Genomic DNA, 60948 nt, shown 5'->3' on the forward strand with positions numbered 1-60948 from the left:
TCCAGCCCCTTCCAGCTTCGCGTGGTCCATCTTGGCTCGAGGCTAGGACAGTCACAAGCCCAGCCCTTCACCCAGAAAGAGCCCCGCGCAGCCTCCTTTCCTGAATCACCCAAGGCCGAGCTCTAGCCCACCTTAAGTTCTCGACCATGCGTTGCGTGCAACTCTCTTGATCTAGCCCTCGTTCCAGCCTTCGTGCAACCAGTCTAAGACCCTGGAACGACCCTCCTAAGACCCCTGGATGTGCCATTAACAGCAGCAAGTAGCTGCATGCCCTAGGAAGCCCTAGCCGAATAGTCCTTGTTCAAAAGGATTTTATTTTCGAGCAACCTCTTCCCCCTCCCTGTCCAACCCTTATTTCAGCTTATCTAGGCCTCAAACCCTCTTAAACTCATCCCTTTTTGGTGTCCCTAAGGTGGCAGATCTTCAAGCAATAATACATTAAGGTTTGGATCACAAAAACTTGAGTTATTGACATGCTATGGCATAAAAACGAAAATAAATAAAAGACTAACATATTTTCCATGCAAACATACTTCAATCATGTAATATGGTGTGAAAGATGTTTGAAAGAAATTTAAGGCGTGCTTTTGAGTTTAAAACGCTCGGAAAATAAGTTGAGATGCGAAAAACATCGACGTAGAAAGCCCTAGGTTGAATTTCCTTCAAAAATTGTGGTTTCCTTCTCAATATTCACGTGTGGTGTGTGAGAGAGTCATTGTAGTGTTTAGGGTGAGGGGGCGTGGGTTATGGGAGGTGAGGGTAGGATTTTAGGGTTTTAAAGTTTGATATAAAACAAGTGTGCAAGCTTAGGCCCATTAATACGGTATACTAGGCCCATTAGGCCCATTAGATTATATTTAAAATATTTTGTTAAGGAAAGTTCGTGAAAATATTAGCCGAGTTCTTAAAAAGTTCATATTTTCGTCGAAAATTGAATATCGTTTAAAATACGAGTCAGCGTATAAAAACACCTCATTTTCAAAAATATCATAAAACATATACCATATTTTAAAAAATTAAAAATAATTGTTTAATAAAAATATTTTCCCTTATATGGTCCACGGTCTCTGTTCCTCGATCACGTCTCAAATCACCTTTTAAAACACAGTTTTATGCATTCTAATATAAAATCATGTTTAAAATATGTAAACGTGCCTACAAAAAGTAATTCATGCAATTAAAATAATTTAATTAAAATACATAAGAAATTTGATAACTTACATGCATGTGTTCACGTGGATCTTCAAATTTTCGGGACGTTACAAAAAGAATTACAGTTGGACCTGAAACAACTCGATATTGTTTTTGTCATTAACAAAACTTAAAATATTTGTCAAACTAACAATGATCTTACATGCTTGTCTTTTGGCGCAAATTAACACATTAAAGGACCAATTTTTTTAAAGTAGATAGTCTTAAAAAACCAATCTTAGAATTTTCTTTTGAACTAGCTTACATTATTTTTACCTTTCATGAATTTTGCCATTCCAATTTCATGGTTGCCCAAGAAAATTTTAATTATTACTTCTACAATATTCTAATGCTAAAATCTTCTTTTAGTACTTCAATATTAATTTATTCATTTTTACCCCTATCTAATTATGATCCTATAAATTTTATATAGATTTAACGACAGTTCTCCCAATAATAATTAATTTAAAAATTCGTACTCTCGAATACTTTCGGCTAATCCTAAATCAACAAGTAACTAATAAAGTTACTTTTACCATCTCATATACTTTCGGCTAATCCCAGTAATTAGTAATTAAACTGAAAATTAGTTGTCTCCTTCATTAATTAAGTCAACAATAGAGTCGTGACTTTTATATTATCTAGGTCAAGGTTATGTATTGCGCATGCGATGGTGGAATTAGACCATGTCAATACTCATTAGTGAATATTTAGTAAGAGTAGATCCTATAAAAATTTGACAAGTACAAATTATCAAAATGTACAGTAGTTACAATGTCTATACCTACCCCACAAAAAAAATTAAAAAACAAAAAAACAAAAAAGAGTAAGATTTCATTTTTAAAAAACCCTACAAATTAACGCATTATCTATCAAATGAATCCAAATTTTATCATCTAAACTATTTTTTTCAATTTTTTTGTAATAGATAGATGATAAATTGTATTTAAAAAATTCACACACATAGTATACTTCCCGATAAAAAAAAAAACACACAAGCAGGAGGACTAAAAACCTTTTGTTTGTATGAAGATGGAATCCGCAGTTTTTATTTTTTGTTCACTATTATAAACTCTCAGACTAACTATGTAGCTTAGAAATCATGTTAACCAAGTAAACCACAGTGAACAAGTTTTATGTAACAGGGTTCACCCGAAAGAAATGTCGATGGAGAGAATTGAGCTCATGATAACATTCATTGGCGAAATGGTTATCTAATCTACAAACTTAGACACTCTAAAAGCACCCCAAAAAAAAAAAAATTACATGTGGGAGTAGATAACAAATCTTTGTCATTTTTAATGCGCTAATAAAGATTCATAAAAAAAATTATTTATTCCGCTATTTTTTTTTTAGAAGTAGAGGCAGATCTCCAGGCCCCACATACTAATACACACACTCATTCATCTATATCATGCTTATATGGTTCTATCATGATTATTGACGATTAGTGCTTAAAAAGAAACAACACACACATACACACACATATATAACTTTAAACTATTAAATTAAACACAAATTTTGTAATCGTTAAAGCTCGCTTAATCGTTAAAGCGCGCATAATCCATTTTCTCTACCGTCTATGCTATCGCAATTTAATATTTAATGAAATTGAGGTTATTAATATATAGTAATTGAACAATTTAATTGGATATATGTTTCATTAATCACTTAAAAAGATCTGATTCTATAGATTAATATTTAATGAAATCAAGGTAAATATATAGACAAATTGAATTGTATCTTTATATCGACCCAATACATACATTATCGTTTTAATTCGAGTTTGGGTGGATAAATGGGGCCATCCATTATTGTCGAGGCAGTCAACTCTTCTGTGTGTTTAAAGTTAGGTATTAATTTCTTCGGCCAAAAATATTTAAAAATTTATGTAATTTTTTCACAATTTTGTACATAGTCTATATATATATATATATGGCAAAAACTTGTGTGAGAAGGTCTCACAGGTCGTATTTTGTGAGACGGATCTCTTATTTGGGTCATCAATGAAAAGTATTACTTTTTATGCTAAAAATATTACATTTTATTGTGAATATCGGTATGATTGACATGTCTCACAGATAAAGATTCGTGAGACCGTCTCACAAGAGACATGCTCATATATATATATATATATATACGCACATGAATGGAAAATTACAGTTATACCCCAAGGCTCCGTTTGATACGTGTGATAGGATAAGTAAATGATTAATAATTAGAGTGATTAACAAATGAGATATATGGATTAATAGTATGGTGTGATAAATAATATGGTGTTTGGTATGCTTTTAAAATGATGGATTAATTTTGTAAATTTTATTCTAATGACCAAAATGCTCAAAATGCTAATTAAATATGTATTCTTAAAATAATTGGATAGATAATTAAATATTTATAATTATAATTTACATTTATTAAAATTAATTTAAATATATTTATTAGAAATAAATTTGTAAATATGCATTTATTTTAATAATTAAAATAGCAATAATATTTTGAATGTTAATATTAAATAAATTTTTAGTAATAATTATAATATTATTGTTTTTTCTTAAAATAATTATAAATATTTTTAAAATAATTTGATAGATAATTAAATATTTATAATTATAATTTACATTTATTAAAATTAATTTAAATCATTAAAAAAATAAATTAGAATTGAAAAAATATTTATTTTCATAAAAAAATTAATTAACAAGATTACAAATTTATTAATTTAAGATAGATTTGCATTACAATTTATTTTCTTTAAAATGATTGAAAATAATAAAAATATATGAAATTAATTTATAAAAAAATATAATAAAATTTAAATATTATATTAATTATTAAATTTTCACTAATTTTAATTTTCATATTATATTGAAGAAAACAATTCAAGGGTATTATGGTCAATATACAATCTTATCATGATCACTATTCAAAAAATATTAATTATCACACCCTTTGAGGAGGGATATTTAATATCACAAATAACATGAATAGTGTGGGCTTTCAATCATAATCAAGGGCATGTAGATTAATAAAAAAAGAACCAAACGCGATATAAGGGAATGATTATTAAATAATCATTCCCTTATCATGGCTACCAAACATAGCCCTATATGATAGCCCTCTAGGCACTATGTTGGTTAGATTCTCCAGAACATAGTTCCCAAGTAAGAGGAACAAGGAACACAATTTATCCATTAATATTTAGCAATATTACTTCATCCCAATATCATATAATATATACTTTGATGCGCCATATACATGGGAATTTCTCACCACTAAATATATAATTTTATTGTTTCTTTTCAAAGAATTCATTGACACCAAAGACAAGAATTGGAACCTTTTATGTTATCAAATTCACTTATATTTGGTAACTTATAAGAATATTTTCTATTTGCACCAAATTCTTTTCATTTCAACATGATCAACTTTGGTTATTTTTATCTGAAAGATATAAGAATGAGGAATTTTTAGACTTTGTATAAAACCAAATGACTAAATTAATTTGGAAAGCTGGTTAATTAATTGTTATTTGAACTCAATTTCATTACTAATAAGCACACATGGATCACACACTATAAATATGACTCACCACTTCTTGCACACACGCAAACTTTGGTAGACTTGTACTTATTTCAATTTCAAAAAAAAACAAAAAAAACAAAAACAATGGGACAAGTTCAATCCAATTCTCTCTACCAAAATTCTTCCCCTTGAATGAATCAAATGCGAGAATTCAAGAATCGAGATTCGACTCGGATTATAAGATTGAATAATTTGAATCTTATTCGGGTTTCCCTTGTATATTTACACCATTCTTGATTATCATGGATGGTTATATAAGAGAAATGGAGGTCAAGACTGTTCATGATCGGTACTACAATGGCAAGAAGATTAATACTTCTTTCTCGAGGTCGAAACGTTGCGTTTGGTTCCCAGGCCCTGTGATAGTTGGCGCGGGGCCTTCTGGCCTGGCGGCTGCGGCCTGTTTGAAAGAGAAAGGAGTGCCGAGTCTTATACTAGAGAGATCAACTTGTCTAGCTTCTTTATGGAAACACAGTACTTATGATCGTTTAAGTCTTCATTTGCCTAAACAATACTGTGAGTTGCCGTTGATGTCTTTTCCTAAAGATTTCCCAACTTACCCTACTAAACAACACTTCATTCATTACTTGGAATCCTACGCGAAAAGATTCGAGATCAAGCCTGTTTTTAACCAAAGAGTGGTGAGTGCCGAGCATGATAAAAACCTTGGGTTCTGGAGGGTTTGCACGGCTGCTGCGACGGAGGAGGCGGGCGAGGTGGAGTATGTTTGCCGTTGGCTGGTGGTGGCGACGGGGGAGAATGCGGAGGCTTTGGTGCCGGAGATAGAAGGGATGGAGGAGTTTGGTGGAGATGTGGTGCATACGAGCGAGTATAAAAGTGGAGGAGTCTACAAGGGGAAGAAAGTAGCTGTTGTAGGGTGTGGGAATTCGGGAATGGAGGTGTGTTTGGATCTTTGCAATCATGATGCACACCCCTCGATCGTGGTTAGAGATAAGGTAACACAATTTTTACAAGCATATCTTTGCAATCATGTTGCTCACCCCTCACTTTAAAATTATAAACTGAACAAACTTTCTTTTGAGACAGAAAAATGAGCTTCAGAAACGAATTTTTCCGTCCATGTTTTCTTGTAGTACATATAAAGAATCCGATTTAATATCGCAGTTCGAGTCTTCTACATGGTGGGGCAATTCCCTCGTAATGGATTTGATCCGATTCGACTCCACATTAGTTTGTGCCTAACATGACCTCAGCAACCAAGAGCTTACAAGAAAACATGTGTAATAAATCATCCATATATTTAAATTATTATTAACTTCAAAATTATGCATAACTCGAGAATCGGGATGTTTACTTCATTCATGTATTTGGAAAGAGATGCAAGAACATGCCTAGTTTATCTTTTTGAGGCTTTTCTCTCGATTAGATATGCTTTTTTGCATGAGAATATATAGAGAATATTGAAACATGTCGAAACTTTAAAAAATTTCTGAACATTTCGCATCTCTCTCTTTCTCTAATATCGATTGTCTTGAAAAAGAAAGTCAAGCAGTAAATCGTATATATTCTTGCAAGTTTCTTTTCTTTTATAAAGATGCTATCTTTTTTTAGCACTTGTATATAAATACATACATATGTCGGGGACACAGTTATAAATATAGAACTGAGAGAGCCCATGTTGCGAGTTATTTGATTTTCTCAACTTTCAAAAATAACTTTTCCCTATATATATATATATCATAGTTAGTCTGCATTTATCCTTCCACTTACACGTGTGTGTACTTTTGCTTTGATCAGTTTGATCCCCAATTCATCCTTTTCAATGGGTAAAAATTCGATGACAATTTTAGGTACACATTATACCACGAGAAATGTTAGGAAGATCAACTTTCGGGTTGTCCATGTGTTTGTTGAAATGGTTTCCCATTCGCCTTGTCGACCGGTTCCTACTAGCCATGTCATGGCTCATGCTCGGCGACACTGCTCGATTTGGTTTGGACCGTCCAAGATTAGGCCCTCTCGAGCTCAAGAATTCGTCAGGAAAGACGCCGGTGCTCGATGTCGGAACACTTGACAAGATCAAAAGTGGAGACATCAAGGTACTACGCAATCACTACCCACTCTTTCTCACTTTTCAATAATTGTTTAGCTTTAACTAATGGCACTTGCACTTCTACCTAGTGTGCCAAAACCCAATAGTTTTGTCCAAACAATGATATAAAAAAGGATGCTCTTTTCTTGGTCTACTTTGCATTATATATATATATATATATAACGTATCACATAGGAAAACAAAACTAATGTTAAGATATACATTGTTTAACTATATTATTACCTTTAATTCACATAATAAATTAGACACTTCCAAAATATTATTATTAAAAATTATTATATCAAAATATTTATGTCATTTGAGATAACACTCAAATGATGATAATAGTATTTTATCTTTAAATTGACTTATTTATCTTGGTTAAGTGAAAATGTTATTAATAAAAAATAGAAAAAATATTTAAAAAATCATATATTATTTTGTTTATCAAAATTTTAAACAATAAATAAATATTTTTCAAAAATTCAATTTTTTTTTCATTTATTAGATGAATAAATTTTGATTAAAAATATAATTATTTTTGGGACATGTTAAAAATATTTATGTTAAATTTCTATTAAGATAAGTTCTATTAAGATATATAATATAATAATAATAACAGTTTACGGACAGTCTTTTAAAAAGTTGAAAAAAACGAACTAATCAACTTAATTATAGGTGTGCCCCGGAATCCGAAGACTAAGGCATCAGTCAGTTGAATTCGTAGATGGAAGTATGGAACATTTTGATGCATTAATCTTAGGGACAGGATACAAAAGCAATGTCCCATCTTGGCTAAAGGTACGACCATTTTCATTCAAGAATTTAATCAATCTTAAATTAAGGGACATGTTAATTAATTTGGCTGAATAAGCAATCTATTTCCCCAGGAGAATGATATGTTTTCAAAGAAAGATGGGCTACCAAAAATGGCATTTCCGAATGGCTGGAAAGGCGAACGCGGGCTATACGCCGTGGGATTCACCAAGCGTGGCCTTCTCGGGACGTCCATGGATGCTAAGAACATAGCGAATGACATTGAAAGTTGTTGGAGGGGTGAAGCTAAGCATTTATCAGTCATTTCTTGGCCACAATACAGTTCATACTACCATTGTCTATAATAAAGATCGCCGGAAATTGTATGAGCCGGAACTCTCGTGTAGAGGGCGAAACAAAAACTTCACAATTAAATTTTTTTTTTTTTTGGGGGTTTGAAATATAGAAGAAAATTTATTTAATTTAGAATCAAGCCGAGTCGTTTTATTTAATTCTATTAAACTAAATTAATGATATTAAATAATGTATATAGTTTAATTCTATTAAGTTAAATTAATGATTTAAAAATTAAATATTATTATATTAGTCATAATATTTTTACCTGTTAACAATTTTTCCGTATCATTCTTATGAGAGTGATTTTTTTTTTTTTTGGCTTAAAATTTTTACACACCAAAAAAATTCTAAATATCAATTCAAGCAAAAAATTTGTGATATTAGAGGACATTCTACTAATATTTTCAATAAGAAGCTGCGTTTGGAAAAATACAATTTTATGAACCTCGTGAAATTATTTTAATAAATATGAGCAAAACATTTTTTCTCAGTGGCATATAAGATTATTAACCATAAATCACGACTTCGTTTATTTAAAAAATGCATAAAACCTACGAAAATTACGAGGATCATCTACTATTTTCTTAAATGAAATCCACTTAAGCTATATTTCAGATAGCTACACAATAATGGAAATAACTACAAAACCCGTTGAAGCAAAGCAACTACGTTGACAAATGAAAAGGTATTCTGAATTTCTGATAAAACAACTTGGCTAGGTTTTTGAAAAGCGTTACTGTACACTCCTCCGGCCTGGATTTTAGCATTTGCCATGTAAAAAATAATGCATCATTTCTCTTTAAAACAACAGAAGTATAGGATATGTTTAGGCTGTAAATTCGGCATACCCAAAATATAGTTTATAGACAAAAAATTTAATTCATATATTTCGATCATTCAATTCAAATAATGGTGTTACACCTTAAAAAAATAATGACAAATACTCAAGAATATGTGTTAGATATATCTCCATTAAAATCCATGACTCACTTCTGTCAGATGTTGTAACGCCCGAAAATCCGGTTACGTAAACTGCATGCATGAAAATTATTAAATTGCTAAAATATTTTAATTAAATGATTTTGGATGCATGACTGATATATTTTGAGTGATTAAATGATTAATTGTGTAATTTTGTTTGATTTCATAATTTAAAGATTTTCAGACGAATATCGGTGGTTGGCTTGGGATAGAGGAACGGAGACGATTAAGGTGTTAAAGATTTAAAATCTAAATTTTTATTTTTAGTCAAGAAAATATTTATTTTAAATAATTTAAGGATTTTAGAATTTTTAAAGTCAAATTTAAATTAATTAGTGGGAATAATTAATTTTATGTAATTTATAAGGAATTTTGGGAAATAAGTATTTTTAAACCTTTTTTTAATTTGAGGTCTAATGATTTTATTAATCTTAATGGACTTATTTAATTATTTAAATAACCAGGGTTAATTAAATGTTTAGGAAACCTTTTTAAATTCTTTTTAAAAAGTCCTACACACGCCTAAACCCTAGACATACACACACCCACACATACCGAAACACACCACACAATTTACGTGAAATTGGAAGTGAAGGTAGAACATCGGCCAAAACTTGGAGATCTTGGGCAAGTGAAGTTTTCGATTTTTTTCTCGTTCGTTCTTCGATTTTTCTCCTCGTTATTCTTTCTTACAACGATCACCCGACTCTCTTGCATGCATCCCAAAGTGGGTTTTCAGTGGGGTTTTGACGAAAAAAAGAGTAGAAATCATCCTATGTTCGTCACCGACGTTACACCGCTTCGATATTCATATTTCGAGCGTTTTAAACGCAAAAACACGTTTCTAAACTTTCTTTTTTTGCACCATTCCAATTCTAATATGTGTGTTTTATGTTTTGAAGTATGAAAATTATATTGATCAAATTATTTAACGTTTTGACGATTATTAAAGTTTTGACCTTTATATGCATACATGAGACATGTTATGAATTCTAAGGGAATCGCTATCAATACGAGACATTTATGGATTGAAAAAAAATTTCGTTTAACAGGTAAACGAAGTGGTCTGGTCCAAGGTGGCTCAAGGGCTTTGTTTGGGAGAAATAGGTTTGGAAATGGCTAAGGAAAGAGATGGGGCTCGAACGATGGTTCACGGGGGCAGTTTAGGGCTGAAAAGTTTATGTTTGAAATTTGGGAAGAAAATATTAAGGTTTGAATTAATTCGAATTCGAAACGCTTCACGGTTTAGCTATTAAGTCATTAAATCGAAAGGCTCGGGTTTAAATCTAAGAAAAATACTAGAAGTAAAAAATAAGCTTATATGATGGATCAGGATAAGCTCGAGTCAAGAAAAATAAAAAAAAAGTCAAAATTGGGAAGTCCGAGGCCTAGGGGTAAAATGGTCATTTTACGTCTCGGTAGTTCGAGAGGTCTAGCAGTGTCCCGAGGAATCATAATACATGCTGAATGATATTTTAAAATATTTATGATGGAAATATGATATTTATATGATATATGCAAAGGTTGTACGATTTTCCTGAAAAATACTATTTAACGACTTTTGGGATAAAACCATATTTTATAAATAAAAGGAAAGGAAAAATATTTTGAATGATGTGAATTGACTGTAGCATAAAAGATATGATTAGGGATATCGTGGAGGAAAAGCCTCTAAAGGGAGCCCGTTTATGGGAGAAGACCCCAAAGGGAGCCCGACGATCGTATTTCCACGAGAGTTGCTTGACGCGACGCCCCCAGATAATTGGTGTATATAGATTGATCAGTCGGCCACATGATGACATGATAAAAGATAGTCACTTTTAAGGATCAAACTTCACCTAAAATTATATATGATGATGAAAGGCTATAAAATTTATGACTTATTTACGCTTACAAGTTTATGATAGCTTATTTTAAATAAAAGTATCATTTTTAAATGAATGTGCCTGTATATATATTATTTTTTATGTATGATTAGAACGTGTTAAGTCATTAGATTTACTTGGTTTGGATGATCGCAGGTGAGAATGATTTTGATGGAGGCGTTGACGCTTGAGTGGATCGGGTTCGACAGTACACTCCCGAGGGACTTTTATTTTTTGCATTAGTTTAAGATTTAAAGTTTTAAAATAAAGATTTGGAGGATTATTTTATTAAAGATTTTTTGCTTTGTTCTGAAGTTTATTCCATTGGATTATTTTAAATGGACATACGATTTTACAGTTGACGATTTATGGATTTTTATGCATTTAAGATTTATAAATATTAGTTTTTGTGTTGGATGGTTTTGAAGTTAGAGGAAAAAAAATGTTTTTTTAAAAAAAATAGTAGTGTTTTAAAGTTAAAAAGGAAGGACGTTTCACACGCATTCCATGACCTGCTTGGTTAGATCACACACCGAATTATGCACCAACGAGAAAGTTGATGGGTGGACGGATGCCTTGGTTACCAGCCTTACGAGCATCATACAAAGTTTTATATTTCGTTATGTACTTTCTAGTTTAGGATCTTCTTTGACTTCTTTGCTCATATAATCGTGTACCACTCCACTCCTAACTATTCTCATCCACCTATTCAAGATATAATGCTCTGGAAGTCTTTTGTCCATCACATCATATACTTTCACAGTATGAAAACAAAATAATCCATTCATATCAAATTTTTGGCAGCTACATGAAATTATCTTGGTGCTAGGATTAAATGTTACTCTCAATTCTTTGTCCTTATCGATTAGCACAACAACATATTCAAATAATGATTGGGTTTTATTTTTATATTTTATGTAAGCAGCTGCGAACAAACAAACTCCATTTAAAATAAATTAAAGACAGTGGGGGTATAAATCTCTTAAAGTTCACGCAACATAGGAGAACTCTCTATCTTTAATCTCGGTAATTTTTTACTTGTCTAAAATTCACACCATAGCTCATTGTATCATTTGTTCTCAAAGACATGTTGGAAGTGCTTAAAAAATTGAATTATTTCTAAGTCGGGCTTCATACAAATATTGATATCAGAATTGACTCTATCACTAAGTTGTGTGCTCCTCATACCAAGCGTAAAAGCCTTCTTAATGTAACAAGCTACCCATTTCTCCTTTATACTATAAGTGGATTGTAGTCATGTGTTTTCACGAATATTATATTGTGCTAGTAGAACAATCCATGCCTCCTCAAACTAGGTCTCATCATCAATACCATACATGCTCTCTTAAAATCAGTTAAGAAATTAGAATCATCCTTCAGCAAGTTTCCCAAGTGCTTGATGCCATTTTGCATTAAGTGTCATGTGAACGATCCATGGAATATCTCAGGTATCACCTTCTGCAAGGCCTTTTCCATAGCTTGATCTTAGTCAGTGAAGATAGTGACATGTTTTTTTTGCTTGTGTGCTTCTAAAAGGTTTCGAACAACCATTTAAATGATGAGGCACTCTCATCATACAAAAGTGCAGCACCAAAAATCACCGCTCCTCTATGATGATTGAAACTTGAGAAGATATCAAGTGGTCGGCGAGCAGGGTTCGTATAATACGTGATATCAAGTGACACAAAATCACCAAAGTACTCATAGTCGATTGGCATTCTTGCATCAGCCCAAAAACATTAGTTATTTGTTCTTCCTCATCCATCTGATTAGCATGGTAAAATGATGGATTTTTAGATAATTTTTGTTGAAAATATCGCATCAGACAACCAACTTTCCTATATAACATATTTCTTTATCTTTTGGATCGAATATAATATTTAGCATCCAACATGGTATGACCGATACCATCTCTTCCTTGAATTTGAGTGCCTCAATGAAAATAGGGAATCAATACATTTCTGACCTTCAATGGTTTAAAAAATAGCTACTTGTGGGTTCACAATTCTTTATGATCCAAAACAACATTTATTCCTTATGCGGGCTCACCCTAATTAGACATATTCTATGCATCAATTCATTCATCATAATTTCAGAACTCATTTTTATTAGACTCATCAAATCATGGTAAGAGATTTCTAGTACCATCATCTCATGATTCTTAGGTATCATGATATTACCGCAAGAACCAATTGATTATGGTTGCATGCAATATGGTCCATTTATCACATATATCCTGATTGGATCTACAATCACTGGTATATCGAGAGTTGTTGTAGAGGCCCGTATTTTCGTACTTGAAAATTTGCGGAATAATTTAAAATTTTTCTTTAAAAGTAAATAACTTGCCTCATTCATAAAATAAACTGATAAAAAGTTTCAATGTTTAAAAGTAGTAGCGGAAGTAAATAATGTTTCCAAAATAACAACTTAAAATAATTCAACAAAGTAAAAACCGAGTTTGGAATAACAATAATAAGTGCTGAAAATGAGGTCCTCGGGTTCCTACTACTGCCGACCCAAGATGGCTCACTGGTCCCCGCCCTCGGTCCCGACCCCATCAGTACCTACAACAATCAAGTCTAGTGAGTCTAAAGACTCAGCATGCATATATCATGGATAACAAGTAAAAATATCGTAAAATCTGGCGTAACGTAAAATATCATATCATAGAGCGTATCGTGAAAAGTCGTGCCATGAATAATTATAAATACGTGCATAACTGAAAAATCGTAAGTGAAATGTTTGCTCGATAGAGCCCTGTCATAAAATAGCATATCATAATTTTCTGTTGAGAATATGTTCTACGCAAGTGGCCCATAACATGAACTGAATCGTCTGATCAGACTAAACCACAGTATACTGGGCGGTAGAAATCATCACAGCCCTTGGACTGGATATCCGTACCCATACATGAACATGAACCGGTCAGTAGCCACCGGATGAAGTAATAATCCCATAAGCTGCAATCCCATGAGTGTGAAGTGGCCACAAGACATATCGCATATATCTCAAAAATAAACTTTTATATTTTATGCACATAATATAATTAAATTCATGAGTTATTTTACCAATTGGGTTGGATCGTTCCCAGGCTCGCTGCGACCTAATTCTAACATGAAAAATATGCAAATGATTTTTCCTTGATAATAACTTAGTCATTGATCCCCAAAAACGGCCAACTAGACCAACAACTAGATTTCTAACCATGACTCAGTACCAACCCGAACCAACACCAAACCATCATTTAGTCATGGTCAAAATACGTCTAACATAATGAAATAATGCTCCTAAAAATTGTAAAACTCGAAATTTGGTGAATGGAGGCCAAAATCGTGAAACGCTCTTTCGAGAGTCACTTTGGCACGTTGCACCGTAATTTCTCGTACGACCTCTAAACTTTACCAAATCACAAACGGCCAAAAACATGACCTTCCTAACTCAATAAGGCAATGTCCAGTCCAAGGCCATAGGCTAAAAGCCAACCAAGAACTCAAACAAGCCTCTGAACCGAAACACAAAGTTGCTGTCAAGAAAATTACAGCAGCAGCTGTTGCGCTTCCTTGCGTCGTTTGTAAGGCTAATGGCCATTGGGGCATGAACCACAGACCAGAGCCTCTTGCCAACATCCTAAGGTATGGTTTGAACCATGGCTAAGGGCCCTAGGCCAGCCACAATCCAAGCCAACACCTACGACAAACCCGAAGCTCCATCCGAGAACACATGCTGGACCGTGGGGGGTGTAGCTTGTTTTGCTGTCAAATGAAGGATCCAATGGTTATGAGGTTAACCATGGTCCATGCTAGACATGATAAGGCGTTGTATGAGTCATGGCTAAGGGCTAAAAGCCAACCACAACCCACTTAACACCAAGAATTCGAAACCCAACTCAACAACCAAAAACCAGAAAATGAAACCGGTGGGGCGCTGTTCTTGTTTTATTTTTAAAACCGATGGAACCATGAACCAAGCCATGAAAGGGCATCTTGGTCACGTCCTAGACATGTCGAGGAGGGGTTCTAACCATGGCTACAGCCCTTAGGGAAGCCAAGGTTCGAACTCTCCCCTTAGACAAGCAACAAGGAAAAATCGAGTCTCATGAATTGCGACATGGGGTGTTGCTGTCAAAAATGGTTTCGTTGGGGTGCATGGACCGCAACTAATGGACCGACACCTCTCTAACACATCCTAGTACAAGCCTAGAAGCAGCCTTGGTTGCATGGAATCGAGCCAAACCCTGAACAACAAAAACAAGCCAAAACCGTGAAGGCACAAGGAAAGAGAGCCGAAAATCTGCACTTTGTTTTCGAAAATGTTGCTGTGGTGATTTCGGTTTTTATCAAGGTTCAAGCACATGTAATGGTTTAAAAATAGATATATAACTTGATTGAAGAGCAAAGAAATAATATAGACATGCCTTGGAAATTGTTTTGAAGAAAACAAAAATGATACGACGACACGGCGCGGCGGAGACGGAGTGTTCTTCTTTTGTTTTCTCTCTTGTTATTCCTATGAAGACTCACGATTTTTTTTTCTCTCTGAAATGCTCTGAAATTTCGAAGAAATGGAGAGGAAAATGTCTAGGGAAGAGAATGGGAAGTTTGCAAGATAAAAGGGAGAAATAATGAACCTTGCTATCTTTTGAGTTTGTGAGATAAGGAAATAATAATGATATGATTTGATTTGAGGGATAATTAGAGGTGTGCATGGCCGATTTCTAGTCTAGGTTCAAGGTGAAATATTGCTTAATTGTTTAATTATTAAAGATTAAATGGTGAGGGAATTATCTACCAAGAACGGATTAAGGAAATGCATCAAGTGGTGAGTTGTCAACTATTTTAAATCTTTTAAGGGTGATGGCCGAAATCTCTGGATAAAATGGGTAGGAAAATTGCTTAATTAATAATTATTGAGGATTTAAAATTGAATGAATTATCTATGCCCTGAAAGGATTAAGGAAAGATATCAAAAATGGAGAGTTGCCAAAAGTTTTTAATTAAAAGGGGTAGTGGCCGAAATCTTCATTCAAAATAAGGTAGAAAATTGCTTAATAATGTATTTTAACTCTTTAGAGTTTTATCTACCCATTAAATATTTTAGTGAATTAATAAATTAATTATTGAACCTAAAAAAATTTATTTACTACTTATCTCAAATTACTTAAATAATTCCTTAAACATTCTTTTACATTAAATTAACTTATTATTTATCTCAAATAAATTCTAGGAATGTTTTCTTAATATCAAATTTTATCTTCATACTCCAACTCCAGTCCGGCCTCACTTAAACTGAAAAGATAAAACTAAACTACTGCGTAAAATACTAAACAATTTTAAAGAAAAGAATTTAAATCCTCATGCATAAAATCATTTTAATTTAAATAATAGTAATTATGCATGACTTATACGTAGTCTGATTTACGGGTTCTACAGTTATATATGAGTTTGATAACCATGAGAAACATCTCATAGTATACATAATGGCATCGTGCAACTAGAGAATTTTTTTCCGAAAACATGCATTTTGCTCTTGCTAGAGACTCCATGAACATTTATCTCTTCAAATTACATAGGATATCCACGCATATAGACAAGCCGGTGAATCTCCTACTACAATTCACTGGCTCCTAAACGTTTTGTAATTACACTCAATCTCACCACTTAATGACGCTCGCAGAGTTACTAAATGAGTCAAGGAATAACACTAGAATATAGAACATCGGTGTTGTCTCAGGTCATAAGGACTAATGGTCTACAACCATAACCATGAACTTCTCCACTCGAAAAATGATAATCAATTGGAAAGTTCGAGTAAGGATAATTCGATGAACTCATCCTATGAGCACACATCTATATTTTTTTAAGATCTCTATGTTAATATCAATGAAATGTGGTACACATGATCACAAATGATAGTCTCGAGTTCAAGAGATCTTTATCCTCCTTTTAAGCAACTGAATTGACAAAGAAAGCATTGAGAATATACAGTAATTTAATATGTATTTCATGATAGCCATCCAACATACGATCTTGTATTTTATGCATTATAGTTTATTCAAAGTCTATCTATACATCTTGCATCAGTTAAAAAACAATTTTTTGCTAAAATAATGTAATTTATATTAAAATAAATATTGTTTTTACATATAGCCAATATATAAAAGCCTAAGTCAGCACTTAGCTTACGGGGAACCTACTCTAATAATCAATCCACTTATTTTATATCGCAAGACAAACCTATGCCATTTCGATATCTTTTTATATGGGATGAGGATATTAGGAATATAAGTAGTTAGGCATGTCAAAACGAGCTAGCAGAACGGATTGGCTTGCAACCCGCCTTTATGCTGGCTAGTTTTTCCTATATTGTGAACAACAAAATGCTGGTGATGTTAGGATCATATATGTTGTAGCTGATATTAATATATAATTAGGAACTATATATTAACTAAATACAACCGCATCCATTGATGATATCATTAATATATAATTAGGAATTATATATTATTCAATCACAGACACATCCATTGGTGCAGTAGATATCAGTCATGGCTCTAAATTAAAAAGTTCTCGATATTTATTATATAAAATTTATTATAATCTTCATTTTCAAAAACAAAAACTCGTGCGGAATCCTTATATATATATATATATATATATATATATATATATATATATATATTTAAAGTTTTAGTTTTGACGTTCAAAATATTTTTTGAGCTTCGTTTGATTTAAATTATTCATAAGGCGTTTAGATCTGTTTACATTTGGGAATTTAACGTCGACTCAGACTATTCCGATTTTTAAACGGATATAACACTTCTTGTAATTCCCTACAAATGGATCTCTTCTTTGTTCATCTAATCAGGTCCACGATTAAAAACTTAATTCTTTGTTTAGATCGCACTATAAATATAAAATAATTTTGCGTCGAGACTAGATCATCTGAATTCCAGAAATCCGGCAGCGATGTGGCCGAAAATTTTTTCTTGTGAAAATGGGGTGGCCGAAATTTTAAGATGGAGAGAAGGAAAAATTTTGGTTGTCTGCCAAAATCTGTGTAAAACATGTATTATTTCACATGGCCCTCAATGAAATATTTATAAGCTATATATATATATCAATACATCTATACATACATATACACATATGTAAATGTATAGACATGTACGTAAAAGTAAAGAACTATTATTTAATATCCTAATTAATTGTTAATAAATTAATCAATCTAGACCCCTCTAATATTCTATACGGATCATGTAGATATAGTAGTTATCATTACTAACATTATTATTTAATTAATACATTCTTAATTTACTAAGTAATTAATTATTAACTCATTATAACAACGCCGATGTACTGAGGGTACAAATCTTGTTCATAAAATAAAAATTGAAAATTTCGAAGATCAAAATTTCCACTAATCCATTTTTTGGCAGCTGCCAGTTTTGTGAACTCCTTCATTAAAACAGGCAGTACCACTCTCCTAACTTAATATGTAATTAAGCTAACTTCCACAATTTCTATTACATAGAATCCACTTATTTAATGAGCAATATGTTTAATCTATATAAAACTACAGTCGCAAAATTAAACTCCTTGAACTTGATTATCTCAACGAGAACACATAATCCAATACTTATATTACCCTCAATGGTTCATGGATACAGCTAGTCGTAGATTCAAAACTTCATGTGATTCAGAATACCATTTATTCTTATTCCGACTTACCCTAATTAGCCTTATTATTTTCATCAACCCCTTGATCATGAATGTCAGAACTCAAGTTTGATTGCACTCATTAGATCATAGTTAGAGCATATAGTAAAATCGTCTCATGATCCCGTAGGTATCACTAATAGTACATTCAAGAACTTTAAGTTATGGTTAGCATACAGTATGATCCCTTCAACTTATATATCCCGATCGAAACAGAAAACAATTGTATATCAAGAGTTGCAAATGAATTCGATAACGATGTGATATATCTTTGAGTGATAATAATAACATGGTATGTGTAAATGAGGAAACACTTTTCCAAAATGAACGTCTTACTCTGGGCAGAGATTTTTTGCACTATTAACTCATCAGTCACATATGATATTTTCACTCATAGGCAAACGGTAATCCCTGACTACATAGTATTAACACATTACATGTATTTCAACTATACCCAACCTCGTCAAATGATGACCCTTAATAGAGTCAGTAATGGATCAAAGTGCATGTTAATACGTAGAGCTTCTACGTTGTCCCGAATATAAGAACTAATGGTGTACAACTATAACCGCGTACTATTTCACTCGATAAGTGATTACAACTTGGGCAGTCTGAGGGAGGGTTGTTTAGTGCATCATCAATTAATGATCAGTCATCTATATGAATGAACATCTTCATACCCTTACCAATGAAACTAGGAATCTGTTTAGAATATATGGTACATTTCTTAATGGGTTTCATGATCTTACGCTGAGAGACAGACCTTATAGTACCTTTTTGCATATATTCAAGAATTTTATCCATATAACTTGCATCAGTATACAAATAAAGTAAATGTCAAAATTAAATAAAATCATAATATATTATTAAAATAAATATTGTTTTTACATAATGATCAATAAAACTCAAGCCAGAAGTTGGCTCGTAGAACACCTACTCTAACAGATTTTCCAGACATTCTCGGTATGGTTTAGCGTTATGTTTTTGACTTATTACATTGTTGTATGTTATTTGCCACGCGATTAAAACAAGTTACAAATATATCATCAAATGCTTCCATAATATAATATTTATGAATTAATGTTTCCGAATTTTTCGAAAGCATTGACATCATCCGTTATTTAAGAAAATATACAATTTGTCATTCACATGTATAAGCTGGATACATAGAAAATTCACTATTATGTTGCTTTTACAGCACAAAACTTCAAGATCTAGGAGTGGATAGAAAAAGGAGAGCTTTAAAAATACATGTAACATGCATGCAGATGCAGGTACATTCGAGAAAATGACTCATCGTCAGCGTCACCATCAATCATCTATTTCTTCGTCGATCACGTTCGGTTCACGTTTCTGCGTGTACGTATATATAATTTCAGGGACCTCCATTTTTCCATGCTCACCTGATCTATTTCTATCATACTTCCTTCATGCACATGATCCACTGTCTAAAAAGTACGAAGCGAACATTGACAAGCTCGTGCCCTCGAGTTCATTTTTATTAACAGCCGCGTGAGACACTGCTATTAATTATTTGAAAATGATCAAGCATAACCAGATGTTCATTACATGTAAGATATTTTAAGCCTATCGAGTCTAAATCGGACTCGGAATCACTTTTAAAAATTAGATATCATATACATACATATATATAGTTTTGATATGATATACACTCACCGTGTTGTACTGATGAGGTGACACTCATCTATTGGATATACAGTTTTTTATGTTTCATGATGAATATAATAAATGAGGATGAAGATCGACGATATGAAATCTTACCCAAATCCGACCCATTGTCATCCATACAACAAACACGTGCACCGATGAGGTGACATTCACCTATTGGATATACAATTTTCTATGTTTCATCACATCCAATAGGTGAATGTCACCTCATCGGTGCACACATAAGTGTGAACGATGGGTTTATAGTATGGATGACAATGGATCGGGTTTGGGTAGGATTTCATATCGTCCATCTCCATCCCCATTTATTATATCCATCATCATCATCATCATCGGGTAATCAATTTTATCCACATCCTCATACCCATCGGATTTTCTGTCAGAATCGTGGGAAATTATTATCCTTAATGTGCAGCATATCAAAAAATATATATATACACGACTAGTTACTTGTTAGGGTTAAGCTCATAAGCATTTTGGTTAATTTTTCTTTCATATACGATTAGAAACAAGATATCATGATGTGTTTGTAATTTGTATTAATGAACTTGCTTATTTTTATTCAAATCACAAATCCATTGCCACTGGCCTTAGGCTCAGCTGGCGGAAACCCCTCCTCTACGAGGCGTGGGTTTGACACCCACGTTTAACAAATGTCTCCCCCACCCCAGAGTTGTAAATAATTGTACCCCAAAAAAATCACAAATCCATTGCATCAGTTTGATCCAAATTACGAACAAGAAATTATTATATAAAGCGAATGGAGAATATTGCGATTTTAGTTCGGTAAGTTATTTGTTTTGAGTTTCAGTCATGTTATTACTTGTCAAAATTTTATTTCATTGATCAGTAACTTCGATGTTTTTTTTGTCTTCTTTGTCCAAAACTAAATCCATCATATATTGTTTATTTGATATTGATGCTTTCATACGTGCCTCATGTAACAAGAGTAAATCTTATATTACACACATTAAATATATATACACAAAAATAAAGAAAAATGACAAAAAAAAGTTCCTCTCATTTTTGTTTGATCAAACGAATTTTAATCTGAGTAATATGTACTTTATTCTTGCCACATGTTCCACATAGGAAGGAATATGTGCCAATGAATTATCATATTCGATGGATTTAAAGATTCCAGGAAAAAAGATCAAAACCAAAAAAAATCCAAGTTAATGTATGAAAATCAAATTTTGACAAGTTACTGAAATAAAACCCAATATATATGTGTGTGTGTGTGTGTGTATATGTATATATATATGTATGTATATGTATGTGTAACTTTTTTTACTCGTTAATGGTTCGGGAGGAAGACTTGCTTCCTAATGGGCATTTTCCTTCCAAATTCAGTGGCAGAAAAGGTCTTAAACTTCTTTCGATATCATTAGAGTAGGACAACTCCATGAGAAAGGGAATCTGAGCATAAATGCATTCACATAAATGAAAACAACAAACAAGTACAATGAATCTTTCTCCATCTAAGCAAATAATTGCCTTCTTTAAGTTTAATGGGCTTTGACATTCTTTTTCATTTTCCAGATAGACAGATTCTATGAATTGAGATTATAAACATTTATATAGCTGGAAAAAATTTCACATAAAAGATAATGATTTTTTTAAATAAAATTGAAGGCAAGAGATTTTATATTTTCAGACGTTAATGCACATAGATTTTGAATATATATATATATATATATATATATATATATCATATTTGGTATTTCGTGAGACGGTCTCACGTAGATTGGATATTCTGTCTCAATAAAAAGTCTATTTGATTTGTTGATGTTTCTTTAGTATCTCCTAGGTATCGTTGATGTTTCTTTATGTTTTTTTTGTTTTCTGGCTAGCTGGATATACTCATTAGCATAATGGTTGTTGATGATTGTACTTTATAATTGTTTTTATCAAAACCTTCTCTTTTGCACTTTCACGTAGATTGGATGTTCTGTCTCAATAAAAAGTCTATTTAATTCGACGAAAATTGTGGCAAAAGGAGTGGTTCGTAGCATGGATCAAAATACCGAAGTAGAAAGACCGACGTTGGGACCAAATTGGTGTGAAATACAAGTTCTAGTTGTCCTAGAAACAACTAGAACGAAAAGAGAATTTAATTAGACCATATGATCTTTTACAAAAAGTTGGGGATATACTTGGAGGAATGATAGCTTGGCCTTGTCATTTGATATGATATTCAACTTTTCAATTAACTAGTATTTATTGTTATGTCCGTCATGTTAGTATCTTTTTAAACCAATGTCAATTATATTTGCAGTTGACGGTTAATGAGGAAGATTTCTACTAGGTGCATTTGGATAAATAATAATTTTCCAGTTTATCATTTGGTATGATATTCACTAGTTTGAATTAAATTTTAATCTCTTTATTTTGTTCTTCTTTAATTTTATTTCATTCATACAAATATATGAATTTTTATTGTAGGTGACAAGAATATTGGATTTTGATTAAGATGATATGGTTGAAGAATGAAGATGCGTCACAAGTTTGCTTATGTTTTACTTTACAAGACTTAATTGTTTGCTAGTTCTTAAACTAAATACATTTGGTACATTTGTTTGGGTATAGATGTTTTTCGAGCTAACAAATTTGTCAGTCTTATACATTAATATTGCAAAAATAATGACAATTATTGATTAGCAATTTAATTTCTATTTTAAAATTTTGTATTTGTATTTATGTTAATTTGTTATATCGTTGAATATTATATCATGAAAATATTGAAAATCGATGACATTTCATAAAATATGACATTTTTTATGTCACAATAGAACATTAAATAATGTACATAAAAAATGTCATTGTAAACTCATATGGAGACATTTCAAAAAGTTATTATAAACAACTATTAATTACAATTTTCAATGTCCTTATATACTAATATAGAAGACATTTGTACGTGCTATTACAAATTACATAATGAGACATTTTAAATTAACCTTATAACCTATCATTAGTGACATTTTTTATTGTCAATATAAATAACATACACGACAATTTTAGTTGTCATTATAAATGATTTTAAATTACATATAAATTTTTCATTATTACTATAATAACAAGGCATGTATAAATGTCTTTAAAACATGACTTTTCCTGACATTTAAAATTGTCATTATATGAATAATTAGTAACACGTATGAAGTTGTCATTAACATCTTATAATCACATTAAAAAATATCAGAAAGTTTAAGACGACATTGGAATAGAGGGCATTTATTGGAGGTGTCACTAAAACTTAAATGTCACTAAATATTGAGTATTATGACATTTATGAATGTCATCGTAAGCATTTATTCTTGTAGTGCACGGATCGCATTTCGTGAGACGGATCTCTTATTTGGGTCATCCATGAAAAAGTATTACTTTTTATGCTAAGAATATTACTTTTTATTGTGAATATCGGTAGATCTTACCCGTCTCACAGATAATGATTCGTGAATTTCCATGAAATGGACATCTAACCAAAAGAAATGTCGGGATTTCTAACATTAAATATCATAATTAAAATTTTCAATTTTCAAAATTAAATGAACAAATTAATAACAAAAACATCAATTAAATAGGTGTAGATTGATTAAAAAAATGGAAAAATAATGTTAAACTAGTAAAATATGCACACGCATTTCATGTGTTATTATTATTTTAAAATTGATCAAATAATACTAAACAATTAATACGAAATTATTTCAATCTAAAAGAGTTGTTCGATTTAAAAGGGAAGTTTTGTTTATATTTTTTTTATGTAAAATATGGAATGAATTGAGGAGGTTTTTATTAAAGTAAGAAGGTTAATTATGGACTTAAATATTTGATATCATCTTAGATAGTTACTCTAAGAGTCTCATATTTAATAATATAGTATAGATATAGAAACTGGATTTATATATGAGCGTCTGAGACGGATAAATCGGCCTTAATGAATTGGATGTAGGGAATATTGCATTCTTTGAGGCTAGGGTATAGGGGTGGCAATGGGTTGGGTTTGGGTATCATTTCATATCATCTATCTTCATCTCTATTTATTGTATTTATCATCATCATCATCCTCATCCTCATACCCATCGGAAGATTGAATATCCATATTCTATTTATAATTGTATTTTCTCAAGTTCGAATTATTTCGAGCGAGCTATAGATATTTATTAAATTGTTGAGAAAAAAAGGAAAAAATTAAATATAAAAATTAGCAAATTAAACATTATAGAAGAAATAACAAAATATTATAAAAAAATTTATCCTAACATCATTATCCTAAAAAAATAACATCACCTCTATATTTATAATTTTTTCATGTTATCCAATTAATATCATTCGACAAAAGCATATTTGAATTAACATAATAGCCGAAAAATCATATATATGATTTGGATTCTTTAAGAGCCTCCTTCATCCCATACCCGAATATCTCCATACACGATTGTCCATTTATTTAATGAGTTAAAAAATTCCCTCCATACCCTCTTCCATTCGAGTCGAGTATTGAATTCTCTGTCGGGTTAAAAGGAAATTGTAATATGTACTAGGGCGGTTGTACTTTTCGAGCTGTGATATTGTTCCTATTTTATTGGGTGATTGTGAAATTTGTGTTTTGATAGACTTAATTTAGTTGTGGTAATGAGAATAAATCAGTAGGAATAGCAATTACCAGAATTCAATACAAAGCAGAAGCTATCGATTCGCTTTAACAATAGCAGTACTTTAGTTAGTACTCAACGGCTTAGAAAAACAGAAGCAGAACTTTGCTTCACTAGAACAGTACTTAACGGCTTTTACTCGATCTTAAATGTTACCGTTACTTTACCAAGTACGAGTATTAAATTCTTCATTAATGCTGAACAAAGTCATTTAATACGCATTACCTATTTTGGTATGAAACAAGACTGATTGTTTTGTAGTCTTTTTGCAGGAACCTTTTTAAGCAATAAAGCTATTTCTATCATAAGTCAAAGAAGCCGTTTTAATTATAGACGTTGGATTCAAGTTATCTATATATATGGATCAAACACATTTAAAGAACAACGCTGATTATTTTATCAAGAAACATTTTATCTATCCAACGTTACTTTGAGCAACCGCGAACCAATCGTAATCTTCCAAGCTCAACTTGCAGAAAAGCAGTACACGCTTCATATCTTACATCTGATCTTTGGAGATCATTTTGTATTGTTGTTTCTTCACCTCTTCAAGCAAAACACTTTACGATAATTTTCGAAGAAGAGTTTGTAATCTGGAAAAGAGTCTTTTCCAGAACCTTGTTGTATTGAATTATATTGTGTTGAATTACTGAGAGTTTCAGCATGCAAAAGATAAGTCATGCTGAAGTGGGTGTGTACAAGTGAGTACTGTAAAATCCAAAGTCTTTTAGTGATACCTTCTGGAAAACAGAAGAAGGGGAGACGTAGAAGATTTTATTTTCGAACTTCCAGAAACAACTATTATTCTACTGTCTACTGTTATTACTGTTTTCACCTATTTCATCGGATCGTTTCCGCACTTATATTTGTGATCTCCTGGACTTACGCTTGAACAAGAACAGCTACAATTTCTAACAGGATTCTAGCACCCTTTGCAAAAAAATATCTTATAAGGAAAGAGTTTATTCACCCCCCTCTAAACTCTACATCGATCCCAACATATTTATTTGCTCCATAATATACATATTATTTGGAATTAATTTTTTTTTATAAATATAAATTTAATTATAATTTTTGCTATCTTGTTAAGATAATGAGATAGTGGTTATAATAATGAGATAGTGAAAAGATAATGCGGGAAGTTTTGAATGAATTATTTAATGTTTTGTGGCCTTAATTTTTGAATATGTTGAAAGAATAGCAAGGGTAAATTTGGACATATATGACCAAATATAGTTTCTCTATTGCATTTGGATGGTTAGATTTCAAATATGTTTAGAAGTATTTTTTGTAGTTTTAGATAAGAAATACATAAACTTCAAATCCACCACTCTCATGTTTATACAGGATTTCATGTTAATTAAAATATATTTAATGTTCATCCAATAATTGAAGCATTTGAAATTCATTCTATTTTGTATAACAAATGTGAAATTGAGTTAGCTATGAATTTAAGATTTCATATATTATTTCATTGTTAACAATAACTATAATCGAAATCCATTAATTTCAAATCCATCCATCTAAATGAAACATAATGGATTTTAACATCATCATTATTATCATCATTATTATTAAAGATATATTTCAGTATTTTGTTTCATTAGCACATATAATTAACTACTCTGGGAAAATATATATTTAAACAGAAATATATATAGAAAACTGCTTGGAACCAAATTATGTTATAATCATAGAATATTACTTTAATTAATTAAATAAAGATGACTAACATGCGTCCTCTGTAATTTTTTTAAAATGAATTTTTATTGGAAATATAAGTTTACCCCTATAAAAGCAACTTTGATATGGAGACTGGGCTTGAAGCCCACCAAAATTGGGCTTTAAGATTTTATGGGCTTGCATTTCATCACATTAATCTGGACCCTAGTCCCAATCAAAACTAGTCCACCATACAATTTCCATGTGAAAAAAGAATGTCATTTGAAGAACAAAAACTAAATTTTATAACCAATTAACATATCATAAACACATCAATGTGTGGAGGAGAAACTGTATTTAATGAGAAGGAAGTCATTTGTAGTTGTACTTGGGATTGATAAATTAATATATTGTAAAATTGTAATTTTGGTTTTGTAAGTTTGTTTTTTTTCCCGATTTTGATCATTTATATTTTCATATTTTAGTCTTTAGTCCGATATCGTTTTTTTTTTTCATTTTTAGGTTTTTATATGATGTTGATATAGTACTAGTGTGGTGCTTACGTGTATAATGTCACATCAGTACTTAAAATGAAAAATGATTAAAATCAGCAAAAATCAAAAACTTCAAAACTAAAATTGAACTCTAATAACACGAACTAGGGAAAAAATATATATACAAGGCTAAAATTGCTATATATGTGTGTGTAAAAGTCGTATATATCTAAATTTAATACTATGGAGAAATATTTCTTTCAGCAGACATATTTGTATAAGTAGTAGTAACCTCCATCTACAATGGTTGTGTTATTGTGGTGTTATAGACCACACAAAAATACAATCACAATTTTTTTTAAAAAAAAAATCTTATTTTGGTGTTCATGCATAGAATAGATTTTGTTTGAATTGTTTCGATTGTGTTAACAATGCTGAAACTTTCTTCTTGTCGATAAAGTCTTTAGCAAGTCAATAAGTGTGAATTGTGCTGAAATACGCTTACTAAAACTGATTTGAACAAATGAATATTTAGTTGGGTGGTTAAGAGAAGATAGACTAAATGATAAATGAACGCAATAATATTTATAGATGCTCGGAGACTTCAATATTCCTACGTCACCCCTTATTCCTCAAGGAAAGTTTGCATTAAAAGACTTTGATAATTACAAGCGATTTGAAGTTACCTACTTCAGTTAGAAGTTAACGGTGCCTAACTGAAACTCTTAGTAAAACTAAAACCTGAAGACTTAAAGCAATAGAGTTTCTTGCTCACAGCTTATGTGAACTAAATAGAAGAATTTTGTGCACCAATATGATCCTTGAAATGATCAGATAAATAACGATTCAGAGTGTGCTTCTTCTTTAATCCGACTTTTTTTTTAATATTTTGGCAAAGAGAATTGGCTTTGTTTTCAATCAAGAATTGTTATCTCTGACTGGTTCAACTGATCTCATATATAGTTTCAATGTTCAACGGTAACTTGTACAAAAAATATACATTCAAGACTGCAAATGTACTTGTTGTCGATTCATCATCTTTTCTTGTATCAGTTGACTTCTGACAGAGACTGTCACTCTGATCCTTAACACTGATCGGTATGAACAAAAAGTTGTATTACTTTAGGTTCTGATCCTTAATCACTTCTCAGTAAAGTCCTTGTAACGCTCTTATTTAAAGTGATAGCCCGACGGTTTAAATTAAATTAGAAGTCTCTAAATCAGTTTGGTAGGTTGCTTTTTACGCTAGATATCAGTTTGAGTTGCAATTAGTTAAGCTAATGATTTCAGTTTCTGCTCGAATTCAATTGTTATGTTTATCAAATACCAAAACTAAATGTTCCAACTAAATCAGAATGTGAAACAATCATGTTTTTAAACTGTCATATATAAAATAGTCAAATAAAAAAATAAAAAAAATCATCTATCAATTTCTACAAATTATTTCATTCATCCTAATATATTATTCCAAGTCATATTTAACTCCCAAAATCTCATATCTACCATCATCAACATTTAAATTTCATTTTCAATATTTATTTTGTAATCCTATTTTTTATCCGGAAAGGATAAAAATAAAATATGGGTTTTTAGAAATTTCATGAATTCTTCAAACATGCCGGAAGAAAATGCTTATACCCAAAATTCAAAAATTTCACCAAATTATCAATATTCTAAATTTCCAAAATTTTCGTTTGTTCCACCATATTGGAAAAATACAAGCAATCAATGTTTCACGTCGCCTTCTTAGGATTTTCTAATTCACATGCAACCGGTATGGCCTTTACATCTCTCACGGAAAAATAACGGGCAACTCATACTTCTATTCAAGATACTTAAGTGTCTGAAGGTAATACCTCAATGGAGCTCGTAAATTTGAAAAAGGTAGATTCAGGCGATAGGGTAGGAGAAAGTAGACAACCTGGAAAAATATTGAAAATGATGTCTTAGTGAGATCGTTTTCCACTATTAACGATGACTCAATCATCGGCAATAATCATAATCTGGATGTTTCCTGGGACGTGTTGCAAGCTACTACAATGAGAATGGTCCAGCATGTTCACCAAAGAGAATTTCAAGTGTCATGCGATCACACTAGCACAATATCATCCAAAAGAAGGTATATCGCATCAACTCAAATTACAATAACATTTATAATTCATATAAAAGCGACTATAGTGACGAGAATATATTACGGCTTGAGTATGAAAAATATAGGGAGGAAAATCATGGCACTCCATTTAATCTCAAGCATATGTGGAGAATCGAGGAATACCGTCCAATGTTTACTCCAGAGCCCATGGATCACATTATTGGCACAAAGAAGGCGAGGAACTCAGAGTTGGGGCAAGCAACTACTTTAGTTGAATATTTCTAATATCGGTTTTCACAAAACTAATGTTGTGGGCTGCTTCTATGGATCTGTTTTTTTAGGATTGGTTTGAAAATTATACCTATTGAATACTTTTACTAATAGTAATATAAATCACTTCTATAAATTGCTCTTATTGATATAACTAATAAGAGCATTCCAGATATTGCTTGTATCAAAGATATGTAACAGCGATTTTCAAATAACCGGCGTCGTGGACCACTTTATAGCTTTATTTTTTTAGGGTAAGTTTAGAAAGTGTACCTATTGAATACTTTTAGCATTGGTTGTATGAATACTCCTTCAATCGCTCATATTGATATAACAATAGAAGAAATTCCAAATAATTTCTTTAAAATCATTCTAAATTTTGGCTCAAACATTGGCTTCTATATCTATTGTTTTATAATTGATTTGAAACAACTCTTAAATTTACAGGTTGAAAAGATATCCTAAATTTTTCCATATTTATGGCCGAATTAGGGGTTCAAAACGTTTTTTAAACAATTATTTTCAAGAATAGTTGAAAATCGTTCTAATATTCTTGACTTGAAGACCAAATCCAAATCTTTCCTATATCTAGCACTTTTTCAATAACAGTTTACAGCTGCTTCTAAATTCATATATTTAAATGTAGTTGAAAACTACTCTCTTATCAATGTCGTATAAGAATGACGAAAAACCATTCTTAGTGCAAACGATTTCCAAAACGGTTAGGCACGGGTCTTATATTTCTTGCTCCTATATCGATGACATATATGAGTAATTTGCTACCACTCTTAAACTATTAACATCAATAGTGGTGAAATCGAACTTATATATATGACGTGTACGAGCGTTGTAAGAATGTTCTTACACCTCACAGCTTTTAGTGCGCTTCGAAATTGCTCTTAAATGCATGACTACAGAAATGTTTCGAAACTGCTTTCATATGCACGACATGTATGATTGGTTTCAAACCGCTCTTTAGTTGTTACCATAAATAACGGTTTCAAAGCACTCTTATATCTATGGCGTGTAGGAGAGGTGGATGATACATCGCTCATTTGAGAACGCTTTGAAGCAGCTCCTAAATGCACGACTATAAGAGCGTTTCAAAACCATTGTAATATGCATAATGTGCACAATCGATTTCAAACCGCTCTTTAATTGCCAACATCAATAAAGGTTGCAAATCACTCTTATATCCATCGCATGTATGAGCGGTGTAAGACTATTCTCACACTTCACACCTATTAGAACACTTTGAATTTGTTCCTAAAGCTGTTGTAAATATGTGTGACATGTATGAACATTATCAAATAAAACATAAAATGAACAATAGAAGCGGTTCTTCAACTTGTACACCTGTTGAAAAAATTGCTCTATAAGATATATGAGCATCAATAAGATGGTCGATTTTGCAACAGGTGATAAAAGTGCTGGAGCGGTTAAAAACCGCTCTTAAAATTTAAAAAGTATGCTTCTATAAGAGTATCTTTTTTTAGTGTATGTATGGATGAATCAACTGTCATCAAATGCCTTTCAAGTTCTTCATATATGTGATCGAAATATTTGTTGATTGATACTTGAGAAGTTTGAACGTTGGTGATGATCAATGTCTTCTAAATGCATGATGAGAGGCACGACTTCCCTAGCATGTTGGACGGTCTTGATTACAAGCATTAAGAATGAAAAAAATCTTATGTTACTTGGAAAGGCCAATTTACGAGAGGACATGGGTCACCACCAACCACCATTCTTGAAGCGGTCGTGTCTCAAGACTTGTGGATATAGCATGCATTCTTTGCGGTTGTACCTCAAGGATTGCACAACATGATTGTTGAAGATGAAGTGGTTACGTGACAAATTAGTAGAACGATGAAGGTGACGATTGAGCACAACCCATACAGGGCTCAAACCGAGGATATCTTGATTATCTCCGGATAAATTCCTAACTCATGACAATCAAAGTGCATCACCAACTTCCTGTCGACTTAATTGAGGATATGTAGGCACAATACAACAACAATTCATGATTAGTATTTTACATCTTTTAAAATGTTTAATTTATATGAAATTTTTAATTTTATGTATTTTCATTGTTTTCCGTCATTTGAATTTATAATAAAACTTTAATTTTAAATAAATTACACTTGTATTATAATATGAAATTATTTTAATTGATAAATATATTTTATAATAATAATATTATTTATTTTAAATAATAATCATTTAAATATTGTAAATAAATTGAAATTATATTTATTTGATGTAAAATAAAAATAAAGAGTCAGTGTGGATTTTGAGACTCAAAATGAATGTTAATGTTAAAATTAATACAACGTATATGTGTAATGTGGATATTATGTTTTTATGAAAAGGTGAGTGTTATAACACACAACTAACCTGGATGCTCTAAAGATCAAAGAAACAATTATATATTTGAGAGTGAACAGATTCTTTGAGAAACAATAAATATACATTAACAAAAGCGATTGAAATCCCAAAGTAACTCAAAAACGAAACAAAGTTTCACAAATCTCCGAGAAAACTTCGAAAATCAGGCCATGATGACGAACACTATTCAAAGACAGAAAACAAATCAACAGTCTCTCCAGATCCTCTGCTCCGAACGACTGTTTCGCCAAAATCATGTCCACCATTGATGCTTTGAAATCCCTGCGAGGATTCCTCGACTTCTTCTCGACCGCCAGACACTCCCCAACCGTCGCACCGCCGCTGAATCTCTTCCTCATCTCAGCTCTCCGTCGAGTCCTCTTCGCTTTCTGGCCGGAATAGTATATCCTGGCTGACATTTGACCGCACCCCAGGTCATGATTCTTTTTATGGGTTTTTGTCACGGTGGGACGTTTGTTAGAATTTTCATGGAGAATAGTGTTGGCGGTTTGAGGCGGCGAAGGTGGTGGCATATGGCGGCTGCTTCCCGTGATGATGACATCATGAGATGAAGTCATGATCTTCGCTGATATGGATGCAGATAATACTGAAGAACTGGTACGTAATTCTCCAATTTCATCGATGCTTTTCATCTCATCACATCTTACCTTGGGGCGGCGATCTCTCAGGCGAAAGGACTCGCCCGAGCAAGACGAAAAGCTGAAGAAAGCGTCGTTATCCGGGAACTTCTCATCGGTACTACTAAACCACCCGCTATGAGACGAACAACTCCGGTTGATCACCTCTTTTTTCCTGCAGGGATAACTAATCGAACCTGAAAAGCCATCATTTTTTAGCGTTTTTTCAGGTATTTTGATGAGAGGCGAGCTGTCGTTTTCATGGGGAATAATGATGTTATTGCAGTAATTAGTTTGCATGGAGATGGAGCTATCAGCAACATCTGGTAGGGCTCTGAAACGGCAAGAAGCAAAAGAAGAAGATAACAAACGAGAAATTCTGAGGATGAAGTTGTGATTTTCCATTCAGAAATATCAAAATCCGTGACGCACTCTTAAATTTTGATTTTGGTTTTGAATTTGAATTTGAATTTGTCGTGCATTTTAGTTATATATATATATAGTTTACCGTGTCAATTTATGTATCTATTAATGAAGCTACACTCATATGTTGTACGTGATATATAGAAAAATATCAAAATTGTAAATCTATATATTATTATTAATTATAAGAAAAATATACCTATAAAAATTTAGAATCTACATATTATTATTACAAGAAAAATATAAGTTTTGAAATTATATGAAAATTAATTATATGCGTTTACATTTTAATAGTTTGTGAATAAGATCGGGAATTAATACGTATATGTAATCGTTTAAATGGAAAAACGTACGTAATTGGGTCCGTGGGCATCGGCGTATTTCCTCTGTCAAAAAATGTCAGTACGCCTACGTCTCATTAAAAATTCCAAATATAACAAAACAAAAGCAATATTAATAAAATTTACAATTATAATATATATATATATATATATGTATGTATTTTTCCGAGGCCACCACACCAAAATATGTATTGGACGTACGTACGCTAATTAAGTTTAAAACAATATATCAATGGGAAAAACGATTCTTTTTCATGAAGATGGAATATGCTGCCGTTATTATTGGTGTACACTGAATAAATTTCGAACTAATGCATTAATTTACAAACTATGTTAATTATATAATCTGTATTTAGCAAATCATATGCGACCAACTCATTTGAGCTAGTATTGATAAAGAGAATTGATCCCATAATTTTGAACTATGTTCAAATAATATAATTTTCTGTTTATACTATATAATATATTGATGTAAGTAGCATGAGCAAAAATACGTGAAATGCATATTAATCCAGAGAAAAAAAAAAGAAGGAGTACGTCTTTTGTGAGACGGCCTCACGAATCTTTATCTGTGAGACGAGCCAACCCTACCGATATTCACAATAAAAAGTAATATTTTTTTTATTGATTACTCAAATAAGATATATATCTCACAAAATACGACCCGTGAGACCGTCTCACGCATGTTTTTGTCAAAAAGAAGAAGCTAAGTATATGTTATTCTCTAATTTGTTAACATATATATCTAGTTTAAATTTTTAAATCACAATTACGTTACGAGCTTGTCGAATAAAAAATTATTAATTTTCATTAAAAAAAAATTACTTGGAAGAGAATCTTGAAATTTTAGAAGCTTCCAACGAGGCACAAACATGAGACTTGAGTGATTTGAAAGTTGAGTTCGAGTTTTCAAAGCAAGGGCTGAGTCATATTGTGCTTTTTCATATAATAAACCAATAATATATATATATATATATATGTGATATATACACACACACACACACAAAACATTATTTTGATTTATTTTATCGTTAGTATATTTTAAAAGATAAATTAAATTATAGGTGGAATTATTGGGATAAAATAAGATAACTTAATTTGATATTTATTTCCTCTTTTTCAAAATGCACATTTTTCAAATTTGAAATGAATAAATTCAAATATCCACAGGATGTCAAGATGAATGGTCAATCTATCATATTCTATACCTAATACCTAATAATATATATATGTATATATGTGTGTGTGGTTGGGGGGGGGGGGGGGGGGGGGGGGGGGGGGGTCGGGTGATAGATATATTATATTTAGATCTCGAACATGAGACTACGTGTTCCAAACTTCATATGAATTCTTAAATTATTGACGATTTATAATTATATTTTAAGGTAGACATCCGATTTGAATCTTTGATGTTTCTACAAAAGCAGGATAACATAATGAGTTCAGCTTTTATTCAAATATCTAAATCTGAATTTTAAAAAAAAACTCTAAATTGATCAATCCAAACTTCAAATTATCAGCTTTCACATGTTATATTTAGAATATCCACAATTTTGTTATAATTTTAAAATGTTAATGTATTGTAAATACTTTTGTTTACATAAAGTTTATTACAAATCATATCAGTTATAAGAAAATTATATTTTACAAGGCAAAAATTTGTGTGAGACGGTCTCACGGGTCGTATTTGTGAGACGGGTCTCTTATGCTAAGAGTATTATTTTTTAGTGTGAATACTCGATAGAGTTGACCCGTCTCACAATAAAGATCTGTGAGACCGTCTCACAAGAGACCTACTCATTTTACAATGAAAATATTTAGTCTATTGCCTCGTCTCACAAAAGACATACTCATTTTACAACTGAAAATCTTTAGCCTCTTGCGCTATTCTAAGTTAAGTATCTCAAGACTACTTCTTTTTACTTAGATTAGTTTACAAGTGAATTATGTTATTAAAAAAAAAGGACTGTAAAAAAATTATATAAAAAACATGTAATTTATTATGAATGTCTCATTTATTTTTCTTGTGTCAGATTCATATATAATAATATTATTTTTGAATTTCAATTAATAATAATAATTGTAGAATTTCGTTCAGAAAACGAGCCCCCCCTCCTAAAATTTTAACTTTGTGGCACGTCATAGATTTTTGGGAAATTTTGTCTTCTTTATATTGTATTTATCCATTTATTTCAAATTTCATATAAAACCCAACTCTTACTTTAATTAATTTCAATATTCTTCCTGATTTCAAAATTATTCTATTTATCTAGATAGATTTAATTCAGGTGAATTTAATTTCATTGGGAATTTTGATGGAATTCGCCTTTTTCAAATAAAGATCAATGTTTTAAAAAGTGCAATGCTGTAGACAAGCGACGGGCTACGAACTTGCGAAGCTTATATCTTCAATGAGTAGATATCTTGTGAAACGGTCTCACAAATCTTTGCATGTGAGACCGATCAATCCTACTGATATTCATAATAAAAAGTAATACTCTTAGCATAAAAAGTAATACTCTTTTTTGGATGACCCAAATAAAATATCTGTCTCACAAAATACGACCCATGAAACCATCTCACACAAATTTTTGTCATCTTCAATTCTTCTTTTATTTTATCTTCGTATTTATTTAACACTTCATTTGTCATCGATTCAAACTCATAATATATGGCATTAATTTGAACTAGAGGTGCAAACGAGTCAAAGTATTTGTGAGTAGCTTATGAAAGGCTCGATCAAAATTCGACTCGACTGAGCTCGAGTATCTCGAATTTTTAATGGAGTTGAACTCGAGTTTTACATGTGCCTATTCAAATATTTCGCGAGCTACTCGAATATACAATTATATATTTATTTACTTATATATATACTTATTATTTATTAGAATTAAAATAGAACCTAAATCAAGCTTTTCGAACTCGAGTAACTTAATATATTCTTGAGCTCAAACTTGAAAATTAATATTCGATCGAGTCGAGCTCAAACGGTATGATACTCGAGCTCGAATCAATTGCACCCCTAGTTTGCAATATAGATTATGATACGTCTTTTTGAAAAAATCATTGACAAACATAACTAATAATATGATATTAATGTATTTAAAATATTACGACAATACAAATCATGTTTGAGGTTATGAGCTTTTAATTTTTTAATTTTTTTTTAAAAAAACTATATTTTAAAAAATACATGTATTACTCCGCCTAGGTAGATTTCGAGCCGCCTAAGCTCCCAATTTATGCATCATCGCCTAGAGATATCGCCTTGTAAAAATCAAGGAGGTGAACGACCACCCGCCGCCTAAACGTCGCCTTTAAAACACTGGTACAGATTGATGTCAAAATCCAAAATTAAATTCAGTCAAATATCAATATCTAAATTTAAGAATAATGTTATTTACACTCCACTTTATATTTTGTGTGAAAAACAAAAAAATAGAATGTAAATAACAACACTCTAAATTTAAGGATAGAATCATCAACAAATTAAAAGAGGGGTGAGGGCGATATCCCCGAGCTCGCTCCGACATGGAACACCACTCTAGATTTAAGAAACTGCATATTCTATGTGTAGTTCATCCAACTGTATCAGCCTCACATGAAAAATTGAGGAATAAATAAATAAGAATACAAAGTAATACCTGGTAGGAGGCCTAATGCTTGTGCCAGTAGTTTCTTAACTGAGACATGTGCAAAAGTATCTCCTCTCTTCCTTGGTTTGTGACACTACTTGTCATGATTCAAGGAGGTGCCGTCTGGAAAAAGTTGCGTATCAGTTCCAGAAACTCTTGGGTGTTTTCTTCAGGTCGTCTCCCTCCATTCCTTTTCTTTTTCCGTTTGTCGCATTTCGTGAATATTAAAGTCATAGGAATCTGGAAAAAGAAGTGAACAAAATCTAGACATCACAACTTTCTTGAGCCTGCTACAGCCTCTTTATCAAATTAACTAGCAGTTTTACTTGTTAATAAAGATGATCCTTAAAAATGTGAAGACTACCGATGCATAAACGCGAAAAATTATAGATCAATTTGATAACTTTTTCTGCAGAGATAACCATCCATTCAAGCATTTCAATTAGTTAGCTACATTTGATCTTTACATTTTTTTGCAGTACTGACTGAATATTCATCTACATGACTTAAAAAAGGCATTCATCGAACTCTTGGCAAGTACCCAATTAGTATAACGTTAGTCATAACACCAAGTATGGCGTAAAGCATTCCATAAAGCCACAAAAAAAGGGTAACAGAAAATGGCAAGAGGCATTCGCCCGTAAAAGAAAATTAATATTGTTTTGTATTCCCATTCAGAAGTACAAGTATAAACTAAAAACCTGTTTTTGTCCCAACCAACTAGCATATTCGAGATCAATCTTTTTTACGGGAATGCAGGCATCGATCAGAAGGAAAACCGAGACAAGCGTAGGCCGGTTGAGAAAGTAATCCTTGGTGAATTTGTCCCAGTCTGTTCGAATCTCATGTGGAGCAGCTGCGTACCTATTCAAGAACAAAAACTAGCCATCGTCACAGGTACCAACAAATTGTGCAATTTACTTTGTTGCTACGTGGAACAGAATGGTGAAAACTTCACAGTATCACTAAACAAATTGGTTTTACCTTTATTTCCATTTTCGTAAATTTCATTCATGGAAGTTGATATTAGACACAAATATAAGAGAGAAATGAGGGAAAAAGAATATTCCATAAAGGAAATCTTCCTGTTTTTCATGGTTCAAGCAATCATTTCAACAACATATACTAGAATAGTGTATGAACGTGTTAGCTTAACATATTCGAATCTTCTGCTATAAATGGTGCTAAAGCTAGCATTTGCTTGCCATGAGTTATATATCGTAGTTATTAAAATTATAAGGTGCATAGATAATTATATCCTAAGCGGAAGGCAACGGCTATGCTTGATGGAAATGATTAATATGTACTTCACAAGACATTATGTAACAATAAAATCTATCATCCACGCAATGAGAGCACGGTTAAAAGGTTTCATGAACTTTAGAAATGCACCAAGGACGAAACTCATGGTCATGGTGTGCTCTTCATCGAAGTAGTGGGCCTTTGCTTGGGTAGAGGAGCAAGGGTTGTTTTACTAAACCTTGAACATGGATGCATGGCATGTAAACTTTAAATAATTATGTTCTTCAACCAGTTTCTGGGGACACATGATGAACATCCAAAAATATAGAAATAAAGCATGGATGCAGCAGATAATTTGAAATGCCTCACATCGTAGCAAACTAGGCAGCTTTGATGTTTATAGTACAATTATGGTGTCCATTTTTGTTAAGAAATCAGCAGGTCCATTTGAACTACTGTCTCACAATCGTTTACCTGTATATCTAACTGCCAATCACATATGAGAACCCAATAAAATGAGTGAAAATCAAGAAAGTCGAGTCGATACCCATAGCCCGGCAAATCGACGAGGTACCAGCTATCATTAATACGAAAATGGTTGATGCATTGTGTCTTACCTGCAAATGGAAACATGATAATATAGTTACTTTCGAAACATGATTTTATGCATGAAAAGCTAAAAAAATTCTTGTGCTTTGAATCGTTCAAGATAAATATTTTCTATCATCTTATACAGGAAATTCAATGAGTCGCTCCTTTTTGCATCACAAAATAGACAAACTCAACGTCTTATCTGACAAAAAAATTCATCTCACCATCTCCACAAACCCAAGTCACCTAATACTCTTTAGCTTCCAAAAATATTAACAAAAAAGAACACTCATAAACAGGCCATCAGTGTTCGATGAAGAAATCTATGTCTATCACGCCACAAAATGGAAAGTTTTATGATACAACTTGCACATGAGCTTCCCATAGCTATAGTACTATCTGTTATAAGTTCATTTCATCTCACATTCAATCACTCTTGAGCACCATCTATAAGCATAAAATAACAAATCCCTCTATTTGGCAATACATAAAACCTGATCCCATAGACGTTTAATGCACCTTTTTTATCTCTGGTACCAGAGGCTCTTCTTCACCAACGATGGGTACTTTTAAAAGTTATTTCTTCCAAATAATCCATTAATCCGAATATTACCTGATTTTCTTATTTTGATTCTGACAATCTTTAATATATCTGGGAATTATCAAAGAAGAAGAAGCAGCATAACCAATAAACTAGCCACACACAATTACCCAAAAAAGTGTTTGTAATACTATTAGGCACCGTTTGGCTTATGCCATGGACGAAAAATGATGTATAATACTAGAATGATAAAATGATCATTTGTAGAACTTGAGTCGTACGAAACAAAACAAAGATCTGTAATGCATTATCCTAGCATCAGACCGTGCCTCAAATTCTTCCAAGAAAAACATTCCCACCGATTGAAACGAAACATAATATCTGCCAAAAAAGCCACATCAAAATGATGTCTGACACACTGCAACAAAATGAACATACCAGGCTTCTTGGAAGTGAGCGCGAGCCGCTTCCGCCTAACGAGCGAGTTAAGAAGCGAAGATTTCCCCACATTAGACCTGCCCACGAGCGCGAATTCAGGAATCCCATCGGATGGACAGTCCTCAGTTGTTACACTGCTCTTAACAAACTCCGAATTCACAACTCAGCACCATCGCCTGCCGCATACTTACTCAACACGATGTTGGAGCCCTTCAAGATTCTCGAGCCAAAGCTGGAGATTTCGAGAGACGAAACGTCTGTATCCGGCGGCACAAAGAGGGTTTCAAGAGAAAGCGGCGAATTTTCTTGGGGCTGCGACGGAGCAGCGATTGTTGCGGAGAAGTGGGAGATGGAAGCAGGTATGGGTTTGGATACGAGGGTTGAGGTGATTAAGAGAAGCCTTCTGGATTTGGGACAAGTGAAATGAGAGATGAGGTGAATTCTTGGAAGGGGAAAATGAGGAAAAAGGAGTCATGGAATAGTTTATTAAGGAAAAGGCAGTCAATGTAATTTATATTTTTATCCTTTGTTTAAATTTATTTAAAAATTAATTTTTTTATTAGTGTATTTTAATTTTATATATAATAAAATTTATAATTTAATTAAATAAAAAAACTTACTCGACTTAATTTTTCTATCTTTCCGATTCAATCTTAGATTTCATTTCATTCTTTATCTTCACAAAAAATACTTTTATTCTCAACTTTTCATCATCTCATTTTTTGGCTAACAATTAACCACGAACAACAAATCCAAAAAAAATCATATATTGAAAAGAAATTTATTTTGAGATATGAAATTTATTGGGTTTCGTCAGTGTTCATGAACCAGAGTGAAAAGATTCACCCTGAGTCGTGAAGCCAAAGGTCGTGTCACGACCCACAGCTTCATGACCCTGGGTCGTGAAGCACAAGTCTTCACGACCCATGGGTCATGATGTGGGTCGTGAAGCACAAGTGAGTGAAAGATGGGTCGTGAAGCACAAGACCAAGGGTCGTGGGCTTCACCGACCCCGGGGTCGTGGTTTGAAGATTTCACGATCTATGGGTCGTGACACGACCCATTAATTTTAAATTTTTATAATTAATAATCTTTCTTTTGTTTTAAATTTATATAACTAATAATCTTATGTTTGTTTTTTTTTATATATTTATTTTTCCGCTAAACTTGGAAGGAATCAATTTTTTGAATGCAAGTTAACTTTAAGATCAAAATACGTTGAGATCTGTAAGAAGATTGTATCATTTTTAAATGAGAAAGAGATAGAATATTTGGTGGAGTACACTCAATTTGGTAATTTAATTTTATGTGCTAAGGATTATAACAATTTCAATCAAAACTGAGTCGAGGGTTATGAACTCGTCACAAAATTGGGTCGAGATTATACTCGACCCACGACCCACAAATTGGGTCGCGTGGGGTCGAGATGGGTCGAGAAGCATATATATATGTATAGATTTTAATATATTGTAACAGATGGGTCGAGAAGCATATTATTATAAAATTTGTTAAAAATTTTAGTATAATTATAAAATTTGTTAATGTTTACATATAATAAACATTAATTTCATATGGTTTGATATACATTCATTACATTAAAGTGAATATGTGATGAAATTTGTTATAAATTTTTTTAGCTCTATTATTATAAAATTTGTTAAGAATTTTAGTAGAATTATAAAATTTGTTAATGTTTATATACAATAAACATTAATTTCATATGCTTCGATATACATTCATTAAAGTAAATATGTAATGAAATTTATTATGAATTTTTTTAGTTTTATTATTATAAAATCTGTTATGAATTTTAGTGGAATTATAAAATTTGTTAAGATTTTTAGTCGAGTATAAATTCAACACACATTGTTAGAATAAGAGATACATTCTTCTACTTGTTATGAATTTTTTAACTAACATACTTAAATTATAACATATAACTAATGTTTACACAAATAAATTTTTTATATATATTTACATTCTAATCATATATAAAGTGAATTATATATTATAAAATGATCAAAACTCAAAAATATCAAAAATTTCTACCCACTCGACCCATCTCGACCCAAACTCGACCCAAACCCTAAACCCTAAACAAAATCCTAAACCAAACTTCTAACATTATCACTCGACACACTCTTTTTATTATTTTTTATTTAAAAAACAAAGAAATAAAAAAAAATTTAGAAGAGTGGGTCGAGCACTCTTCATTTTTTTTATTTAAAAAAAATAAAAAAAAATTAGAATTTTTTTTTTTTTAAAAAATAGAAGTAGAAGAGTGGGTCGTGCTCTTCTCGACCCACTCTTCCATTTTTTTTATTTTTTTTAAAAAAAATCTATTTTTAAAAAATAAAAAAAATTAGAAGTAAAAGAGTGGCCCACTCTTCATTTTTTTAACAAGCTAATTAATGATCTTATCTAACTAATACATTCAATTCCCTTTTCTCGATTTTAAAAAGTCAAAATCCTTTTTATTTAATTAAATTTTAAATAGATCGTATGTTTTTTATTGACCCTCTCAGCTATGGCGTTTTCACGTTCAGTGTGTGCGTCGCTGTGGATGGGAGCGAGTGCAGATACTGTCCGAGATTCGGTTTGGCCTTTTGGGATATTGTTTTGTTTGTTAATTGTTTTCGAAATCTTGACGTCATAATTTACACATGGCCACGGGCCGGGGCCGGGGCCGGGGCGGAAACCTTTATTTGGGTCGTCTGTTGTCAGTTATGATTCGGTGCGATCTTTTTATTTTTTTAAAAAAAATTAAAAACATTTAAAGAATTAAAAAATAAATTCTAAAAAAAAGCTCACATAATCGAAGTTATAAAAACTCTACTAAATATTTTACTATCTAAATAAAAAATTTTATTATATTTCTTTAATAAAAATTCTATTACATCTCAACTTTCAACGTCTTATATAAAAATATATATTGCATTTCATTATATTAAGTCACACCATCATATTTTTTCTCATCGTTGTTTTAGATGTTCTCTCGATTTCGTCCTGGTATTCTTCATCAATTTTAATAGTTTTGGATGTTCTCTCGGTTTCGTCCTGGTATTCTTCATCAATTTTAATATGTTGTGTTCGGCTAACGGCTTTTGACAAATCATTGAGAAAATATTGAACTTCCAAATTTTAAGACATTAAGTTAAAACGTCTCGCATCCAATTAATTTCCGCTAATACTAAAATATTGTTTTAATGCTACCGTTGAAACGAGGCAAGCTAGCATTTCTTTTTATCATTATAGACAAAATTACATGTATTTGTGTTTTTTGCGATCCTCATCGCAAAATATTGAAAGTTTCAGTCGTTTGCATCACTGATATAAAAATTAATGGTAAAATGATTCTCAAGTTCCTGACTGGAACTTGAGGATCCTCGACGTTTCGTTTGTTCTCTTAATAAAAACTGGTTTTTAGTAAGTTTAGAAGTAATATTACTAGTGGTAGTGGATTGTATTTCATGTGGAACAGTTTGTCTACCATAGTTGATGTTATATTCATTATAAATATCATATAACTGAGTTTTAGTATTAAAAAAATCAATGAGATATTAGAAACTGTTTCCGTAACATGGTCTAAAGATATTGTTAATGTTTCTTGTAAACCATCTAATTTAAGTCTATGATATTAAACAAAGCACATAAAAATATTTCAAGAATTTGTAAACAATATTTTTCTCATTTTTCTTTCATGACATAAATACATTGAACTAAATATCATCACTGGATTTAATAGGTTCTCTAAAAATACATGTAGTGTTGCAACAATGTGTTAAAACTAAATGAGAAGTATGATAATAAACACTAGATAATTGATCACTAGCATCATTAAAAATTTATTAAATTTCACAAATATTAGGACATATGTTTTATTTCTTTGAAAATAAATAAATATGATGAGCTTGAGCATATTGATGAAAAAATATACATAATAAGTCTTTATATTCAAAAGACGATAATAATAATTTGTATGTTGAATTTCAAAGAATTGGAACGTCTCGTGCAAACCGTTTAGATCTCATACCATTTATTGCAAAATTTTCCCCATTGTTTCATAATTTGAGAATGCGCCCATAAATAATAAATTATGTTTCTAATTGATTGAATATGTGATGATACATTTTTTAAGTTCATCATGAACACACAAATTTAAAATATGATATATCCACCTAATATGAAAAATTTATTACCTATTGATAATTTACTTATTTTAATAAGCTCACTAATACTAGAAGTATTAGCACTAGTATTATAAAAAAATTTGAAAAAACTAACAATATTCTTCCAAAATAACAAATATAAGTTGAGAAATGCTTTTGTGTCGTGTGTGTTTCATTAAAACATCTATATGCAAACAATATTTTTGAATGTTCCAAGAATTATCAATCCAATAACATGTAATACTCATATGTGAACAACTTTGCCAAAACTCACTCCAAATATCGGAACACAAATAAACTTTATTATTTAAACTAACGAATTCTTTAATTTTTTATAAATGATTAATTTTTTAAGTATGCGTTTGTGAGTATTTTGTGGAATACGTCTAATAGAAATATTTGTACATGTTGAAAGCCGATTTTAAAAGATAATTTATCAATAATAACTAAAAAATCGTTGCTCAACCGCAAAAAATTTAGCCATTTTTCTCTAAATTTAGATTCGTCAAATTTAAAAGGTTGAGAATCATTATCCGATTGAGAAGAGAATGTCATAATTTGAGTTTGAGAACGATCAATGCCAATTTCCACCGGATGATTTTTCTTCACGTGCCACATCAAAGTTCCATAACCACCTCATTGTTGAAATTTGTAAGTTTTTGAATAATATTTGCATTTGGCTTGCATATCATCGGAGGGAAGCTTCATCTTTTCGAAATGTTTGATGAAGATATTGGATGTCGGGGGAGGCACCGCTCGAATTTTACTTTTAGACTTCGTCGGATTGCTCATACTTTTCTTGACTCTGATGATGATGTGTTTGTTGAGCCTCTTGTTCACATTCTTGATGTTCATCACTTGAAAAATCAAGATCATAACCATCGATATTGAAAGAAGGAAAACTGCAATATTCGAACTCAGGTGGCATGATGCTCTTTCCCTTTCCTTTGTCACCCCTACGACTTGATCCGGATCCGGTCATTTGTATAAATATGAAATTGAAGTAATTATAAAAATAAATCAACAAGTGAAAATAAATCAATAATCGAGACTTGATATTTTCATAATCAAGAAACAATTGAGAATTAGAGATTTAAAAAAATTGTGTGAAAAATATAAAGCGTGTTTGGAGGAATTATAAAAAAAATCGTGTAACGATCGACACGTCAGTTCGGGTTCTGGCCGACTTGGCTGGTCGATCGTTGCAAAATGACCACGAATCATGGTCTTTGATTTCAAACGATTTTTTTTTTAAAAAAAGAAAAAAGAACAGCCAACCTGGCGGGTCATCTTCAACATTCACTTGATCAATCGATCTTGGTCGTTCATTTAAAATATAAAAAAATTTGGCTGAACCGCCGGGTTCGATGGCTTTTACACTCGTAAACCATAACAAGACCATATTAGGGCTTGTTCCGATCACTGTTCTAGGTCAAACCCGATACAACGAACTGGTTCCCGTTCAGGTGCAGGTTTGACCCAACCTTTGGTCAGGTCTACGTAATATGAGCAAAGATGCTAGCACAAGGATTTATAAAAAAAAAAAAAAGGATTCTACCATTTTGGTCAATGAAATGTTAACAAAAATATTGTACCCACACATTATGTCTAACGGTCAAATTTTAATTTAAATATGTGGACCTAATATATTTTTAAGGATCTTGTTAGTATATGGGCTGTACCACGGCCCATATACTAAAGTTAGGATCCAGCCCAAATTGGTGAACCGCTATTTTGGTATTACGTACTTTAGCTCTTTGTGAACACGTTTCCTTTCTCGTATTTTAAATCCATGTACAGAACATTCCAATTCAATTGAATTGATCAATTCTTTCCCAATAGCGGTTATCAGTTTAACATGGTATCAGAGCGAGTACGGGATTCCTGATCGTGATCTTCACCACTGATTCCCTGTCCCCAGCTCAAGCTCACAGCTGAATTTGTGATCTATCGGTTGAAATCGATGAGTATTTCTTCTTCTCCTTGTAAATTCGAGTGATTTTCTTTACTCCGGGCAGCTGTGTTTATGGCAAACAACACGAATTTCAATGATCCATTGTTCTTGCACCCGTCGGATGCTCCAGGTATGACTATCGTTACTGAGCAGTTAACAGGGGTAGAAAATTATGGCGTATGGAGCCGCGCTATGCTGATAGCACTCCGAGCCAAAAATAAAATAGCACTTATTGATGGTACGTGTAAACGTCCAGCTACAGGGCATGTTACATTACATCAGTGGGAAAGATGTAATGCATTGGTATTATCATGGATCATGAATTCGGTTTCAAAAGATATATTTGGAGGAATTGTGTATTCCAGCGATGCTTCTACGGTTTGGTCAGATTTAAAAGATCAATTCGATAAAATTAATGGCTCCAGGATCTTTTCTCTTCACCGAGAGCTTGGAAGATTGACTCAAGGCAATAACACAATCTCGATGTATTTTTGTAAATTGAAACAGCTGTGGGATGAGTATAGTTCTTTGGTGACTCTACCATCATGTGAATGTGCTGCGGCACGAAAGTACGTTGAGCATGATCAACAGCAACGTTTATTGCAATTTTTGATGGGGCTTAATGATAGTTATATGCATGTTCGAAGTCAAATTTTGATGATGGTGCCTCTGCCAACAGTTGTTCAGGCCTTTTCCTTGCTATCTCAAGAAGAATCTCATCGCTTGCTATCTTCAGTTGAGCACCCTGCTGCAGTTTTCTACTCATGACAGGGGCAGGGTGATGAGTGAAGGAGAGATGTGCTGACGTGTGACCACTGTGGGTTGAATGGTCATGTTAAAGCCCACAGCTTCAAATTGGTAGGATATCCGCCAGGACACAGATTATATAAACCACAGCAAGGGAAAGAAAATTTTAGGCATCCTAATCGAGATTTTTACAGGCCCAAACTTGGTGCTATGGCTCACAATGTGACTGGAAATGATAATGAATCAACACCACAAGCCACTGCAGGGGCTACAGCTAGTTTTACACCAGCTCAATATGCTGAAATACTAAAGTTGCTAGGAAGTACTACCTTGCATTCTTCAAACACTAATGTTGTCAATAATCTTCCATCATCGAGCACCAATGTTGCTAACATGGCTGGGCATGTCACTGAAGAAACTCAAGCAGATTGGATCATCGATATAGGGGCTAACGAGCATATGACTGGTAATTACTCCCTTACATGGTGCTACGTCTTTGTGTGCTTCCCCTAGTTCCGTGAGGTTGCCAAATGGTGATCAACTCCTCGTTAGTGATAAAGGATCTGTGGCCATTTCAGAAAACATTCTTGTTCACGATGTGCTATTTGTTCCTAACTTTCGATACAACCTCTTCTCTGTTTCCAAGTTCACTAAATCCTATAATTGTTGTGTTACATTTCATCCCAATTGTTGCACATTTCAGGACCGCACAAGTGGGAGGATAATTTGGACTGGTAAAGAGCGCCATGGACTTTATTACTTGTCTACAGCATTGTCCCTGCCTTCTTCCATCCACCATAATACACCACAGTGTAACACTTTCATTTCTTGTACTTCTGTGAGTAGTGACTTGTGGCATCAAAGACTAGGACATATGTCTTTATCTAGAATGCATTTTTTACCTTTTCTGTCAAAGCAATTACATTTGTCTCACTGTGGGATTTGTCCTAAGTCGAAACAAACATGGTTGAGTTTTCCTAAAGCAAGTTTGTCTAAGTCGCTTGGTTTGTTCGAATTAGTCCATATGGACATTTGGGCCCTTTTAGAACCCCAACCTATAATGGAGAAAAGTATTTCCTCACAATTGTGGATGATTTTTCTCGAGGGACATGGATTTATCTTATGCAGTCTAAGATGGACATTCTTCGGCTCTTAAGCCAGTTTGTTGCTATGGTTACCATCCAATTTTTGTCCAAAATCAAAACAATTTGGACGGATAATGCTTCTGATTTCTTTAAGCATGAATGTAGTTCATTGTTTATGTCACTTGGGATTGTGCACCAAAGCTCATGTCCATATACTCCTCAACAAAATGGGGTAGTTGAAAGAAAACACCGCCATATACTTGACTTACTCGAGCTTTATTTTTCCAATCATCCATTCCTCTTCGTTTTTGGGGAGATTGTGTTCTCACCGCGGTGTACCTTATAAACCGCACTCCCAGCCCACTTATTACCAATAAAACTCCTTTTGAAGTCATTTTTGGCAAGCCCCCTTCTTATGATTTTTTAAGGGTGTTTGGTTGCCTATGTTATGCAACGCCTCTACATGTCAATCACAAATTCTCACCTCGAGCTAAGGCTTGTGTATTCTTAGGATATTCTGTCCTTCAAAAGGGTTATAAGGTTATGGACCTTGACACCAAAAGATTTTTTGTTTCCAGAGATGTTGTGTTTCATGAATCTTGTTTTCCATTTGCCACAAACTTACCGCCCAGCTCTATTTTCCCTGAGTCTAGCCCGATTACTGATTATCCTCCACTAGAAGACCTCAACTTGTCTGATATTACCACCCCAGCTGATACATCTCCTCCTTCCTTGCGGAGATCATCTCGGTTTACTAAGCCCCCGACTTGGACAAAGGATTTTTCTTGTCCCTCTTTGTCTCAAGTCCACACCACTTTCTGTACATACCCCATTTCCAACCATATCAGTTACTCTCAATTTCCCCGTCCTATCAAAGTTTTCTCACAAAAATTTCTTCTACCACCGAGCCACGTTCTTACCACGAGGCAATCTCAGATCCTAGGTGGAAGCATGCAATGGATTTAGAACTCACAGCTCTTGACTCTACTCATACATGGGATGTAGTTGATTTACCTCCTTATGCCAAGCCTATCGGGTGTCGTTGGGTGTATAATTTGAAATTCTTACCTAATGGGAAAGTTGAGAAATTTAAAGCACGTCTTGTTGCAAAAGGCTATACACAACAAGCCGGAGTTGACTTCCATGACACATTCTCTCCTGCAGCTAAGATCACCACCATCCATTGTTTTTTGAGTACAGCCGCTGTCCGTGGTTGGAATTTGTTTCAAATGGATGTTGCCAATGCTTTTCTTCAAGGCGATTTGGATGAAGAGATTTTTATGCACCTTCCTCTTGGATATCATGTTCAAGGGAAGAATCGGGTTTGCCGCCTTCGCAAGTCACTCTATGGGTTGAAACAGGCCTCCCGCCAATGGAACCAAAAATTTGCTGCTGTCATGATTGAAGCTGGTTTCACACAGTCGCACCATGATCACTCCTTGTTCATCCATCACGATGATCAAGTTACCACTCTTTTAGTGGTCTATGTCGATGATATCGTCATTACTGGTAGTAGCACAGACGCCATTACTGCTTTGAAGAAATTTTTACATTCTAAGCTTGAGCTTCGGGACCTTGGACCATTGAAATATTTCCTGGGCATTGAAATAGCACGCTCAACCGCTGGGATTTTTTTGAATCAGCGTCAGTATGCCTTGGATCTCATTGCTACAGCTGGCATTCTTGGAGCTAAACCATTTGATACCCCTGCTGAACAACATCTGAAACTCACTTCTCATGAGTTTGATCTTTTGTTCACTTCTCCATCACTCCCTGCCTCGGATGGCATTCTCGCTGATCCCGACGCCTATAAGCGCTTAGTTGGGAGACTGATTTATCTAACCATTACCAGGCCCGACATCTGCTATGTTGTTCAACGATTGAGCCAATTTATGCATTCCCCCAAACGTTCTCATATGGACGCTGCTATCCGCGTTGTCAAGTATCTCAAAGGCTCTCCTGGTATGGGCATTCTTTTGTCCGCTAACAGTTCATTACACTTGTCTGCCTATTGTGACTCGGATTGGGCTTCTTATCCCATGTCTCATCGATCACTTACTGGTTTTTGCATTAAAATGGGTGATTCCCTGGTGTCATGGCGTACAAAGAAGCAAAGTGTCGTTTCCAGATCCTCGGCTGAGGCGGAATATAGAGCCATGGCCACTACCGCATGTGAGATCATTTGGATACAAGGCTTGCTCACTGATATGGGCGTGCAGTTCTCTGGTCCTACTATATTATACTGTGATAACAATGCTGCTATGCACATTGCCGCTAATTCAATGTTCCATGAACGCACCAAACATATTGACATCGATTGTCACCTCGTCCGCGACAAGATCAAATCTGGGTGCTTTCAAACGTCATATGTAGCTTCTTCGCAGCAACTCGCAGATATCTTCACCAAAGGCTTGAGTGCCGATCAACATCATTTTCTCTTATCCAAGCTTGGTGTCCACAACTTATTCCAAGCTTGAAGGGGGGGTGTTAGTATATGGGCTGTGGTACAGCCCATATACTAAAGTTAGGATCCAGCCCAAATTGGTGAATCGCTATTTTGGTTTTACGTCTTTAGCTCTTTGTGAACACGTTTCTTTTCTCGTATTATAAATCCATGTACAGAACATTCCAATTCAATTGAGTTGATCAATTCTTTCCCAATAGCGGTTATCAGTTTAACAGATCTTACATGTCTAAATCAATTTTAGAACTTCTAATTTAGTATTGATATTATGCCCCTTATGATAGCTTGAACTCTACCCTTTTGGAGATTTTACTGTCACATGAACAATAAGTCGATCTTATCGTCAGATGAACAAGCCATCACAGGTGTACCACAATAAGTGTAAATATTAATCGATATAAATTATTCAGTAAAAAATAAATAAATAAATCGATATAAATTCTAATCCCATCTTATCCAGGTTCCAACTCCGGAATGAACTAGATTTCACTAACATAATATCTGTTTCTATCATTATTTTTTAGAATGACATTTTAATATGAAATAAAAATTGATCCTATGTTTAATTTAAGATTAAAAAACAATATTTATTTTAGCATAGTACTGCAAAGAATAATAAGTTAATTTCACATAATACCTCTTGTTGTGACGAAATAATTGAAGGCCTTAAAAATTTTTTTGTTATTTTTAAATGATTATCCTTTGTGTTTACAAGAATTTCAGTGAAGAAGAAAAACACAGTCAAAAGAATCTAACTTCAAATGATAATCCAAATATAAAAGAGTAAATGTTTCTGGATAATTGGATTGAGATTTTGGGCATAAATGCGGCAACACAAGAAAACAATGTATCGCAAACATATAAAAACGCCTTTTCATCAAAATAGAAAGCCTATAAGATGCAAAAATGAACTCATGCCATCGTCCTCTTTAGCAGTATATCGAAGCCAAGAACTCTACATTCACAAAACGTTCATATCCGGGGCAGAAATCAAGTTTTACATGTATTCTAGTCAATGAAAGTTCGAAAAATGATCCCAGAAGAGAAGACGGAACCAACCGAAACAATGAACAAGTAATTACCAATTACCCGCCTTCTTGTTTTTCTTCGTTCAAAGGAAGCAACGATTTGAACCACTGCTTCCAAGGGGCATCTTCTTGTTGCTCAAGCCACGAAAGAAAGCAGCTATCCAATAAACAGAAAAAATTGACGTAAAGGAGTTGATAGCGAACAGGAATGAATCGAAAATTGGCAACTTGAACAATTGGCCAGATGCCTCCCTCTAAAATCAAGGCTGGGAGAAAGTCTCTCTTAACATCTTCTTTGACCTGAGTGGCACTTTTACCCGTAGAAAAGCCCATGTAAGTGAAAAACAGGAGTAAATCCAAGGGCCCAAAGATTATGCCATCAACTGCTACTTTTGTGCCGACAAAACGGAAGGAATTGGGCCGTAGTTGTAGCCTTAATCTAATGAAACGGTCCAGCCCTTCATACCTGAATGGAAGAAGGATTGAGATCCGTACAGCCTGTGCGTGTGTAATGACGGGAATCAAAGATTACTTGAAGTCTAAAGCACCATCCGTTTCTAATCCATGACATAATGTTTAGTGGGCTAAAACTTTATTAATCTTACTTTTAAACAATAGATACACGATGAAAAGTGAACAGAACACAACAAAGGATTTACATCATTTGACTGTGAATGCACACATCCCCGACACAATTCAGCCTTGAAGAAATAAATCCATGATATAATGCTCAGAGGGCATTCTAACCTAATTATAATTAATCTGATTTCAATTTTTTTAATTAATCTGATTTAAATTTTTTTTTGGATTTCTACAGCATTCAGTGTTCATGAAGTTTCTAACAGTGATATTTTCAACAACATTAGTAAATGGTTATTATTACATCATGAGAATTTCCACAGATGGATAATATCAAATAATGAACCATTGTTTCGTTACTGTGACCTCGTCTTAGAAATTACTGAGTGAGAATATGTCAAAATCTCCTTTTTGTCAATTTCAATCTGGTCATCAAGAACATGAGCAAAGTCACAGAAAATTACCTAGTTACCTACTTGTCCATTTTCAAATTTAAACATGTGATGTAACTCAAAACCAAAAGCTTTCATATTTAATTTAGTAGGACCTCTGAGTATAGAAAACGAGGGTTTGCCTCTCAAAATCATAACTCAATAGAAAACTACCAGAAATGCCCAACTGGACCAACAAATCCAAGCCCAAACAAGCTCGTAGTAGCGACTCTTCTCCAATTGATCTTAAATTCTTTATCTTCATCCTGCAGAGGAAACAATGGTATCACTATTCAGTGATGTGAAAATGAAGATGTTAAGCTTCTTAGAGTAACAGATATCCAAATTGCCAAAGCTGTGTATGACTATCAGACGTGTGAGCAGGAAGAAGAAAAAAATGTTCATTTCATGCTCATTTTGGCAGGCTTCACGCACACGAGGGGTTGGTGACCGTTCAATTTTCAACAAGTATTAGAAACACCAGGGAAAAGGAATAAAGAATGCTAGCGCAAAATTTTGTTATATCTGATGCATAAAGGATAAAAGCACAATCTGATTCCTAAAACCAAAAGTAAACTTACCATTGTGAGACTGGTCATATCTTTCTCCATCTTTTATGAAAACACATAAACATGATAACTCTAATCATTCATAGATAAAAGCTCTGCCCACGACTGCAGAAAGCATCATGAGTTTGTTCCATCCAAAGGAAAAAACACATATACATAAGTATATAAACAGCACGGCTTAAAGAAAGCTAAACGACATCTTGCATAAACATTCTTCAAGATTGGAAGAAAATACGTAGTAGGTTAAAGATTTTTTTTGATAGGAAGTAGTAGGTTAAAGATAAACATGAGGACTTTGTTTTCCTTTCAACAACTCAGTAAAATCAATTCAAAGTATAAGAGGGACACTCATGTTGAAGATTCATGTCAATTCGGGAAAAATAGACCAAATACCAGTTGACAATCAACAAGATATGGCGCGCAAAGAAAGTCTTCCTCCTCACTAAAGAATGATTAAACCATTAATATCTTATCCTCCTTCCAGTATTAACATCTCACTTCCCCGCCAGAAAAGTTTACATTTAGGATTCTTGAGAGATCCTGAGCGTATTGAGACCGAACACTTAATAACTATGCATACCCACATATTATAACATTTGACTTCACATAGTCTGTGAAAAAAACATGCAACATGTATACAAAGAATATAGACCCATAGCAGATGTAACAAGTTAATGTCTTTGATTACTCATTTTCTGGAGATGTTTAATGCCCTTTGAACAATAAAACCACATCAAGACAGACAAATAAGGGTTTTCAGTTACCAGCATTTTGTTCAACAAAATACAGCAAACATCTACAAAAAATTCCCACCCCGTACACTCGAAGCACACACAACGCATATTTCCTTCTAATAACACACAAAACATAGTCCTATAACTTGAGAAAAGAAACGCAAGTACAAACAGATAAAAAAAAATACCCATTCCATCAAACACGAACAGTAAACAAAATTAGGCGCAACCCATTGCGCCCACCTCAGAAAAATCAAATTAGAAAATAAAAAACCATACGAAAACAGAGCCATTAAAAATGATAAAAAAAAAAAAAACCCCCTCACATAATTTCTTCTGGAAGTGGATTGAGTGACGGTTTGAGCAGCAATATCACCAACTCCCCAAATCAAGCCGGAGCTAATCACCTGGGTCTTAACTGGGTGCGTCGCCAAGCAATTCTGGTACGATTTCCACAGCCTCAACATATCACAAACATAAGAAGAAGAAAAAAAGAAGAACTCAAATGAAGAGAATGGAATGCGGGGAGAAAGCAAGTGGTTTAGGTTGAATTTGCGTGGGCAAATTATTGTTTAGTGATGTTTTGACAATTGGATGAATTTTTATTCACCTAATTTCTCCATTCCTCCTTTGTCTCTTTCTTCTATTGATTATCATTATTATTTTAATCTAATCACAACGCCAAGTAATCAATTTGAAGCGAATTTTTGAGTTACAAGTTTGACAACAATAATTAGTTTCTTTCTTGCCAAGTAATCAATTCATCCGTGACATATATCGCACTTGAAATACAACGATAAGTTAAAATCTTGATCTTCTTGATAATGGCGTCAACATCCGGCTTTTCGTTTTTAAAAATCGCCCTATTCCTCTTGTTCCAAACATGATATATCGTAGCTGCAAGTGTCATACATATCATCTTTTTAATCGTTGAGTTGCCTCGGTAAACACCTCGAAAGACTTTGAGGACAACCGTTGCTGATCCCATACCTTTCTTCATGCCCAACCAATCTAGAATACCATCCCATATCTTTTTCGAAACCCTGCATCTGAAGTAAATGTGGTCGTTGGACTCCTGTGCATCACTACACAGCACAGACATTCTGAATTTAATTCTCATTCACAATCTTCTCAAAGCAATGATAATAGTAGGCGAAAGATAGTTAAAGAATCACACTCTATAAATACACCATCAGAGGGCATAATAAAGACATAATTTTTACACACAATTACATGCACAAAAATTCACAAAACCTTCATTTATTGTCGCAACAAGTCTCGGCCACTTCACAATTTTTGGTTAAAAATTCAGCCATCATTGTTTTTCCATCGTCATGCTTCTGCCACTGCACCGGCTCTGGATTCTGAAAAATCGGACGTCGCGGTCTCAACGCACAAATCTCTTGCGATTTCTAGTCAATCCAAGCGAAGAATGCATTCTCTGATCGTGGACCGGATTTGACGATCAATCCGAAGGAGATCCGTTTGTAGGGATTTACAAGAATGACTACCTCCGCTTGAAAATCAGAATAGTTTGCAGCCAGCATTATATATGCGCATATATAACAATCTTTACGCTCTATGAATGATTTAAACACATGACACACAAGGACTGTTTCGAATGTCGAAACAAAATTTTTAAACTTTTTTTGCTCCTTGAGTGCTAGAAAACGATGCCCAACATTGAGCTCATCAAGAACTCATTTTTGTTTTATAGATGTTTGCTTCCAAATTTTACTGTTTACAAATTTATATCACACTTTAAGGATTTGTATGTGGTCATTTTGTTGAAACGATGTGCAACAGAATTTCGTCGTTTGAGGAATTTGTTTGAAATGAAATAAATTACAAAATATCATAATTTTTATAAAAATATTATAATTATTGACTAATAAATTATATATGAATACAAAGAGTAAGATATTTATTTTCACAATATAATTTTTAACTAAATAGATTTTTTTATAGAAAAAAATTAATCAATAAAATAATTTAGAAAATAAAAATGTGTTATCTAATAAATTTAATTTTTTGTATTTTCTTATCAGGTTAGTATCAGAATCACTTATTTACCAAAAATTATACCTTGAACAAAATTCACTTTTGGCGTTATCGGATCGTCGATCGAGGTTATAATGAGTTCGGAATCATTTATTTAACGAATTGAGATTAATTTGCTGATTAAACGAAGATATTAGTAGTGGTGACTACTAATATGTACAAATTCTCATTACATGTTCTAGAGAAGTATAAAGTTAAATTAAATTATGGGTTAATTATATAGATTAAATAATGATTATTTAATTTAATTGATATATTTATGCATGTATTAAAAGTGCATATATATATACACACACACACACATATTTTATATATGTATATATGGTATTAGTATATCTTATATTATCAGAAGTTGATAAATACATTATACATTAATAATATGAAAATTCTAATATAATGAAATAATAGAGTTCTGGTGGGACAAAGATAGAGCATTTTTGTAGGAAAAGAACTCTTGATGGGATCAAGAATCACACTCTATAAATATACCATTAGAGGGCATAATAAAGACATAATTTTTGCGCACAATTACATGCACAAAAATTCACAAAACCTTCCCTTCATTGTCACAACAAGTCTCGGCCATTTCACAATTTTTGGTTGAAAAATTCAGCCATCATTGTTTTTCCATCGTCGTGCTTCTGCCACTGCACCGGCTCTGGATTCTGAAAAATCGGACGTCGCGGTCTCAACGCACAAATCTCTTGCGATTTCTAGTCAATCCAAGCGAATAATGCATTCTCTGATCGTGGACCGGATTTGACGATCAATCCGAAGGAGATCCGTTTGTAGGGATTTACTAAGAATGACTACCTCCGCTTGAAAATCAGAATAGTTTGCAGCCAGCATTATATATGCGCATATATAACAATCTTTACGCTCTATGAATGATTTAAACACATGACACACAAGGACTGTTTCGAATGTCGAAACAAAATTTTTAAACTTTTTTTGCTCCTTGGGTGCTAGAAAACGATGCCCAACATTGAGCTCATCAAGAATTCATTTTTGTTTTATAGATGTTTGCTTCCAAATTTTACTGTTTACAAATTTATATCACACTTTAAGGATTTGTATGTGGTCATTTTGTTGAAACAATGTGCAACAGAATTTCGTCGTTTGAGGAATTTATTTGAAATGAAATAAATTACAAAATATCATAATTTTTATAAAAATATTAGTAAATTATATATGAATACAAAGAGTAAGATATTTATTTTCACAATATGATTTTTAAGTAAATAGATTTTTTTGTAGAAAAAAATTAATCAATAAAATAATTTAGAAAATAAAAATGTATTATCTAATAAATTTAATTTTTGTATTTTCTTAGCAAGCTAGTATTAGAATCATTTATTTACCAAACATTCTGAACTCGAATTTCACTTTTAGCTTCGAAAACTATGCACTTCTGGTTTTATCTATGTAAAATTTTAAAAAATTTAATCATGCATAATCCTTTTCAAAAAATCCCTTGCTCTACAAATGATATTATGCATATAGACAGGTGTTTGTGCATGTATCTATACTATTTTATTAAATTTGAGACACTTAGAGTAACTAACTTTGGTGTCATAGTCTGTTTTAATAATTATATATATTAATAAAATGTTAAAATTTTAATGCAAGTAATATGTACTTTAGCAGATAGAGTCTTTGTTTTTTTGGGTTTATGTTATATGTTCAATTCTTATTGTGGTCATTTTTTTATTCTTTTATTTTTCAATTTATTTTTTAATTTATATATCAAAATTACGGTGTAGTCCATCATTATTTATTATAATTATATTTTGATTTTGTCTAGTACACCGACGCATGCGTTGCGTGTTTATATAATATTTTTTATAATTCATTTGATTTATATTTAAATGAGTGGTGATGAAATCCAATAAATATACTTTTTTGTGTAGCAACAAAATCCAGTTATTTACATGGTAAAAATAAAAATAAAGAGACGTGGAAACTCACCCTTTATTTCCTCTCTCCAAAGAAATAGCACGTATATTTATAATATTTAGAAAATAATTTTATAGATATGTATCGTTGAAATATGCCATCTGGTCAACTGATTTCATATTTCAGAACTCTAGGAATAAAAAGTCATTATTTTAAAGTAAAAATAATCTTAAATGGAAAGTAAAAATAATCTTAAATGGAAAAGAATCATTCAAAACGAAGACCCACGAACATGATTCGACCAATTCTCGGACGAAGATCAATGTCAATGGATCCAACTAGTGAAATAGGACTAGTCGGTTCTTTTCTTTTAAAATTTAAAAGTTTGCACATATATTATGTTGGTAGGATTTCTCTGGAACATATTCAGTAGATCTGCTACTTGAAAACAACAAGATTAATAAAATTATGTTAGCAAATTTTAAGTCGAGCAAGAGAGAACCATTTGTCCTTAAGTTCTCGTACATACTGCTCAAGGGATACGACAATCGTCTCCCAAGATATAACGATTTCCAACTTGTGATAGTAGCATTACAAATCACAAATTTTATAACCAGAAATGTAGCAAACTCCCTTTGAGAAGAAAGAAGAGGAAAAGTTCGAAATGAATGCAAGTATTCTTCTTATTATTTGATTATCTCAAATGTAATGTTATTTCTGAAAAGTATATCTTAATTTATTAAGATGAATTAGTATTTAAGTCACAATTCTCAAAATTGTGACTAAAAGACAATGTTGAACAATACAATCACTTTTATATGTAAATAAAAGGCAACAGATCACGAAATCTCGAAACTAGGGTTTCAGTCATGAATTCGCGTCAAGACGCACGGTGGCAAACTGAAATCGTGCTGCTAAGCACGTGGTGCTAGATTCATCTTCACTTTGGGTAGGAGGGGGCGTGGCTGTGCGGAATGGGGGTACGGCGTGCGAGCCTTGCTGCCTCAGTAGGTGGTTTGTGCTGGAGCGGGCGGCGGCACACTGGGAATGCACAAGTGCACAACTGGGCTATCTCTTGTGCTTGGTTGCTCGAGCTTAGTTCACGAAGTGCTCGCTTGAATTCCTTCAATTGTTTAAATATACTTGATGATTCATCTTCAATCACCATCAATCATTTAAAATCGACACAACAAAGCTTCTTGAAATTCTCTTGAAATATTAGCACATAATGTCTGGTCATATTCATATCATACTCGACTTCTTCAAAAAGATTTGTCTTCAAATCTTCACTACCTACAGAAAAACAGAGCAGTTAGTAACACAAATAATTATGTTATCCATATGTTCATCTTTCAATTCTAGCTTGTAGGCGCTATCCTTCACTTGCTCCATCAACTCTAAAAAACCCAACTTCATGGTGGTTGCCTTCGCCATGTCTTCATTAATTACACTAAATTATAAATAACAAATGAAATCAAATGATAATAATAAGACCTCATTAAGAACTAAGAAAATTAAGTTCCCCCCCTTTCTCAGGATTAATTAACCCCACAACATAATTCATACAACTGTACGACCTTTGCTTGCTAGAAATAATAAGAATTTCATGCAACATATAAGAATATAGCCTAGATTTTATTTTCCTATATGCAAATAATCGAGACAACAAAGCTTCTTGAAATTCTCTCCAAATATTAGAACGTAATGCCTGCTCAGATTCATATCAACAAGATAAGCAGAGGCGTCTAGGAGCCTCCCCAATTGCCTGAAAATTTCCATGCCGCACTCAGAGCCCATTTTGGGTGCTCCAGCCCCTCTTTTGGTACATGTTTTACTCCATTTTGTATGGTCGAGCTTTTTTCATATTTTTCTTTGCTTAATTTCTATTTATTAAGCTTAAAACATTCCAACATTTCCCCAGATTAATGAAATTATTGCATGAATGCATGTGATTTCGAAAGAGAACGAAAAATCTTCACATCAAAAAAATTAGATTTTTTGAATTTGAACCTTCCTTAATATAATAATATCGGATTTACTAGGTCACAAAGTGCATTCCCTACCATTTCTATTTGGTTTTATTGGTTAATCCGTTTTGGCCACATAACATGTCTTGGCTTCATAATTGTTTCGTGGAGGCGACCTTTCCTCATACTTACATAGGTGGTCTCTTTTTTAAGAGTATCATATCATATTTCGCCTTTTACAAGCAAAAGAACCATTAAAATTACAAAGCTTATTCTCACTACATTTGTAGGAACAACACTATTTGTCCAAGGAATATTTGTCCTAGGAATCCAACACAAGTCTTAGTAATTTAGTTTTACCAATGAACCAAGATTTTGGGATTTCCAATCAATAAGGTTGGTTTTTAATTATGCAAACTTAATTTTGTATATTTTAAACTCATTCATTTTGACAAGACATACAATTGAATTCTATTCAAGGTTTTTTTTATAACAGATCTGTAAAATTATCCTATGATTTCCCTCCATCAAAAATGAAAACATGACTGAAGATCAAGTTTAACATGATATTATTTCTTCGCCATATGTGTCCAGACTTACCATCATTCATTACGTTTTACGTCATATTTTAACATGATATTTCTACTTTAAATAAGACACATCCATACTTCGAGTTATTTATAGGACTTTATGACATTTTGACAACTGAAAATGAATTATATCATTCTTTTTGTTGTTTCTTTTTTAAGAATATAGTTGAATCGCTATATGGCTTCCCCCCTCCCCAATATTTGGGTAAGCATAAATTTATAATCATAACATTCATAAATTTTAATCCAGAGTATGATTCTTTATTTCAACCCCTATGTTTTCTTTATTCACGTTTCATTCTCTGTTCCCTGTTGTGGTGGAAGAAAAAAAATTGACACGTTTAGGGTTTTAACTTGCAACCAGGACAAAACTGACCAATTCACACTTATTCCCCCTTTAAATAATGTAGATCTAATGGTGAACAATATATTCCTCCATTACTTCAAATAATTTTTACTTGTTGGCTATGTTTATTTACAACATCATTCTTATGTTCATCATAAACCACTAAAGCTTATCTTTGATTTCACAAGTATGCATCTCACATCTTGTACAATAATTATCGAATATGATGAAATATTTTTTTCTCCTATTTAACGAGCCATATATTTTTTTCAACAAGTGGGTTGAGATCATTTATGCTTCAACGCATGTCCCATTTGATGATGTAAATTTTAGACCCATGATTCATTATTTTTTCAATTCATAGTCTAAATTTAAGATCTTGAGTCTCATTCTAATTTTATATTTCTTTAGCTTCAAGAATTTTCTTAAATCAATACATAAAGTATTGAATTCTTGAAACAAAAAACTACTTGAATGGACTTCCCTAGATTCATGTGTTTGACATAATCCTTGTGATTCATAATTTACAATCCTTGCAGTTTGCACAAAAATGATTATATTCCTAGTTCTTCAACAAAATGAATTCAAAAAAGCATCAAATTTAAGCATTTTAACAAAAAAAATCAATTAAAATTTCAAAACCAGATATCTGAAATTCGGGATTCACAACTCGTTGTATTAACACGAGACTGCATAATTTGAAGTTTTTCATGTTCATAG

The 60948-nt window shown here is 32.7% G+C and overlaps 3 protein-coding genes and 1 pseudogene across 8 annotated transcripts; 2 read left to right on the plus strand and 2 right to left on the minus strand.

Annotated features, from left to right (window-relative positions):
• Positions 1 to 4820: 4820 nt before the first annotated feature.
• LOC142524578 (indole-3-pyruvate monooxygenase YUCCA6-like) lies at positions 4821 to 8078 on the plus strand. Of its 2 annotated transcripts, none has more exons than XM_075628615.1 (4): positions 4821 to 5732; positions 6588 to 6836; positions 7508 to 7630; positions 7720 to 8078. In XM_075628615.1, exons 1-4 carry the CDS (start codon positions 5019 to 5021, stop codon positions 7948 to 7950), a joined length of 1317 nt encoding a protein of 438 aa, XP_075484730.1. In that variant the 5' UTR covers positions 4821 to 5018; the 3' UTR covers positions 7951 to 8078. The 2 variants fall into 2 exon arrangements, with proteins under 2 accessions (XP_075484730.1, XP_075484731.1); XM_075628616.1 differs by having other exon boundaries at positions 7557 to 7630; positions 7720 to 7851.
• A 28511-nt stretch (positions 8079 to 36589) lies between these two features.
• On the minus strand, positions 36590 to 40052 carry LOC142525184 (GTP-binding protein At2g22870-like; annotated as a pseudogene).
• Positions 40053 to 45803: 5751 nt separating this feature from the next.
• Positions 45804 to 46499, plus strand: LOC142523936 (uncharacterized). Its single transcript, XM_075627668.1, has one exon. It carries the CDS (start codon positions 45804 to 45806, stop codon positions 46497 to 46499), a length of 696 nt encoding a protein of 231 aa, XP_075483783.1.
• Positions 46500 to 50792: 4293 nt separating this feature from the next.
• LOC142524423 (uncharacterized) lies at positions 50793 to 54002 on the minus strand. Of its 5 annotated transcripts, none has more exons than XM_075628412.1 (4): positions 53695 to 53992; positions 52647 to 52739; positions 52240 to 52331; positions 50793 to 51521 (listed from the first exon to the last, which is right to left on the minus strand). In XM_075628412.1, the coding sequence occupies exons 2-4, from the start codon at positions 52674 to 52676 to the stop codon at positions 51113 to 51115; spliced, it is 531 nt and encodes a 176-aa protein (XP_075484527.1). In that variant the 5' UTR covers positions 52677 to 52739; positions 53695 to 53992; the 3' UTR covers positions 50793 to 51112. The 5 variants fall into 5 exon arrangements, with proteins under 5 accessions (XP_075484527.1, XP_075484525.1, XP_075484524.1 ...); XM_075628410.1 differs by having other exon boundaries at positions 52182 to 52331; positions 53695 to 53740; XM_075628409.1 differs by lacking the exon at positions 52647 to 52739 and having other exon boundaries at positions 52182 to 52331; positions 53695 to 54002.
• Between the last annotated feature and the right edge of the window lie 6946 nt (positions 54003 to 60948).

This window comes from Primulina tabacum, chromosome 14 (assembly GCF_025594145.1).
Source record: "Primulina tabacum isolate GXHZ01 chromosome 14, ASM2559414v2, whole genome shotgun sequence".
Classification (NCBI taxonomy): Eukaryota; Viridiplantae; Streptophyta; class Magnoliopsida; order Lamiales; family Gesneriaceae; genus Primulina; species Primulina tabacum.

Bases quoted from the DNA above. Each gene is read 5' to 3' on its own strand.
- LOC142524578 (XM_075628615.1), top strand. From the start codon at position 5,019: ATGGATGGTTATATAAGAGAAATGGAGGTCAAGACTGTTCATGATCGG. The intron at 5,733-6,587 runs GTAACACAATTT...TGACAATTTTAG, and splicing joins CGATCGTGGTTAGAGATAAG to GTACACATTATACCACGAGA. The intron at 7,631-7,719 runs GTACGACCATTT...CTATTTCCCCAG, and splicing joins ATGTCCCATCTTGGCTAAAG to GAGAATGATATGTTTTCAAA.
- LOC142524423 (XM_075628408.1), bottom strand. From the start codon at position 53,835: ATGTTGAGGCTGTGGAAATCGTACCAGAATTGCTTGGCGACGCACCCA. The intron at 52,332-53,694 runs GTGAGGGGGTTT...TTTCCTCTGCAG, and splicing joins CCACTTCCAGAAGAAATTAT to GATGAAGATAAAGAATTTAA. The intron at 51,522-52,239 runs GTAGTTTTCTAT...TCTTCCATTCAG, and splicing joins GGTCCAGTTGGGCATTTCTG to GTATGAAGGGCTGGACCGTT.
- LOC142523936 (XM_075627668.1), top strand. From the start codon at position 45,804: ATGGCAAACAACACGAATTTCAATGATCCATTGTTCTTGCACCCGTCG.